Source organism: Sinohyriopsis cumingii, chromosome 14 (genome assembly GCF_028554795.1).
Source record: "Sinohyriopsis cumingii isolate HCF-2022 chromosome 14, ASM2855479v2, whole genome shotgun sequence".
Taxonomy (NCBI): Eukaryota; Metazoa; Mollusca; class Bivalvia; order Unionida; family Unionidae; genus Sinohyriopsis; species Sinohyriopsis cumingii.
Genome location: NC_142974.1, coordinates 104,734,541 through 104,806,629, shown reverse-complemented (window position 1 = coordinate 104,806,629; position 72,089 = coordinate 104,734,541). Strand labels below are relative to the sequence as shown.

The 72,089-nt window shown below is 34.4% G+C and overlaps 1 protein-coding gene across 1 annotated transcript; it reads left to right on the top strand.

Annotated features, from left to right (window-relative positions):
- Positions 1–14,743: 14,743 nt before the first annotated feature.
- Positions 14,744–69,848, top strand: LOC149784542 (solute carrier family 12 member 8-like). The gene is made up of 13 exons (XM_089932629.1): positions 14,744–15,033; positions 18,840–18,980; positions 22,680–22,871; positions 26,197–26,314; positions 34,589–34,702; positions 36,188–36,389; positions 37,290–37,377; positions 39,288–39,434; positions 41,159–41,663; positions 47,673–47,764; positions 53,859–53,976; positions 56,953–57,010; positions 59,745–69,848. The coding sequence occupies exons 1-13, from the start codon at positions 14,821–14,823 to the stop codon at positions 59,908–59,910; spliced, it is 2,154 nt and encodes a 717-aa protein (XP_089788755.1). The 5' UTR covers positions 14,744–14,820; the 3' UTR covers positions 59,911–69,848.
- Positions 69,849–72,089: the final 2,241 nt, after the last annotated feature.

Here is a 72,089-nt window from a genome sequence, read left to right as displayed (position 1 = left end):
TGCCTGGGTTTAAGTCTTGGGTTCAGCCAGTGTGGGTGTGTTAGAAAGCTTAACAGGGTTTTCCTGGGTTTTTTCTTCCACCAGTTATACTGACTGCCATGTACATGTACATCCTATCATACACTGAAAAATAGCGTTAAATCCAAAATAACAAACAACAACAAGTAACCAGACTAGTTGAAAATTCAGCCCTAAAACCTGTACTGATACTGATGGGCAGTTTGGGTCTGATGTCGCCTATTCATTAAATCTTGCAAGTGGTGCAGACAAATTTGTCTGAAACACATTTTACATCTTCTTGTGCCTCATGAGTTACAGTTGGTTGATGGATACTTTTCAGTGATAGAATACAGAGTATTTCCAGATCAAATCTTATGTTTGACAAATCTATGTGGAATAACACAACCCTGCCTCCTGCAGCAATTTTAAATTTTGGGGTTACATAACAGCAGTTCCATTAGATACAGAAACTAACCAGATGCAACTTGGCTTATTCGCTCATTTTGAAGATTGTAATGCTTATATATATATATTATATATATTATATACACACACACACACACACACACACACACACATTGTTTACAAGTCTACTTGACCAACACCTATAGAGAGAGAGTTCTCATCATTACCTATATTTTATCTTTATAGTGGCTTTTCTTGTTTTCCAATTTAGCTCATGACCACATGAGCTTTTGGCATGTTGTAGGCATAATGCCCATCCTAGAATCGTAAAACTAGGTGAGTATGCATCTAGACTTGACTTGCTCATCCCATAATTTTGTCAACCAGAGCTTACAAATGAGTGAAGTCACTTCTGATTGGTTGCTGGATATGATGGAACAGCTGTATTTAGCCATTACCTGTTTTATCCATTACTTTTGCCTTTTTTTTCCATTACTTTTGCCTGTTTTATCTTTTATCTTTGCCAGTTTTATCTACTGTACTTGTTAGTCCAGAACAAAGGAACATAACATGATACTAAAATGGTTTCAGGTCATCAAAATGTTATGTTCAGATAGAAGAGAAAAGGTTTAGAACCCTTCTAATATCAAACTTGGTTTGGGTTTCAGCAGCTTTTTATAATGATAAGTGTAGTGCTGAGTAAAGCAATTAATGACCTGCAGAACCTTTTTTAAACAAAACTGTTCAGCCCTATTTATACATACATATATAATTTTTTAAGGACTTCTTGACAGCTGAATTGTGCAGGTCATCTTGCATGAATTTGGTTTTTTAAGGTTATGCTGTGCAGAGTACATCAGCTTTTCAAAAGGAAAATTCTGCAGTCACAAAAGTAATAACAAAATACAAATGATCAATCCAAGGCCATTATACTGTCAAGGTTTAAAAATTTCCTGGGAATATGGTTAATAGATTTCAGTTGGTTATGTGCTGAGGATATGGGAATACATGGTCTTAGGGCTAAGCACTATGCATCTAAAATAAACTTAAATCAGATTTAATTCAGTGCACTGCTAATTAACAATTGCCCTGCTGAGATGTGGTAATTCCGATAATCATGTTTTGGCCATGTAAATTATGTCACAAATCCACACATTGATGCTGATAATAAGCCATGATTACGGAACACTGGCACTGTTGACAGTTTTTCTAACTACATTGCTCTGAGAAAGAGGATATTCTTTGGCAGTAAAAGAAGAAATCTTGATTATTTTTTTAAAAACCAGGATGATAGTGCATCTACAGCAAATCCAACAGACTTCAGAGAGAATGAGGTAGTTTATGGGGCCTGTCAAAGATGATTTAAAAAGCGATACAGTAGTCTGTTTTGTCTTTTCAAAATGCAAACCAGTCATTTGTGCTGAATAATGGCTTCAACAGCTTGAACTTGTGTCTTATTCAGGGGTACCAGGTCATTTGCATTGCCCTCAGGTCAATAAATTGTCTTGTTATCCTTGTGACCACACACACACACACACACACACATGTCAAGGATTGTTATTTTAACATTTTATCCACAGTATGGGTATGATTAGAAGTGTCTACTGTATTGTCACCTAAAAGAAACTTACTGTCTGTACTTGCTTTGAAGTCATGTCAGTCTGCAAACAACACAGACTATGATCTGTCATCACATAATGGGCCAGAAGAACAATGTCTATGTAAATTATTCTACTGATTACTTCTAAAAAACTGCACGGACCCAGATTGCTGGTGCGTTATGTGATCATGTCAGATTCAGATCTGACTTGTGCTTGTGGACTTGACTTGTGAGTACCTATGGTACAGCTGTTACCTGACTTGATGTGGTATTTGACTGGATAGATATTGCATTATGTAGATTTAACTTGGCACATATTTGAAGATCGGTCAATACAGACATAAGTTGTCAGGTTGAATAATATCCACCCTGAATCAATGAACAGTCAATGCAAATGTTAACACACATTAATTTGTATTCTAAAGAAACTGAAAACATCTACATGTGCGTATGATCCCACTAATAATAATAATAATACCAACAACAACATCAGCAATAGCAACTTACCGATAAATGAATATCCACAAACTTTAAGCGTTTTGACCCACCCACTTGATGCCACTCAGACTTGGTCCATCAGTCCACGGAGTGAAGAATTAAACCCACAAATGAGGCAGAGGAAGCATAGTCAAACCTTTAATCCTTGCTGATGCTAATATTTAATGTTGCATATCTTTAATACTGCATGTCTTTGCAAACATTTAATATTTAGCAAAGTTTCAGTATAATCTTACAAGCAGTATGAGCAGAGAAGCAATGTCAAGCTTCTTCAAAAAACTTGATTTAAAAAAGTAGTGTCCTTTTTTTCACAAAAAAAGCACAGAATTTGAAAGAAAATTGGCAAATAATCCATCATAATGCAGCATGGAAGAAGCAACAACAATTTTCTTCTTGAAATGTGCCTTCTTAATATACCTGCTTCCCTCCATTGCCTCCACTCCACACCCAGTTTTTTTACTTTTTAAGTATTATATCAATACATGGGGCAGAAGATAAAGCTAAAGCACATCAGCACCAACCATTTATTTACCATGCATCATCTCCATAAAATCCACCAAGCAGCTTTGGAGGAGAATCAATAAGATTTGTGACAGACAAACAGATGGACAGATACACTGCCAGTGACAATATAACTGATCTTCACAGAAGTGTGTGGATATTGAAAACATCATTATTTACTTTTCAACCCCCAGAGGACCTTAAATGCAGTGTTAATGAATCATATTTTCATGTACATGTACATTGTGAAAAGTTACATATATTATATTAAGCGGTAGGACAAATTTTGACATAACAAAGTTACATATAAAAATATGTTCAGTTTAATTTAACCTCCTTTTTTACATGATCATGTATACCATCTATACTTGCTTTTAAGTTGAGTCAAATTGCTAACAATAAACACCTTGATCTGCCTTAGCATAGTGTGCCTGCAGTTAAGGTCTGCCTTGTTTGGTCTACTGATTACTCCTAACAAACTGCACAGACTCAGATCTGATGGTGCATAATGCACCAGTATATCTAGGTATGTGCAGTTTGAAGTTGTAGTGATCTTATAGGCAAGTATATACAGTCAACATTTCTGGTTTTTTTATAATACATGTTCAGTCTGCATACAGATTGAAGTGGAATCCATTTTTGGCATATTGGAAGTATGGTTAAAAATAATTTAACTTTAAAATAGCACCGTGTTTTATCTTGACAAATTATTCATTAGGAGTAATTGGCCTGGAGTAATTATCCTGACAGTAATCCTGGAGTAATTATCCTGGAGTAATTTGCACAAGAAGTGCAAGATTGTAAATAAGTTCTGAAAATACGTCTGTGGCATTTAGCCACATTTACATCATCCACTCTAGTCTATTGACTCGACATCATCTGTCTTGTCTCTCACTGGTAAATACCAATTTTTATATTTTTTACATTTGATATACAGACAGAGAATTCTATATATCATTTGACATGTTCAGTCATCAGTCAAATGCAGCATTCATATAGTCATCAACAAAATGCAGCAGTCATAGATCGTAATCAGTCAAATGCAGCCATAGACAGTCATCATTCAAATGCATGCAGTCATAGTCATCAGCCAAATGCAGCAGTCATAGATAGTAATTCAGCCAAATGCAGTCATAGACAGTCATCAGTCAAATGCAGTAGTCATAGACAGTCATCCTTCAAATGCAGCAGATCATTTACCAATATAGACAGATATAGTATAACTGTTTTTTTTTCTTTCTTACTACTGCTATTTATAGCCTATCCTGTGCTGAAAAACAGCATTAAACCCATAAACTGTGTAAATGTCAGCTGGGTATATAGCCATGTCAATGGGAGCCCCAGGTGATGGAGTGGTCTAAAGCGCTCACCTTTACTGATCACTGCCATCTCACCTCAGTCCACATGGGTTTGAATCTTGTGCTTGGTCAATGCAGGTATGTGAGAGAACTTGCCAGTAGTTTACCATGGGTTTGTGGTTAGTACTGGGGTTTCCTTGGGTTCTTCCTGCACCAGTTAAACTGGCGGCCATGTATAGCCTACCATGCACTGAGCAATGGCACTATGTTCTAATTTTTGTGTCAGTTTGTTCTAATTCGTTGATTTTGAAGGAAATTTTTAAGCAGGATTGGGGAATAAATAGATGACATATTTTCCCCTGCTTTAAAGACATTGACCGTAATGCAAAGGCTTTTCCACCTGTAGATTTGCTTTCATATGTTTTAGTTTTCTCAATTTAGAGATAAAAATTTCAATTATTAAAGTTGCAACCCAGTATGTTCAACCAGAAGGAAATTATGTCATTGAGGAATTGCTTAAATGAGTTTACCCAGAAATTTGAATTGGTGTAGTTGGAGCAGGAAGGTCAGTATGTTGAGGAAATAGGTTATGATATAAATAACCTTTCTTACAAGTTGCTACAGTCAGAGACAAAAGTCACTTGGGATAGGGACACATGTATAATACATGAGGTTAGAAACATAAGAGAGTTGCCATAAATCACCCACTCCTTTTTTATATGCAGATGAGATTCCCAGTTGTTGGTTGAGTGGCATGATCAATGGCACAGTAGGGATGAATTTGCCCTCTGGCAAGGCCTCTTGTTGTCCTTATCTTGGTGACAGACTGAAGTTAGCTGTAACCACGTTTATGTTGGAAAGCAATTTATATATTTCTACCTTGCCCATTTTAAATTAACATTTAATATTTTGCTAACACCACTACAAATAGAAACATCAGCATTTCCCCCCCTCCAGTTCTGGTGTATCGTTTGTTATCTTATGATAAATGTTAACGCAGTTAACCATGATTTTCAAAGTATTCAAAAGAGTAATGAAATAAATTATGGACTTGAGATTAGTTACAATGCACTTATCAAAGTAGTTTAAGACTATCAACGTACAACACCTATAAAAACCAAGTAGTTTGAATGTATACATGTACAACACCTATAAAACCATGTAAATTTAGTATGTAAATGTACAACCCTATAAAACTATATAGTCTGAGTATTTAAATGTACAACACCAATAATACCATCTGGTTTAAAGATATGAATGTATGTAGGTTGAGTATGTAAATGTACACCACCTATAAAACCGTATTTTTGTCTGGTTATCTAAGAGAGGAGTTTTGCTTCATAGTTTTATTAATCGAAAACTTTCCCCAGTTGCAGTTATCATCTTGTACCTGACATTTACACCATTTCACATATAAGTCTAAAATTTCATGGAATTGAGATTGTCAGTAATCTGCATAAATCACATCCTCATCAGTAGAAAATAAATCAAAATAAAGTGCATTGGTTTTATAGGAAATCTGACATCATATGAGTGTAGCTACAGTATTATATCAGCTCAGTAGAAGGCATTGATTTCACCACCAATAATTTCCCTGTCAATTATCCTTTTCTCATAGTTACATTTTAATCACACTAGGATTCCAAGCGGTGACAGTGCCATTACAGACCATTAGACCTGTCATGTCTCCTCTCCTTTTTATAATTTGCATTGTTATAACGTGATTCTTGTTATTAGGCAGTGCCACTATGAATCTCTTGACCAAATAAGAATGTATTTTCAAAACTACAATCTATATTTTACAAATTTTTATTGTGCCTGCTATACCATGGTTCAGTATATTACGCTATTCTTTATATATCATGGTTCTGTACATATCATGTTTTTTCATTCTATCCTGGCTCCACATATATTGCAGTTTTCAGTATAATGCTGTTCTGTACATAACATGGTTGGTGGTTGTGAACCTCACCTACCACATTATTATGATGAAGAGCTATATTTACATTTAACAGCTGATTAATACCTACCTGGATTTTGGGGTGGGGTGGTGATGGGGTTTCAATTTCTGAGTCATCAAAGTGACATTATCATGTACTGACTTTACATGTGTACTTCCACCACACTGACTTCACAGCCATAATAAAATGCATCTTGAAATGTAGATGAAATTTTTTTCAAATTATTGATGCCCACCATTTCAAAGAAAAGCAGGAGACAGTATCCATGATTCAGTCCATTTGTCCTACAGATTTTGTTTCTGCTCTTTAACCTTAAAGCCATTAGTAACTAAGGAATGAAACCTGGCATACTTGATACATCAATGTTACATACCATGTTTTGGTTCATATCTTCAATGTCAGAATCATAGCTCAGTGTTTTCCATTGCCATTTCCATTCTGCTTAAAAGCCATTTGAAATTAATGGATGACACTTGGTACACTTGTACATCATCACTAGAAGATGTTGTGTATCACATTGTGGGTGCTATTCTCAAGGTCAAGATCATGGCTCAGCATTTATTGTTTTCCATTAAACCTTCCCTTCCTCTTTATAACTACAAAGCAACTTAAAATTATTGGGTGAGTGGGTGTTGACTTCAAGGTCAGGGTCACTGCTTAATGTTTTGTCTTTATCACATTTTCCTTCTGCTTCAGGTCTTTAAAGTCATGTGAGATTTATGGATACATTATATATCATCACTAGAAAGGGTCATGTACTATACTGGACTGTTATATTCAAGGTTGAGGCTTCAGATTGGGGTGCTATGTTCAAGGTCGCAGCTCAACATTTTATGTCTTTTGTCACTTTCCCTTCCTGTTTATAACTTGAAAACCAGTTTAGATTAATTAATGATCTTACTGTACTTGTATGTGATTGCTAGAGGATTTGTCATTGGAAGTCATTGGACTTGTCATTGGAGGTCATTGGATTTGTCATTGGAGGTCATATCTTCAAGGCCAAGGTCACAGCCTAATATTTTACATTTCCTTTTACACTTCCATTATCTGTAACTCTAGAACCATTTAAAATTAATGGATGAAACTTTGTATAACTATACACCTTCAGTAGAAGGTGTGTCATTTGTCCCAATAGGGTCCTTATCTTGAAGGTCAAGGTCACCTCCATATTTTTATTTTACATTATTTTTCTTTTGGCATTGTAAGTTTAGAGCCATCTTGGATTAAGTTTCATGATTTTGTCTTTCTTATAATGTATGTCAATTACCACTTTGAGATTCTTTTATGAAGGTCAAGGTTATTAATACTATAAGTTTTCCAGCTTACTTTTCCTTCCACTATATAATATGTATAGTCTTTAGATATTGAGGATGAGTGTGCTTATGTAATGGATGTGTGTGTGTGAACCACCTTGAGGTTCATATTTTTCCTGGTTAATGTTGCAGGTCAGTATTTTAGGTTTCAGTTACATTAATCTTTCTTCTTTCAAGTGCATGAGCTGTTGGAGATAAATGGATGTAAATTGGTATACACTGTACTTGTATATTTTCATAGAAGATGTGCAACACTGCATTGTTGGGGTCTTGTCCTTGAAGTCACATGTCAATATTTAAAGCTTTCCTTTGTTCTTTATATCATTACTGCTGATGGAGGTCATTAACTTAATTCACTTGTAACCTAGTAAATGTCAGTTCCTTTCATGAATTTTGTACACAGAAAGGCACAGTCAAGCAGAACTGTTAAATCTAGATATGAATTACTTAGTTGGTTACTAACCCAGCAGCATTTGAAGTTATCAGTCATTTAAAGTTCATCACTAACCTTAGGATAATGCTGGTACTGGAAATTCAACCTAGATGAGGCATAAGAGATAGTGACCTTAATTTAAATTGGGGATTAATCATTTCATTGGGGCCGGTGGGGGGGCTTGGAGCTTGAGAAAAATATTCTATTGGGGATTAATCATTTCATTGGGGCCGGGGGGGGGGGGGGGGAGGGCTTGGAGCTTGAGAAAAATATTCTTGTGCTGATTTATGGAAAAGAAACAACCATTTATATCCATTGTATTATTTGAAAAATAAATAAATTGTCTTGAGGTAATAGAGAAATTTATCCCAGAAGGACAGGAGTTTCCAAGTCCCTCCCCATAAAAATAATTGGTCTGCCCCTTAGCTAATGAAATACGTGGCAAAACTGAGAAATTTGACAAGAGAACTTTTCTGTTCTTTTTAAGATGAAGTTTTGAAACTGATCAATTTTACCTGTGCAGGTATGAGGCAAGACCGGGCTATCAGAATAATCAGTCATTTAATTTGACCAAAATCAGAGATTCTGTTCAGTGACCAGATAAATAAATACACATATATGCATATGATACAGGTATGGGTACATGTAATTGCTTATGAAATAGTGGAATATATAACTTTGTAAGTTGATATTGTTGCCAAGCTAAATGTCAAAAGCAATCCAAATCACAAAAATATATAGGTTGGTGTACATTCAGCTGAATGTGTTTGTCCTCAAATAAAGATATTGCATAGTAAATTTGCTACAAAGTACCTGTAACTAATTACCCATAGAACAATAGCTGAGTATTTAAAAATTCAGCACATTTGTTACTTTTTTTACCAGTGATTTCAGGTGAGGAGTATAGATCCTGATCTGGTAGAGATTATGTGATAGTATAATTGGCTCTCTTTTCTTGGGTGCACAATTGAAAACATTTGATCATGCTTCCCTCTGTACTTGTGTCTCACGTATTGATAAAAACAGAATTTTCTCTGCACATTTTCATATCATCATGGTAAATACAGGATTCACTCTGTTCATATATTTTACACCATCTGTGCGTGCATTTTACATCATAGCAAACACTGGATTCACTCTGTACGTGCATTTTACATAATGGTAAATACTGGATACACTCTACATTTTAAATCATGGTAAATACAGGATTCACTCTACATTTTACATAATGGTAAATACTGGAGGTAAATAATGAATTAACTCACTACATTATTTCACGGTAAATACAGGATTCAGACTGAACATTTTACATCACGGTAAATACAGGATTCACTCTGTACATGCATTCTAGATCATGGTAATTACTGGATTCACTCACTGTACATTTTATATCTTGGTAAATACAGGATTCACTCTACATTTTACATCATGGTAACTACAGGATTCACTCTTCATTTTACATCATGGTAAATACAGGATTCACTCTGTATTTTACATCATGGTTAATACTGGATTCACTCTACATTTTACATCATGGTAAATACAGGATTCACTCTGTATTTTGTATCATGACAAATACTGGATTCAATTACTGTACATTTTATTTACATCATGATAAATACTGGATTCACTCTACACTTTACATCATGGTAACTACAGGATTCACTCTACCTTTTACATCATGGTTAATACTGGATACACTCTACATTTTACATCATGGTTAATACTGGATTCACTCTACATTTTACATCATATTAAATACAGGATTCACTCTGTATTTTATATCATGACAAATACTGGATTCAATTATTGTACATTTTACATCATGTAAGTGCTGGATTTACTCTACCTTTTACATCATGGTATATATAGGATTCACTTTGTACATGCATTTTACATCATGATAAATACTGGATTCACTCTACATTTTACATCATGGTAAATACAGGATTCACTCTGTACATTTAACATCATGATAAATACTGGATTCGCGCTGTATATTTTACCTCATGGTAAATACAGGATTCACTCTGTATATTTTACATGGTTAATACTGGATTCGCTCTGTTTATTTTACATCATGGTAAAATAATGGATTCACTCTGTACATTTTGCATCATGGTAACTACAGGATTCACTCTGTTCATTGCACTTTATATCATGATAAATACATGTACAGAAATCACTATGATTGTGCATTTACATCATGGTGGTAACTACAGGATTCACTTTACATTTACATCATGGTGGTAACTACAGGATTCACTTTACATTTACATCATGGTGGTAACTACAGGAATCCCTCTTTACATATTTTGGACATCATGGTCAATCCAAGATTCTTACAAGACATCATGGTGAATATGGGATTCTCTCTCCACTGTGATGATATGTCTCACTGTCATGGTGAAAATGGGGTTTTCTCTCCGCTTTGATGGTGTGTCTCACTCTTATGATAAATACATGCAGGATTCCTTCACTAAACATGCCTCATATGAAAATTCCCTCTGTTTACATGTCTCATATCAGTATGGTAAATGCAGAATTCTTGTTGTACATGAGTCTCATATCTTGGAAAATTAAGAATTCACCCTGCACATGTGACTCATATCATTATGGTAAATACAGAATGGCCTCTGAATAATTATGTCTTTCAAATCATCAAGGTAATTACATGGTTCCTTCTGCACATATCACATATCATGACTCACACATTGCATAGTACATTTCCATTATCAATGACTCACACATTACATAGTATATTTCCATTATCAGTGACTCACACATTGCATAGTACATTTCCATTATCAATGACTCACACATTGCATAGTACATTATCATCATCCATGACTCACACATTGCATAGTACATTATCATCATCCATGACTCGCACAATGCATTGTACATTATCATCATCCATGACTCGCACATTGCATAGTACATTACCATCATCCATGACTCACACATTGCATTGTACATTATCATCATCCATGACTCACACATTGCATAGTACATTACCATTATCCATGACTCACACATTACATAGTATATTTCCATTATCAGTGACTCACACATTGCATAGTACATTTCCATTATCAATGACTCACACATTGCATAGTACATTATCATCATCCATGACTCACACATTGCATAGTACATTATCATCATCCATGACTCGCACAATGCATTGTACATTATCATCATCCATGACTCGCACATTGCATAGTACATTACCATCATCCATGACTCACACATTGCATTGTACATTATCATCATCCATGACTCACACATTGCATAGTACATTACCATTATCCATGACTCGCACATGGCTTAGTACATTATCATCATCCATGACTTGCACATTGCATAGTACATTACCATTATCCATGATACACACATTGCATAGTACATATCATCATCCATGACTCGCACATTGCATTGTACATTATCATCATCCATGACTTGCACATTGCATAGTACATTATCATCATCCATGACTCACACATTGCATTGTTCATTATCATCATCCATGACTCACACTTTGCATAGTACATGACCATCATCCATGACTCACACATTGCATAGTACATTATCATCATCCATGACTCGCACATTGCATTGTGCATTACCATCATCCATGACTCACACATTGCATTGTACATTATCATCATCCATGACTCGCACATTGCCTTGTACATTATCATCATCCATGACTCGCACATTGCATAGTACATGACCATCATCCATGACTCACACATTGCATTGTACATTATCATCATCCATGACTCACACATTGCATAGTACATTATCATCATCCATGACTCACACATGGCATTGTACATTATCATCATCCATGACTCGCACATTGCATTGTACATTACCATCATCCATGACTCACACATTGCATAGTACATTATCATCATCCATGACTCGCACATTGCATTGTACATTATCATCATCCATGACTCACACATTGCATTGTACATTACCATCATCCATGACTCACACATTGCATAGTACATTACCATCATCCATGACTCACACATTGCATAGTACATTATCATCATCCATAACTCGCACATGGCATTGTACATTATCATCATCCATGACTCGTACATTGCATTGTACATTACCATCATCCATGACTCACACATTGCATAGTACATTACCATCATCCATGACTCACACATTGCATTGTACATTATCATCATCCATGACTCACACATTGCATAGTACATTACCATCATTCATGACTCACACATTGCATAGTACATTATCATCATCCATGACTCACACATTGCATTGTACATTATCATCATCCATGACTCGCATATTGCATAGTACATTACCATCATCCATGACTCACACATTGTATAGTACATTATCATCATCCATAACCCACACACTGCATAGTAAATTACCATTATCCATGATGCACACATTGCATTGTACATTACCATCAACCATAACTCACACTATGCATAGTAAATTACCAGTATCCATGACTCACACATTGCATATTACATTACCATCATCCATGACTCACTTATTTGCATATGTTACCATTATCCATGATACACACATTGCATAGTACATGACCATCATCCATGACTCACACATTGCATATTACATTACCATCATCCATAACTCACACTGTGCATAGTAAATTACCAGTATCCATGACTCACACATTGCATATTACATTACCATCATCCATGACTCACTTATTTGCATAAGTTACCATTATCCATGATACACACATTGCATAGAACATGACCATCATCCATGACTCACACATTGCATAGTACATTACCATTATCATTGATGCACACATTGCATAGTACATGACCATTATCCTTGATACACACATTGCATAGTACATGACCATCATCCATGACTCATTGCATAGTACATTACCATTATCTTGATGCACACATTGCATAGTACATGACCATTATCCTGGATGCACACATTGCATAGTACATTACCATTATCCATGACTCACACATTGCATAGGACATTGCCATCATCCATGACTCACACTCTGCATATAACATTACCATCATGATATGGTACTTGTAATGCACACTGTCCCTTCCAATATGCAGTCACGTTTACTGACCATGCTGGACTTTGCCAAGAAACTGGTGCAGTAGGTGGTGAGTGGGTTTTCAAGGTTTGATGCATAATAATTGGTCATTATAAAGACTAAAGCCAGAGAGGCAAAAGCCAGTATGCTTCATCCTGTGGTGTTTTTTTTTTTTAGCTGTTGTTTTTTACAATTATCAGTGGCGTATGGCAATATCATAATTAAACATTATTGATTTCATTATTCAGAAAGCCTTGACAAGGTCAAGCTGTTGCAGGCAATAAGATGGTGTGCTTCTTTGATTTATTACTTTATTAGCTCTTACATATTGATTTTTTATTTGTTGTTGAGACAAGAGATTATTAATAGTAATTTTTCCTGTTTTACCAATGGATTAACATCCTTAATCTTGAGAGTAGGCTCTTCCATATCAGCATAAGACTCTCATCATTGTCACCATAGCAACAGGAGGAAATGTATCTGTCACAGCATATACACTACAAAAAGAATGCTATTGTGGTGATTTTGTGGATGTACAGTTCACAGAAAGTAAGGAAAGGAAACATTTAGTATACATGTTTATTGCACTTGTGTTATATGCGCTTCTTTTGTGTTAAAATCAATTATAAGGAATTTTGAAGCAAATTTTTGTAAATGAAACAAACAGTAATGAAATGAGAATCCAAAGTGGTTGAGAGAAAATAACATTTTGTATCTAATTACTCAAAATATCTAGTGGTTGCTATTGAAGACATTGTCTCTGGATTCTTGTTGTAAGCATATAAATACAAGCATATAATAGGTTTTATTGTATTCAAAAATGTGATCAAGAAATATCCATATGTAATAATTTATTTTTTGTGAGAAATTACAGTCACATACTGAAACATGGATCTCCCACATATTTCTCTGATTTATCTTCAGTATCTGAGATTGTGCAGGTGATACTTGTGGAGCCAAACGTATGGAGTGGAGTGTACGACATTACAACTGTAGTAGTCATTATGATTCCAGTTGTCCACATACATCATTCATCATGGCTCACGTAACAAGGAAATAAAAAGAGAGAAGCCTGATTGTTACCTGTTGAAACTTAGACATTTTAATACAACCTATACGTTGATGTAGGAACCAGATGTTAGCATACCATAGTCACCGCATTATAAGACCATCTTTTCTACGTTGCAAATGTAGCAATACAGAAAAGTTACATTGCCCTGTTATGGATTAGGTAATAGTAACATGATGTACTATTTGATGTCAGGCAGGATAGGTAATTGTGGTCAGGGAGTGGAATTCTAGAGTTGGGGCTTTTTAAGAGATACCACTGTTAGTAGTACTTGTTAGTGCACTTCTAAGTCTTGTACTAGTATGCATACAGTACTTTTTTGTACTGATATTTATGAAGTGTAACATTTTGGGGATTATTTTTTTCTTCAAACCACAGCTTGAAAAGACTGTCTGAATTATTATCCTTATGTAAAGTGACTGGAGCATGTTACATATTGGCAAATTTAATTAAGTTCACAAAACTGTTTTTTGTTCGTTTGTAATACCATAAAAAATAGATGCATTCTCTCGGTCATTACTGGTTGTTTTCAAGTTTCAAACAAATATAATATTAAAATTTCTCTTCTGTAGGACAGTCAGTATACAGTATAACTGGATAGTCATGATCGATGTCTTGATAGAAAAGGAATATTGAGTACAACATCAACATCGATGGCAGATTCTCTAGATACAGGGCACAGATCATTAATGGAGCCATTCGGAACTACTGCTAAAAAGAAGAAAACGGCTCCAGATTGGGAGCGCTTTGGGCTGAGTCGAGAACACCATGAAAAAGAAACAACAGCAGCGAGTCAAAATGCCGAATCTGGTACTGATGGTTATCAACAATCAGACAACAAGAATGAACTTTTTAGAGAAGATCAGGTACATATTAAAAATGATTGCAATAATGTCAAAAAAAAGTCCACAGTAATATATTCAAATAAAGATTGGTCATTAATTATAACTGCATTTTGTTATGGATCCAAAAACTCCATTAATCTTGAAGTTGAACAAGTTAACATGCTGAAAGTTTTTTTTTCTTGTTATCATCATTTTTAATAAACCTGTCTGGTGTGTGTGTTTCTGGATTTTTACGGTAGCTTTGACAATATGGATCATATCGCTATGATATCTGCAGTGGCAGTTTATAGTGATGTCTTGCACTGGGACATAATGCCATTAGAAATGTGGCATTATGTCCCACCCAGCCACATTAACCTGACACCAGGCTGACCAGTCCTAAAACTAATTTCTTAATGCTGAGCACAGCTGTTAGTACCATTTTTATAAGTCTTTGGTATGAATCAGCCAGGGTTAGCTGTAACTGCTTAGGCACCAGGGAGAAGTAACCTGTCTTGTAGATGATTATTTGAAGAAGTTTCCAATTGACCAAAATTATATACATGTACTTGCTGGAAAATGACACTAATAATTTTGATGAATAGAATGGTTCTGAAAATGATTTTTTTTTGCTGTGAGGGTTCCTACAGCAGCAAGTTGGTCAAACATAACTGGATAGTTGTTTGAGGATGATACCTTGACTTCACAACTAATTTAATAGCGGTAATATATCACATGGTATCATTGCATTGCTATGTCTTTTCCAGATGCTAGTCCCCCCATCCAAGGCCATTATTTCCTCCTTCAACTAGTAATTGGATTTCTAGAATAAAAAAAACAAAAAATACAACATGATATCCAGTCTGATAACTTAGTCTACTTCTGACAGATATCTTCCTTTTTTCCTAATATTTACAGAGGTGGATCATATTTTGATTGTCAGAAGCGGACTATGGTAATATCATGTGAGATTTTTTTTATATAAGACCTCAAGTTATTAATTGGACAAGACGATGCCCTCAGACTGGTGACTGCCACAAGGGAAAAGAGATAGCAGTGCAATAATAGTAGTCAAATATTACCCCCACCACCGCCATCAGCATATTCATTTATTGTTTAATTTGCATATAAATGATGATGCATTGATATCACTTCTGGTAGTGACAACAGCTGTGTCAACATCAGTGTATTCTCCATCCTTCCAAGAATAGGGTTCTATCTCAGGGTCAAATTTATATGGCGTTAATTTCTTGTTTTCATGTAGCCCTGTGTATTATTTCATTTATTTTGAATATTACTTCTTACATTGCTACAATTGTGAATAGTTATATAAAATTCTTCTAAAATGCTGCATTAATTTCATACTAGTATTCCTTTTTGAGGCTAAGTTATTGTGAGATGTTTTTATGTTCTTGTTGAACATTGAGTGTCTACAGTCATTTTTGCACCAAGCTTATCTTTAGGATTCTAAGTAGTACGTGCTTGTACATGACCAATCACTCCTGGTGATAGTAATACCATGCTAAGATAATGATCCCAAAGTTGACATCATTAATTCAGTTAAAGCCACTATTGTCGGTACATAGTAAGAACAATTTATTTCAGACTCATAGTCCTTACTGTATGCATTGACCCAGTAATTCAGCATGACAAAGTCTGTAATTATGCGATCCCTCTGATTTGCTCACTCATATCTCTATCAAAACACAAGATAATATAATTCATAGAGTGTGTAGTTACATGTGTGTGATTTAGATTTTTAATGTAGCTTTAACAATTTTCAGTCATATCATTACAGTGTCTGCAGTGTGGCAGTTTATAGTGATGTCTAGCACTGGGGCAACATGCCGCAGGCATGTAGCATCATATCCCAGCTATTTATTTATCATGAAACCAGGCCGACCAGTCCTAACAATAACTTCTTAATGCTGAGCACAAAGCAAGGCACAGTGTTAGTACAGTTGTTGTAAGCCTTTGATATGACTTGGTGGGGGTTCAAACCTGCAACCTCCTGCATCTAAGGCAGACATTCTAACCACTTAGGGTAAATCAGTGAGAACCTTGATGCAATGTGCAGGTGTTGTAATGAAGCCCCATGGTTACTTGCCCAATCATCAGTATATAGAGCACATGTTTACAGAAGAATTTGACAGTTATTTTTGTAGTTTATTTTACACATTTCATGACACAAGTAACAATTAATATCAACATGCACCCTTTCAGGTTTTAATTTCCTAAATAGTGTAAGGGTACATACAGCCCAGAGGAAATGCAGTAGCAGCGTTATGATTCTTTGTTGATGACAAGATGTGTAATTAATTGAATCAGTAACTGTATTGAACTATAATTATTTTGGAAGAATAGGACTGTATCAGTAATGTGTTTATTTTAGGTAGTGCCATTACACCATGGAAACATTTTTATTTTTTGTTGTGTGTGATTTGGTTATGTAACATAGCTTTAACAGTTTTTCAGTCATATCACTACAGTGTCTGCACTGTGCAGTTTATGTTGATGTCTAGCACTGAGGTATCATGCTGCAGACAAGTAGCATCATGTCCCACCCAATCACATTATCATGACACCAGGCTGACCAGTCTTAACAGTAGCCTCTTAATGCTGAATGCTGAATGCCAAGTAAGGCAGCTACTAGTACCATTTTTAAAGGTTAATTGTATGACTTGGTTGGGGTTTAAACCTGTGACCTACCACATCTGAGGTAGAAGCTCTAACCACTTAGGCAAAGGGGGTGGTCTTTTATTTTTGGTGTGTGTATGAGATTTGGATTTTTAACTTAGCATTAACAATTTTTCAGTCATTGCTACAAGCTGTTAGTACCATTTTTATAAGTCTTTGGTATGACTCGGCCAGGCTTCGAACCCATGACCTCTCACATCTGAAGCGGATGTTATAACCACATAGCCACCTGAGTGGTCTATTTTTGTTGTGAGATTGAAATGTTTTGCTGATTTGGGCAACAGTAAAGTGCATATGGTTGATGGTCAAGTTTAGTGAAATGCAAACAAGAGAAAATGAAATCTTCAGTAAAAACACTGTTGCCAGCATAAGCAGAAAAACCAAGCCATAAGCAAGTAAGGCATAAGTTTCTGCAAATCGAACCTCCATCCATTATTGTTGTTGTTGTAGGGTTTAACGCCATTTTTCAGCACACGATAGGCTACACATGGCAGCCAGTATTAAAGGTGGAGGAGGAGCCCAGGAAATCCCTGGAAAGAACCACCGACCCTCGAGAAGCTACTGGCAAGCTTTCTCACATACCCATATTGGCCAAATCCGAGACTCGAACCCACACAGACAGAGGTGAGATGGCAGTGATCCGTAATGGAGAGCGCTTTAGACCACTCTGCCACTCTGGGCCCCCATCCATTATTGAAGAATAGCATAATGACTCTTAGGATGGTTAGCTTTTAAATAACTTAAATATATGATAATCAAGTAATACCGTGCTAAGGCAATGATCCCAAAGTTGTCATCAACCTGGCCATTTGCCTCAAATGCCCAACAAGCTGCCTGTTTGCCTATAAATAAAGTGATGATCACCCATTTTCCAGTGATGGAGTTACTGTAGTTGACTATTCATAAGCATTGGTGTGTGTTAGGGTTTTCATTGACATAGTCAATAAAGAATGAATAACAATTATCTCAGTGATACAGCTTTGGACAAGTATCAAATATAGATTTACAGGAGATGATAATGTATAGATAAATGTAAATATATACTTAAAAAACATTCTGCATAAAGTAAGATCTTCCATCATTCAAGAGCATGGTAATAGATAGTTGAATTTAGATTAATCTGATTGCATCTTGAAACTTTTTTTCTTCAGAATCTGTCACAGAAGCCATGGTGGAAGGCCAACTTTTTCATCAGCGAGCCAGTTCTGTTCGGTACATGGGATGGCGTCTTCACTTCCTGTGTCATCAACCTGATCAGCGTCATTATCTTCCTCAGGATGGGATGGATAGTGGTCAGTATTACATCCATCAAAACAAACACACTGAGTTGGTATTCTTGAAGTTTTTTGTATGACAAAAAAAACCTAAAGTTCAAGCTCAGTCTCCATTCTTTAGACAGTCTGTAACTTTAATTGACTTATCACCACAGCAGAAATAACCACACGCTACCTGTTAACATACCACATCAAATCAACGTACTTTATGTTGGCACGTAAAAAATGTGAAGTAGCTTGAATAGTTTAGCACATACCTAAACTTTCATGACAAATGGTTGGAAAATGTTGAAGTTGTGATAATTTGAAATTGTATATAAAATGAAGTGGCAGTCTGGTAGTAGATGGACGTTAGGCCTGAAAGCCTAACAAGATGCCCATTCACCTGAATGCCTGAAAGTCTGAAAAGCTGTCCATTTGCCTGAATGCCCCCAAAAATGCCCTTTTGCTTGAATGCCTAACAAGCTGCTCATTTGGCTGAATGCCCATCAAGTGGCCATTTGCCTCAAATGCCCAACAAGCTGCCTGTTTGCCTATAAATCAAGTGATGATCACCTATTTTCCAGTGATAGAGTTACTGTTGTTGACTATTCATAAGCATTGGTGTGTGTTAGGGTTTTCATTGACATAGTCAATAAAGAATGAATAACAATTATCTCAATGATACAACTTTGGACAAGTATCAAATATAGTACCAGATTTTTTACAAATAGAATTACACCTGTCCCTCGATAACTCGCACACAACGGGGTCCACAAACATAGACCGCACTTTAAGTGAGGCGCGAGTTACCGAGGGACGTCCAAAAATTGAAAAAAATCGCTTTGACATCGAGGAAACTGTGGGGGGCGGGTGGCGTTAGGGAACTGGGCTATTTAATGACTGAATCCTCATTTTACAATCACATCGATAATAATTTTTAATAATGCGCTTTTTCTAATGAAGTTGTTCGTTATTCTGTTTAAATAACATTTTTTTTTTTCTCAAAATACCAACATATGAAAGATCGTTCCAACTGGTTTGAACAACCATCACGTGTATGCAAAAAATCTGTGAATTACATCACTGCTTTTTGTTTTTCTTGATGAGTATGGTTCCCGTAGTGGTATTTAATAGAATCTTGCCAAATCGGTAGTCCACAATTTGGGAACTAGACTACCTGTTGATACACCAACAAACAAGATTCCTTTTTTTCAAAAACACGTTACATTTATTTCGTGACAGGTCTACGTCGAAACTCAATTATTTATTGTTCAATTAGTACAATGTTAACGTCGTGATTTCATTGGAAGTAATAATGAAATTTCTTATCATCCGTGAGGATATCTTTAAATGCCAGTTCAAGAATTCTCTGAAACTCGCTTGCCCACAGTGGTCTGTATTTGTGAAATCAAGCTCTTTATTTTACAAAGTATTTTTTTCGCTTTGCTGCCTTGTTATCTTTAATCACAGTTATGAAAGAGTTGGTTAATTTAAGGTAGTTTCTGTTACATACACATTAACATTTATTACAGTGTTTGATTGATCAAATGAAGTGAGTTCACCCGACATACGACCGAGGCTGCTAGATTTTAAGTTAGTCCTATTTTTGTGCCTTTTAACTTTTCTTTTATTCCACCTCCATTTTTTTATTCAAAAGACATAATTAACATGATAATATTAAGGAGGCTAGCTTTTAATTCAGTGCAACAATACAACAAATACTTCCGCAAGTCAGTTATCAAAACACGGTCGGCACTTAATTAGGTTCTCACAGAAACACTCGCGGACATAGCTTTTACGGTAGATTGACGCATTTTACATTTAATTACAAGAGGACGCATTGCACTTATGACGATTACACTTTAAAGGAACTAAAAGATGGAACTAGAACACAAATTTCAGTTGATAAAAAATTATTTAATTTCTATTTATTTGTTAAAGTACTGCCTCCACTCAGCGTAAGTGACATTTTCATTGATCAAAATTTCCTTACATATCGTTAATTGCGGTGTACTAAGAATGTTGTTTGGAAAGAAAATGTAAAAAATTGTATGAGTTATTTTTAAATTTGATATTTCATAGTGTTGATTAAAATTTTCCAGGTCCTATCTACTGTTTTCAACGATAAAACGAGCGATACATCAAAGTTTCCGTTACCAATTTTGATCGCAATTTTCTTCAAGTTCAACAAATAGGGATACATTTTTGGGGTATTTTCGGGTTTAAAAAATGGGATCCACTCCTGACACCACGTTATAAGGGGGTTCGCGAGTTATCAGGGCGCGAGTTATCGAGGGAGTGGTGTATACTTAAACAGTCACAGGCTTGACCTTACTAGGCTATGGTATGAATTATAATCTTCAGATTTACCTTAAGATGACATGAAGTTTTGGTATAGCCCTGTGTCTGCTGATATTTTATGGTATGGCCCTGTGTTGTTATTTTATGGTATGGCCCTGTGTTGTTACTTTATGTAAGGCCTGTGTTGTTATTTTATGGTAATGCCAGGTGTTGTTATTTTATGGAATGGCCCTGCATCGTTATTTTATGGTAGGGTCCTTTCTTGTTATTTTATGGTATTGGCCCTGTGTTATTTTATGGTAAGGTTCTGTGTTATTTTATCGTAAGGCCTTATGTTATTTTATAGTGGTTAGCATGTTGGACTAAGGACTGAATGGGTGCAGGTTCAAATCCTACCATGGGACCAGCCTGGATCAGCTACCATCATAGTGTGTCCCTGGGCAAGATTTGCTGTGCCATAAAACGCCATAAAACTCACACCAAATTGCCTAATAATAAAGGACCAAACCTACACATATCAACATGTTATTTGGACTGGGGTGCCATGAAGTATTTATATTATGAAGTACGTCTTGCATTATTTAAATGACTGTATTGAGACAAATGTCAATACATCCATTTTAGTTATTCATTGATTATTTCTCCATGTTTGAAATATACTACGAGTGTTTATTTGTACAAATGTACATTATGCAAATGTACCTTGCACAAATGTACCTTATACAAATGTACCTCATACAAATGTACCTTATACCAATACACCTTGTATGAATGTACGTTATACAAATTTGCATTGTATGAGTGTACCTCATCACCATAGTCAGCTACACCCAATCTGATTAAAATCAGATCTCCACTGTTATACATGAAGATCTAACAACAACTGCCTAGGGGTCATATTCTGGTGATGTATGTTATTGCCATAATTGCTAATTTTATCAACCAATCAGATGAAGTCTTATGTCTTTGCATTTGGAGTCTGAGCAGCATGGATAAAAAGCATGAATGTGTACTGAACAAATTGATTCACTTTCAAATGTTTGAAAGCTGCATTTCCACTGGCTAATTAAAAGGTTATTAGAACATGACCCATTAGAGGTCGCAATCGGATCTTCAGGTAAGAGAGTGGAGGTCTAATTTTAATTAGATTGAGTTAGACCCTTCTTCTACAAAATTTTACTCCCTAACTTGGTGTAAAAACTGGGAGACACATTTCTCGAATTGTCTAGTTTTGTTGGGGTTTATTGGGGTGGGGGGTTGTCCCTAAATTTATTCTTCGTTCTTCTTTTGCTAAAGGATTTTTTTTCTCAGGAAAATGCAGGCAATGGTTTAACCATTCTTGTCTTGCTAAAGGTAACATTTTGATTTTCAGGGAAATGCAGGTATTGGTTTAATCTTTCTTGTCTTGCTAAAGGGAAGATTTCCATTTTTCAGGGAAATGCAGGTATTGGTTTAACCATTCTGACAATTGTCATGTCAGTGTTTGTGGTCCTGGTGGTGGCACTTAGTGGTATTGGAGTCTGCGAGAGATGTCGCATGGAGGGTGGAGGTGCCTATTTCCTCATTTCACATGTTCTGGGGGCCAGAATTGGGGGCAGTGTAGGAATTGTTTATTGCTTTGCTCAGGTAAGTCTGTTGCTCAGCCAGCAGTGGCAGATGGTTAGACTAATAGAATCTATGTTGAGGCTGACAACAACTCAAGGAAATCTTAGTGATGGGGTTACAATTTTTGTTGTAGCCAAGGTGTTGCCAAACAAATAAAAAATAATGTAATTATAATAATAATAATAATAATAAAGACTTTATTTAGAGAAGGTAACTCAGTTAGTTACAGAACTAATCTATCTTGAGGCCTTCTATCTGTTATGTACAATATATACAGTATATACAACATGATGTGAAGAATCTGGATTGACACTAGGTAATTAATTGATTTTAAAAGTCAAAGTATCATGCCTGGAGCATGTGCACAGGCATCTGTGAACACATAAACATATATAAAATATAAAATATCAACCTGCATTGAACAATTCAACTTGTAACTGCACGACTGTGATTTCCCTGCTATGTTGCCAATCCAGCACCAATTATTTTTCTCACCTATTTGTTTATTATTGTATTTTATGAATGATTTACACAGTAGTAAGAAATTACTTCAATTCCAGCATGAATGCTAATTTGTACTTGTTGAAGTTCATTGGATGTAATTTAAATCTCAAGCTGTGGATTGTCAGTTATATATCTCATGCACATATGCTTCTTACAAGCAGTCGAAGACAATGACCTGAAATAACTAAACTGAGACAAGAAAAGTAAGAATCACAGTAATGTGAGATATTTGTCATATGGGTGAGATATAGTTTTCAGCAGCAAGGGCAGTGACAGTATTTAGCAGTTGCAAGAGTTTGTGTTTAAGTTGTGTACAATTTTATAACATACATTTATAATGTGAAATGCAGGTGCTCTGTTGTTTAAAATGTTATAACATGCATATATAATGTGATTTGAAGGTGCTATACAGAATTGTTTGATGGGATGGTTGGGTGCTTTACTGCAGGTAACACTCAAAAGCCATTTAATGTTGAGGCAACCTGAGTAAAGTCCCTTGGAGACTGGATTAATGTGATTGTAGAATTTGAACCCACACTCATCTAACTATATGTCTGGAACACTGGCCTATGAATGTTCATAGCTCATGTTACCAGTGTTGGATAAAAGCAAGAAACACTTGCATTTGTAATAAAATGGTTGGAAGAATTGCATTTGTAATTAAATAGTGTGATAACTTATTTTTTTGATGATTTTAGAATGTTAATGGTGGTTTTACTATCACAGTTAGGACTTACCAACAAGATAACAGAACCAGTCATAGTGATAGTAATTTTGCAATAGTCAAACATCATTACAACAGTGCATTCAGGTCTTCAGATGTAAGATAATTATCCAGTATATACCACATTGCACAATATTTTCCTGAGGAATGGTTAAAAATGTTTTATTCTGTGGCGCTGCAAAAAACAGAGTGGTTCAGCATTACAATGGAGTTTAAATTTGCTGCTGCAAATTTTGATATTTAACAAGTGAAATCACATGAGTAGATGTTTAAAACTAAATTTTTCCATTCACTCTGATGTTTAAGTTATTTTATATTGTTTTCGAATGTTTGAAATTTTCAACTAGTTCACTTCTTTTGAAGCTTGGAAATGCCTCCATTGTGTTTATATCTACAAAGTGTATTTATTTATTAATAGTAATTTTAAATGCTAATTTTGTAAATTTATACTGTAAAATGTTCATTGGGGATACAGTTTTGTTAAATGTAACCATTATTGATATACTCCATAATCTACAGTCATATCACTTCATTGTAAGCATTTGTAGATCAATAGTAAACACTTGTACATGAGTTACAAGTAGGCACTTGTACATGAGTTGATAGTAAGCACTTGTACATCAGTTAATATTAGGCACTTTCACATCAGTTAATAATAAGCACTTTCACATCAGTTAATAGCAAGCACTTTCACATCAGTTAATAGTAGGCACTTTCACATCAGTTAATACTAGGCACTTTCACATCAGTTAATAATAAGCACTTTCACATTAGTTAATAATAAGCACTTTCACATCAGTTAATAGCAAGCACTTTCACATCAGTTAATACTAGGCACTTTCACATCAGTTAATACTAGGCACTTTCACATCAGTTAATAATAAGCACTTATACATCAGTTAATAGTAAGCACTTTTATTATTGCAGTTAATACTAGGCACTTTCACATCAGTTAATACTAGGTACGTGTACATCATTGATTCAGTTAATACTAGGCGCTTGTACATCAGTGAATACTAGGTGCTTGTACATCAGTTAATACTAGGCACTTGTACATCAGTTAATACTAGGCATTTGCACATTAGTTAATACTAGGCACTTGTACATCATTTAATACTAGGCACTTGTACATCAGTTAATACTAGGCATTTGTACATCAGTTAATACTAGGCATTTGTACATCAGTTAATACTAGGCACTTGTACATCAGTGAATACTAGTGCTTGTACATCAGTTAATACTAGGCATTTGCACATCAGTTAATACTATTCACTTGTACATCATTTAATACTAGGCACTTGTACATCATTTAATACAAGGCACTTGTACATCATTTAATACTAGGCACTTGTACATCATTTAATACTAGGCACTTATACGTCAGTTAATACTAGGCACTTGGACATCAGTTAATAATAAGCACTTGTCAGCGGTGAAAAGAAAGTCAACTCTGTATGAGCTCCTCATGTATCTTTTATGCTGAGAGTAAATATCTTGTATACAGAAAGTGAATATATTGTATGGTAGGAGTGAGTATCTAGTATGCTGAGAGTAAATATCTTGCATACTGAGAGTAGATATCTTGGGTACTGTGAGTGAATATATTGTATGTTGAGAGTAAATATCTTGTGTACTGTGAGTGAGTATATTGTATGCTGAGAGTAAATATCTTGTGTACTGTGAGTGAATATATTGTATCATGAGAGTGAATATCTTCGAATTAATCAAAAGTTTTATTTACAGTTGAATTTGCTTGTTTCTCTCTTTTTTGATGCCATAACATTTATGTAATGAAACACATCCGTTATCACATTAGATTGTTTTTATACTTGTATTGAATGATAAATAGGAAGACACTTTAAAATGGAAGACACTTTACAATGGAAGACTCCATATTTCTGTAGTAAAATCTTACAGGACAAAGTAATATAAAAATTATATTGCTATGAAAAGTGGATCCCAAAAATGGAAGACACCCATTTACAGGGAAGGTAAGTATGACTGGAATTAAAAGCTATCAGGCTGGTCAACTTTGGACACAAAGAACAAGTTTGATATACCGTTCATCACCGTCTGATACTAATAATGGCAAATCGATGTGATAAATTTATATTGTAGGCTGTGAGTTGCTCCCTGTCGGTTATGGGGTTTGGTGAATCAGTGATGGTTTTGATACATCATGAGAACCCCTGGATTGCAAAAGGAGTGGCTGTGGCTCTAGTGCTTCTTCTGTTAGGTTTGTATACGGTGCTTTTTGCAAAAAAGTCTTTCATTTTGATGTCTGATAACATCGATAATTTATTCTGTTTCTAAAAACAAAAGGGAAGAAACTTGGCCCAGCAGTGAAAATAGAAGTTATAATAATGTAAATGACGTAAAATTTTATGTAATAAATTGTTAGGCAAATTGTTTTATCTGTATAAAGTGACTTATTGAATGAAAAACATACATTACTTGCCTAGTGTTTTGTATTTGACATATATATATATTGGCCAGAAAATGCAGATATACATGTGTTAGAGCTGTTGTGTGTGAGTGCTTTCAAAGAGAATTAACTACAATGTCAGTAATTTCCAATTACTGAACTCTGCTATGCATAATTACTGTATATTAAATATAATTGAAAGTTTATGAATGAATTATGATTTGACAGAATTTAAGGCAGCAAATGCATGTGGTTTAGTATTACTAGTAGTAATACATGCATGAATGTCAGTCATAAGCAGTGACAGTAATAGGCTCCATAGGGGCATGTGCTGTATGATTGTCAGTCATAAGCACTGACAGTAATAGGCTCCATAGGGGCATGTGTTGTATGATTGTCAGTCAGAAGCAATGACAGTAATAGGCTCCATAGAGGCATGTGCTGTATGATTGTCAGTCATGAGGAATGACAGTGATAGGCTCCATAGGGGCATGTGCTGTATGATTGTCAATCATAAGCAGTGACAGTAATAGGCTCCATTGGGGCATGTGCTGTATGATTGTCAGTCAGAAGCAATGACAGTAATAGGCTCCATAGAGGCATGTGCTGTATGATTGTCAGTCATAAGCACTGACAGTAATAGGCTCCATAGGGGCATGTGTTGTATGATTGTCAGTCAGAAGCAATGACAGTAATAGGATTCATAGGGGCATGTGCTGTATGATTGCCAGTCATAAGCAATGACAGTAATAGGATCCATAGGGGTATGTGCTGTATGATTGTCAGTCATAAGCACTGACAGTAATAGGCTCCATAGGGGCATGTGTTGTATGATTGTCAGTCATGAGGAATGACAGTAATAGGCTCCATAGGGGCATGTGCTGTATGATTGTCAGTCGTAAGCAATGACAGTAATAGGATCCGTAGGGGCATGAGTTGTACTGAGGAAGGCTACATGCTACAACCAAATAACAGTATATAACCATTATGAAGTCTGATTAATTAATATGTTGAGATTCTAATTATATAATTAATTAATTCTTATTAGTTGTTGCTCTTTTTCTTTTATTTTGTTTCAGTCTATTTTGTTATTTGAAGTTCACTATTCAAGTGATAACTGGTTATTGAGATCGTGAGCAATCATTTTTGTTTTTGTTGGTTATAATGTCATTTTGAACACAATATTAGTTATGTCATATGACGAAAATGTGAGCTAATTGCCTTTCCTAAGGACACACCGAGAAAGGGATGGCTTAAGGTAGATATCAAACCTGAGACCCTTGGATTAAAAGTCTGATACTCTGTCAACTGAGCTTCCATAGCTCCCAAACAGAACAGTAAATACCCTTATTCCATCATACATAATACTGACAACAGGAGTAATTTTTTTATTGCATTTTAAGATTTCTTTAAATTTATTAATCTGTATAAACTGTATGTTATGACTCATAAAATAATAACAGAAATAGGCAAAACCAACATGTTTTTTTAAAACTTAACAAACAATTTAATTACCAATGTTATAAATGAAAATGTGAGAGGAACTTACAATATTATGAAGTGTCCCCAAAATCTAGTTAAGTTCTATGAATGTCCCAAAAAAAGAAATCTTCCGTATAAATTTCAAGAGTCTGGAAAAGTACTTTTCATCCAAGATTTGTGATATTGTCAAGATGGCAGTGTCCAGAACTATTTGAATAATTCACAATAGTTTCAGAATAATATTATAGTCCAATGAGCACTTTCTTTTGTCCACTGAACAGTCTAAGAAATGTTTTTCCTCGAATAATATCTAACTACATGTACTACATAACACATGTCTGTAGACTACAACAGGAACACAAGAAATGAGGATGATTCCAAAATAGGAATGAATCTGATTGGTCATTTCTTGACTCATATATGCCATCAATTACGACTATATTTCACAATATAACCCATGTGACATACCATACTATTCATTTTATCTCAAAACTGACTATTTTCATGTGACTAAGACCAACCAATGGGAAATTAATGGATTATTCTAGGATTGTCTAAACCCCATCAAACAATAAGAAATTAATCCAAAGGCACAATTAAGTCATATTATTATAATTATTATTAGCAATTGTCAGCATGATAGTTAAGCATCTGTTTACAGATCCTGTGTAATTTAACAGACCCTAGTCACATAGGCAAAATGTAAGTAAAGATAATCAGTACAATTTACAGTCATTAACAAAAAAATAAAAAAATTAGATACAATCACATACAGTATGTTTTAAGCACATGTTACCTTGAATAACGTTAGTCACTATTTACCTTTGAAAATATTAAACATAATGTTTTGATCACAAAAGCACTGTACACCGTTCCCTCGATAACTTGCGCCCGGATAACTCGCGATCCCACTTATAACGCGGTGTTCATCTTGGCTCCCGATTTTTTCCAGAGAAAATATATTTAAAATATCTTTAAAATATGCTGAACATGATAAGAATTGGTAAATTAAACCTTGATACATTTCTTGTTTTATCATCGAAAATGGTGATTAATGCCCATAAAAATAGATTCCATATTTTGAAATTTGCAAGTTCTAAATAAGAATTAATTTCAGAGATCTCGAAAATGCTTAATTACGCGTATTTGGACGCCAATTTTTTGGCTTATTTTATAGGTCCCTCGATAACTTGCACCTCACTTATAGTGCGGTCGATGTTTCTGGACCCTGATGTACGTGGGTTATCGAGGGAGTGGTGTATTATGTACTGTTAGATACCTTTTCATTCGGGATAGATAGATTAATCTAAAAGCAGTTACTGGTGTCTGACCCAAACATTAAATTTTTCATAAATAATTTTTTAAGTTCTCACCACTTTTTTATTGTTGATCACAAGTACTTTTCACCATTGACACTGCTCTGGTGGCCTAAGTGGTTAGAACATCCACCTCAGATGCAGGAGAATCTGGGTTCAAACCCCAGCCAAGTCATACCAAAGACTTATAAAAAAGTTACTAACAGCTGACTCACTAGGCGCTCAGCATTAAGAGGTTAGTGTTAGAATTGGTCGGCCTGGTGTCAGGATAATGTGACTGGGTGGGACAGCATGCTAAATGTCTGCGTCATGATACCTCTGTGCTATACATCACTATAAACTGCCACACTACAAACATCATAGTGATATGACACAGATTGTTAAAGCTGCATTAAAAATTCAAATCACACACACTTCTCACCAGTGTTGTCACTATATATGTTTCATATATATATATATATATACATATATATATATATATATATATATATATATATATATATATATATATATATATATATATATACACAAACACACACACACGCACACACATCAGTCCCACATTTTCGAAACCCATTTAGTTTAGTTCTGTTAGAACTGACATTTGTGATGTGTGAAGAAAATCTAATGTACATGAATTGGATAAAAGGTGGATGTTTTGTCTAAGTGTACATCTCCACTGTCATCCCAATAATTTGATCAAGCATTCACCTCAGCCAAATACCAATCATGAAAGCATGATTTAAATTCCATCTTGTAGAACTTATTGGCATAAATTAAGGTATTGCAACTTGCCTGTGTATTTGCTGGGACATAAATCCAGGTATTGCAACTTACATGTGTATGTGCTGGGACATAAATCCAGGTATTGCAACTTACATGTGTATGTGCTGGGACATAAATCCAGGTATTGCAACTTACATGTGTATGTGCTGGGACATAAATCCAGGTATTGCAACTTACATGTGTATGTGCTGGGACATAAATCCAGGGATCGCAACTTGCATGTGTATGTCCTGGGACATAACTCCAGGTATTGCAACTTACTGTTTATGTGATGGGACATAAATCCAGGTATTGCATTTTACTTGCATATGTGATTAACACAAGCAGTTGTATGATTACTTTTTCCTTTTATTGAGACAGCAGCCTCTTCCAGCAAGGTGCTTTGAAAACATCAGAGTGCTACTGTTTTCTGATCTGAAAGGGGTTTACATGGGGCATCTTGATATAGAACACAATTAATTTTACTATATATTCTCTACATTTGTTTCTCAATACTGACCTTTCCACTGTGTGATAATCAATACAAATCATATGTTAATTTAAAATACCTTCAAAGGTGACTTCAGAGTGAAGTTCTTGGCAAAGGTTCACCAGTCCTGCATTTTTTTTAGAGGCTGGACTGTAACAGTGCAGCATGTAAACAGAACACAGATTTCACTTCCGGATCATCACCAAGGTCTTTATTATTCACTGTGCACTATCGCCGAAATACACATGAACAACTACACCCTGAGCTCATATTCTCAAGAAAAAACAATTACCTTAAAATCCCTACCAAAAATGCATAAATCTAACTCTTCTATCATCACAAATATGAGAGGAAAAAAATGTTCTAAAAATAGACTAGAACTACATTCGTGGGTACTGAACTGGAACTGTTAATTGTGACCTGATTCCATCCGAATATGGTCAGCACACTGAGTAATAGAATGTTTAAGTTAATGTCACATTCCAGTCACTTGAGAGCTGTACTAATTCTGTACAAGCATCTGTGCATCTATCTGACATAGACAAGCGGGAGTGGAAGTAGCAAACCCGATTTGAGAAAGCTAGCTCTTATCATCTCATCCCTAATTGTCAGTAGCGTGATGTGTTGATAGCTGTCTTTAAGAACACCGAAAAAATCTTACTGAAATTTTAATTACGCCTGTGGTAATTAGGCTTGTTTCTTTCATGATACATGGAAAAGGATGTTGGCATATTGTCTGATTAAGACCTCCACACTTATGCCACAGGTGTTATTAATGAATAAATAATAATCAACTTAATTACTAAATTACTTAATTAAATTTGAAACTGAATATTTTTTATAATAACTTTTTGGAGGTATTGCTGTTCAATATTTTCTAATGTATTTTTATTTTTTCAGATGACTAATCTGCAAAGTTAATTACCCATGAATATGCATATTTTCAAAAACCTAACCACATATATTTTATGCCTATGAATTTAAACTGATTCACAGTACATTCTTTTCAAGGAATTTCTTACTGAAAATAAAAGTGTAAGGTTTGAATGTTTCCATACGAGCATTTTTGAGGCTATGTATACAACTGATGTATAAAACATCTGGTTTCTTGCAAATAAGTAAAACTGTCCTTTTACCACATTAACCCATAGCAACGACTTTATGGGGCAGGAGGTAGTAGCCTACTACTGAGCTCTGTAGCGACATGGCCATGTATGATACACTAAAGTGGGTGGTATTATAGAAAGGTAGACAGATGTAGCTCTACAATTATACCAAATAATCTGGAATATCTAGTTGCACTACAAAATACAGATAGAAAAACCTCATTTTTTGGACCCACCTTTTTTACCCAAAATTCGCTCATGGTCGGAATCCGATTTTGTGTCTGGATTTTAGAATTTTTGGTCTCAGATATAAGGCAGACCAGTATGAACTGCAAATAGAGAAATGAGCCTTTGCAAAACGTAGGATAAGATGTGCATTTAGAATAAAGAGTGGTCCCCATCCCAAAATAATGGCTCCGTTTAGCAAAAAAAAAAAAGAAAAGAAGGAACTCCAACTTTTACCTTTCTGCTCATGCGCAAGTCAAATAACCAATGAAAAACGATGTTTCTAACAAGCAGTATGTTATTGAAAGATCACACATTAACCCCTGGAACTTTTTGTCATTTTTGCCTGAAAATCGAGTAGGAAACACATTTTGAAAGCTATTTCTGAATAGACTCGAAAACACCAAATCCCAGTGATCTTTCAATAACATACTGCCTAGTTGTGTTAGAAACATCACTTTATTCTTTTCCATGTTGTTTTGATTGCTGGGATCACTCTTTCCCCATAAAAATGAATGGACTACTCCCAAACTTGGTTTAAAAATGGATGACCGCCTTAAGACAGTTTCACACTTGTTGCAAAGTAAAGTGTAAGAGAATTTAATTCTGATTTGCAGGTTTTATTTAAAACAATTGTTCATCAAATCTGAATATGATTTTCCTCTCAGAAACTCTGATCATACAGTTTTGTTTACAGTAAACAAAATTGTTAATGTTGGACATATGTGGCATATATAACCAGTTCCAGAGGCCTCATATGTATGTGTGTAATGTACGGATGGATGACACACTTTTTGTTGTGTGCCAATATTTCCCAGTAAAGAGTTTCCACCAAAGTGTTCAAAGTCTTTTCTTAATGCCTGACTGGCAAACATATGTACCCAGGTGTTCAAAGTCTTTTCCTAATGCCTGACTGGCAAACATATGTACCCAGGTGTTCAGAGACTTTTCCTAATATCACTGACAAGAAAGAAAAACATCTGTATTCAAACAACTCATGAAATACCGTTACTTGTGCATGATGTCAAATCAGCCAGAATTAGCCAGCTCATGTTAAAATGTATGTTTCTGGTGGAATTATTGCTGTTGTCTTGATTGGAATAGGCATCAGTGATTAATATTTGCAATTAGTTCTCTTTTTTTATTCGTTTTTTCTGAAATTGTTGCAAGTATTTTCAAGAAATTTGGTGAAAGTATTCATTTTGAGGAATAGTACCCATCAGCTAATATTCTTTTGAAGTAGCTGCCTCAGAATTGAAAGAACAAGCTAAGCCATGCAAAAATATAAAAAATATATTATAGTGTTGTAAAAATTGATGCTTCAGCTGTGCAAGTAATTTAGCCAGCATCCAGTTGATAATGAGAAGGCAGACTCATGGGGATAAAAACACAAATAAGATCACATTGACCTCATTTTAAATTAGGATTTGGGATCATGCAAAGGCAGAGGAAGTGAATATTATTAATAACATCATCAGAAATCTTATTTTGTTGCTATTTGCTTGTATATAATTGCCTAACAGCATACAGCATAGATTCTGATCGTTACTTTGTTCTGCTCACAGTTCCAAGTTAACTACATAGTCCCTAATCTGCCTGCATATTATGGTGTAGCAGATAGACTGGGTTTGAATTGTTTTCATTTGTTGTGCATTATGATATTTATGTAACAACAAACAGCCTAGACCCAGATCTTGACTGAACTAAAGGGGGCAGGGGCCAGTTTGTATGTACAAATTTAATGCAATCAGCGCCGACCTAGTATAAAAAATTATAATAAATCAAATACACAAGTGAGTTCAAAAAGGTCCATATTTTTAGATACCTATATTAAAATAAAGCATAAGAATATTATCCACTTGACCAAAGAAGTCAATGGCAGTTCATAGCAGAAGACATTTCATTTTTGACACCATGTGATGCTCACAGCGGAAACACAAGCCCTTTTTCTAGATAACATTTCTGCAAAACAGTGTGTACTAAACAGACTGATGCAATTGAAAATAGTTGTCATCCAAGCCGTTTTTGAGATATTCTATTTGCCCCAAACCCATGTGTTTACTGCTATGGGAGGCTGGCTCTTCTTCCTAGCCGACTATTGGTATTTCACTATCAACATACTGCAGAGTAACTATGAAAGGTGTACATGCCTGACATCAATTTCAACAGTACAAGCCTGGAACACCTAGTTCACAAATATATCCATATCTGTAATTAGTAAACAATAATAGCTGAAAAAGTCACACCATAGCATTAAGTTAAGAATTTTGTCAGGGATCAATTTATGAAACTGGACCCTGCCACCTAAAGCCTAGGTATTATGGGATGGCAGGTAGACTGGGTCTAAACTGTTTTCAACTTCAGTTTCAGTTTGTTGTGTATCATAATAATTGCAGAACCACAAACAGCCTAGAGCCAGATCTTGACGGAATCATGTAGACCCTAATGTGCTTTCACATTATGGGATGGCAGATGGACTGGATCTAAACTGTTTACATAATACAGTAATAGATATGGTTACTTAAGAGTAAAGAACTTGGAGCCAGATCTTGACTTTGCTCTATAGATGAATTTCAGGTGAACCTCATGGACCATAATATGCTTGCTCATTATGGGACGGTAGAAAGACTGGGTCTATTCTGTTTGCCATTTGTTGTGCATTATTACACACCTCAGCTACATAATGGTAACTCTTTTACAGGTATAAATGTGATGGGGGTGAAATGGGTCATTCGGTTGCAGCTGCTGTTATTAATGGTGCTTTTCCTGTCCATCATGGATTTTCTTGTGGGTTCCTTTGTTCATACAGTTCCAGGTAGACTCTTATATTGTAGTGATCTGATCATTTTACATTTATTTCAGAAATTAGCATGGGAGTTTTTTTTCTGATGGCAGGAAAAAAATAGTCTCCAAAATAAAGAATGGATTGACAAGTTAGTAATGAATTTTATGGAAAATGCTCTGAAATATGCTGCTCTACGGCTTTTAAAATTTAAGAAAATTAGTTTAATCTTTTCTATGTTGGATAGAAATCGAAAGTAGAAAGTTGAAATTGTGGAATATTTTTAAAAATGTCATGCAAAATGAACACAGTTGTAAGATTGTATTTTTTACATATAATGAACTCAAATGATGTTTTTTTATATTTCAAAACTGCTTGAAAGTGTTGATTGATTTAGAAAAAAATTCTTATTCTAAGAGGTTATACCTGTATCATATATGATGTCATGACATTACTTTATATGCCTTGAATTGAAGATTACATCATTAGGCAGACATATTATTTTATTACAATATTGTCTATCCATTTGTCTGTCCATATATCCTCTGTCCCATCGCATTTCCACACAATAACTTGTGGATTACCTGCAACTGGGGTTAAGAAAACAAACATGTAAATTTTGGGGTCAGAGGCTAGTGTCATTGTAACAGAAAGGATAATTGTTTTCCACTTAATAGCATTAGTTGTAATTTAGAGCTTTGGACCAAACTTTCAGCATGGCTTGCACTTGGACTAAGGCAGAAACCTATGGATTTTTATATGAAAAGGTCTAAAGACTACCTCATTGTGGCAGAAGGAAGAAATATATTTTTTTTGGCATAACAATGAAATCTAGGTCATGTACCTGTTTTCTGTGTGAGATCCATATTACATCAGTGCTGAATACTGGAATGGAACATGCATAAATATAGCAAATAGGAACCAGAAATCTTCCAAAATATAGAGAAAACTTTCATAGATATCCAGTATTGGTTGTATTTTTCGCTGATTATAATAAGTGGATTGCACATACGCAATGACTTTTTACCAGTATGAGCCAATAATCATGTGGGATAGAATGCCTTGACCTATATAAATAACCAAAATATAAACCACCTGTTATCCCACTACTGCTTTTGCTAGTAAAAAGATTATTTGAAAGCTGTAGTAAGTAAATTGCAAATAGAATGTATTTCAGTAGAGAGAAGATAGAATGTCTTCTATGAGTCAGGCATCTAGATCTTGGTATGAGATGGTGAGACCAAATGAGATGGCAAGACCAAATGAGGAGTTAAAATACTAGTTTAAAATAAATTTTAAAAATCTAACTTTGGGAAAATTTATTCTTGTAACATTATGTGTTATCCTTGTTCGCATATCTGTTCATCTGTCCACTTCTTGATCAAGTTTTGTAAATTAGGTCAGGCACTGCGATGGTGTAGTTGTATTTCACATTTCTAGATTTTATGCGTCTGAAATTGAAAACAAGTATTTTGTAAAGAAGGAAATTCTAAACCTTGTGTTTATCACATACATCAGATGCTGGCGTTACCGGATACAAAGTGATCAACATCTGGAACAACTCTGGCCCTGCCTACCTGCCAGGTGAATCCTTCTTCTCCATCTTTGGTCTCTTCTTTTCCACTGTGACAGGGATCCTCGCAGGAATCAATATGAGCGGAGATCTGAAGAACCCCTTTGTTAATATACCTACTGGTACTCTGTCTGCTTTGGGATTTTCGTAAGTATTTAGAATACATTTGGCAGATAGTGAAATAATAGCTACAGTCATTTATAGGATAGTGATGAATAGTGGTAGTATGACTACACTCTGATCGAATGATACTGACAAATAGTGGAAGTGTGACTACAGTCTATTCTAAGGATACTAACAAATACTGGAATTATGACTACAATATATTCTAATGATACTGACAAATAGTGGAAGTATGACTAGTCTGTTCTAATGATCCTGACAAATAGTGGAAGCATAACTGCATTCAGTTCGTAAGATTTTTATTTTTTTTAAAGTTAGGCTGTAATTCTTATGACAGTGAGAACAGTTCATTAATTATTTCTTTTTTGGACAGTTAATTATTTGACTAGTTGACCAAGTGTCTCTTGTCTTCACTTTAGCATATACTGAGCTGTAATTTTTGTTGTATAAGAAAACATCAATGGGCTTCTGAACTCATTTTAAAAAGCACGTGGTGTTTTGTTACAGTCACAAACTTTATAGGGAGAACTAATTAACGATAATATTTAAAGGTATTGTCTGTGAAGTTCTTTGTCCATTTTTTAATAAGCACTAGTAGATATTGTAATGAAAATAAGAGAGTTTATGCATCAATCATTGTATTTTCTTACCAACAATTAATTATTCATTTTTGTAAAAGTAAAATGGTAATACGGTATTATAGATCTTTTTTGCAAATATAAATCTTCTTAGTAGCAATTTTATGTCTGATAATTTAATGGATTTTATGTCTGAGAATTTAATGGATTTTTCAAAAAATACAAAGTGATATGTACAAGAAAAAAAATTAATACATTGAAACAATTATGATTTTGATAACTGGATTATAGACGAAATATTAAACGGTACGAAAAAATACATGAAATGCGGTACCTTTATTTTCAGCACCTTTCTGTATGTATCATTTGCCCTTGTGTTAGGAGCCACATGTGTCCGCCAATCCTTACAGACTGATTACATGATTGCTGAAAAGGTATATTCATTAACTTCTTTATATTAACTGGTTTAAAGCATGAACTTGATTTATTAAACATTGTATACGCAAGTTCTTGCAACATATTGAATGCAATTTCAGTAACTGAGGTTTTTTTCTAAAGCATTTTAATGTACCTAGGCACTGTGATTCTGCTTACTTTTGTATAAGTATATATTTATTTGTAAATTTATGAATTATGTGACCCAATTAACCATTCCACCATGTAAATATATAAATTATATCACCCATTTAGCAGCTCCACCACTGTAAATACATGAATTATATCAGCCATTTAGCAGTTCCACCATGTAAATATATAAATTATATCACCCATTTAGCAGTTCCACCATTGTAAATACATGAATTATATCAGCCATATAGCAGTTCCACCATGTAAATATATAATTTATATCACCCATTTAGCAGTTCCACCACTGTAAATACATGAATTATATTAGCCATTTAGCAGTTCCACCATGTAAATATATAAATTATATCGCCCATTTAGCAGTTCCGCCACTGTAAATACATGAATTATATCAGCCAGATAGCAGTTCCACCATGTAAATATATAAATTATATCACCCAGTTAGCAGTTCCACCACTGTAAATACATGAATTATATCAGCCAGATGGCAGTTCCACAATGTAAATATATAAATTATATCACCCAGTTAGCAGTTCCACTACTGTAAATACATGAATTATGTCAGCCATATAGCAGTTCCACTATGTAAATATATAAATTATATCACCCAGTTAGCAGTTCCACCACTGTAAATACATGAATTATATCAGCCAGATTACAGTTCCACCATGTAAATACATGAATTATATCAGCCAGATAGCAGTTCCACTATATAAAAAACCATGTATAACACCAGTTATCATGTTCCACCATGTAAGTACATGAATTTTATTACACAGCAGTTCCAGCATGAAAATACATGAATTATTTTACACAGTTAGCATTTCCACTATATAAATACATGAAGAATAATATCAGCAGTTCCACCATGTAAATCAGTCTAACTGAGCTCCTTCTTATCTTATTAGCAGTGACTATTTAGACACTGTCTGCTAAGATAAGTAATTTCATGAAGACATCAGTCATTGGTCAGCCTGTAAGAACTGGTCCTGAAATCCAGTTTTAGATATAAATTTATCAGTTACTTTGAACTTAAAATGTAGATGGTGCACCGTAGTCACCCCTTTTCAAATTGATCAGGCATTGTATTGGTGATGCCTACCATGCATCAATTAGATTTATGCACTTCAATTTTAGTACCATTTACAATGAAGAAAATAACATTCATTTTGCACCATTGTGCTTGCTTTGACACCATTGCTGGTACCATATGCTTGGACTCGTACACTGCTCTTGTATGTATTATACGTATTGTTTCAAAATTATGCATAAATAATCATTATGTAACGAATTAGAGATATAATTTGCCCAACAGCTTCCTTAATTTGCAAGTAACCTATGGAAAAAACTTTCAATTTTACACAATTTCCATTTATGCCATAACCTCAGGAATGTGTCTGTGGCATAAACGGAACATCACCTGTATGTTGCCCATATATGAATGGAAGATTCAGTATACTGACTTCAAAATTTATGTGAAATCTACATCTTCATCATACCAGGGAAAACGTTGAATGAAAACTTTGCAAACAAATTTAATAACATTAAACAACAATTGAACAGTGCCATCCTTTATATAGAACATATATTTGTGTTGATGTGCCGTTAAAGACAAAACAAAACCTATTTTGCCATGTTGAATACCCTCTGATGCTGGCCTTATTATGGGTACCTAATTATAATGTATTACAACTTGTCCTTGAGATTTTATGCTGTTTAGAATTTGCATTCTGGGGCCATCATTGCTGTACAATTTCAGGTGTCAATCATTGGAGTATTGTGGCTGGCAGGGCTTTATATTTCCTCTGTGTCATCTTGTATGGGCAGTCTGTACGGTCCACCCCGCATCCTTCAGACCATTGCTAATGAGAACGTTGTCCCAGTCATTCGAATTCTTGGCCGTGGTGTAAGTCGTACAATGCTATTGTTATTTATTGCCCCTTTTTCAGAATTTTCACTAGTATTTCTACATAGTTTGTTTCACATTAAAGTAGGTCTGTTCCATTTAAACATACATGGTACCCAGGAAGGCAGTTTTTAAACAAAATATATGCCATAGTACTTTGGTTTCACAGAGTTCATATTAAAATAATAAGAAAATTCTAATTGCATCCATGGATGAGTACCCCACATTAGAAGTGCTTTCCCTGGTTCCCAGATATGTTTACTGGAACAGCCCTCAATGTACAGAAAGATAAAATTGAAAGATATAATGGGATTTTCTCTGTGCATATATTTTTTTGATGTGGTAGTTAGTAGAATTGTATCTGTAACAGAGCCCAATAGATGCTATGAGAAAGAAATTGAAAGATGTGTCCCTTACTGCACATCGAATGTTAAAAAACACACTTCATTATACATTTATGCTAATGATATAGCCATTTTAATACCAGAATCCTGAAATTATCATTTTGTATATGTTCCACTTATATTAGCAAATTAGTAATAATTACGCTTATGCATATCAAGGGGTTGCAATGTCAAATTCAATTCGAAGATTTTATTACATATGTGTTGGTAAGCTGGCTAGCCCTCAGTTTGGTAGTACCAGTAATTTGGTTGTGTTGGTAAGCTGACTAGCTCTCAGTATGGTAGTACCAGTAATTTGGTTGTGTTGGGGGTAAGCTGGCTAGCCCTCAGTTTGGTAGTACCAGTAATTTGGTTGTGTTTGATTACCTGGCTAGCCCTCAGTTTGTTTGTACCAGTAAATTGGTTGTGTTGTTAAGCTGGCTAGCCCTAATTTGGTTGTGACACAAAGCAAGTGGTCATTTTGGTACAGATCAGATGTTTGAGATGTGTTTGAAAATGAAATACTCGTTTATATGTCAGGTCCAACTGCAAATGGCATTGACTCTGACCTGCTTTCACATAATCTGCCAGCATAATGACATTGACTCTGACCTGCTTTCACATAATCTGCCAGCATAATGGCATTGACTCTGACCTGCTTTCACATAATCTGCCAGGATAATGGCATTGACTCTGACCTGCTTTCACATAATCTGCCAGCATAATGGCATTGACTCTGACCTGCTTTCAGATAATCTTCCAGCATAATGGCATTGACTCTGACCTGCTTTCACATAATCTGCCAGCATAATGGCATCAAATATGTAGTTTTGCTGTTGGATATAACATGTAAATAAGTATATAGTTATTGTAGGTAGTCAGAATCAGGTTCCTGTTAAGAGCCAATTAGTGTTAGATATTTGTATGATGCTTCAGGTAGTAGAGCTTCTGGTCATTTTGTATATTTTATTTTAATTGAATGTATGTGTACATACGTTGGTATTCAACCACGTGAATCTAGCATGACTGGATATGAAACAGAAGGTCTTACCATGCCGATATGTTCCATTTTTTTGAATACATAGTTGCACATAACCAAGTGTTCTGCTCTAATGTGTGTGGCTGCATCTGTGTATGTCACTTTTATGGTTCCAATTTGTAATTGATTCTGTTTGGAAATATAGTTTTAGTATATTTCTGTTATAGTAATTGAATGTCTTTGAATTGGTATTACCCCCATGAATTTAGCCCTTTATGTTCCTATATAACAAACTTTTAAGTAGTTCTTCAATTTTTTATCTGGAGCTTTGAGGGTCCTTTTTACTTTTTCTTCCATTTCAGAGAGGTCCGAATAAAGTGCCGGTGTATGCCCTCATGTTAATAACTTTGGTATCGTTAATATTTGTTTTTGTCGGTGATGTGAATACTTTAGCCTCCATCACAACAACCGCATTTATGATGTGTTACTGTGCTGTGAACTATTCTTATTTTGCTCTTGCCATGAGTTATGACAAACGTCAGGAACTTGAACTTCGATTCAGACCAAAAGAACAGGAACGCAGACAAAGCAAGGAGATGTCCAATGGAGTGGCAGGGTATGGATCAACCACAACCACAATTTACCCGTACCGCAATAAAGATTCCTTTGAGAAAGTTGCTGTTGATTTGGACAAATTATTCCCAGAGAGACTGACCCATAGAGGGCAGCACCATCTTATTCAACAAACAGGTCAAAGTGCATCATCACCTCTTTCACCAGAGGCTGACTTTGATGCTACGAAACATTCCAGGTCAACCGACAGTGTTTCAGAACAAAGTGATTCATCATATTTACTTCTTGGGCAAGGTAACATTTAATACCATAATGGTATATTTGTCTTTTCAGTTTTATTGTTGCTTATAAATACCAGCTTCTCTAACCCAGTGCCTTTCTCCTATCCACAATCAAGTCTATTTATGTTTACCTCAGCTGGCTGTAAAGGCCAAGTGTGTTTATGGTATTGTTAAGCATCCATTGTCCATCAACACTTGCTATTTTCAATTTCTTCTATAAAAAAACACACTAAACCAATTTAGCAGGGATCATCCTGACATGAAATCCTTTCAGATTTGTACAAATGAGGTTAATTCACCATCAAATATGGCTGCATTTACTAAACATAGAAAACCTTTCAAACCTCTCAACAGACTTTTAAAAACATTAACAAAAAGCATCCAGGCCTGAAGACCTTTCAGTTCGTATCATCCATTTTGATCAGATTTCGAATATTTTTGCCATTATTAAAAATAGAAAAACCTTTTAACAATTTCTCAAGACCTGCACAGCAGGACTGGACTGCCTTTGATTAAAAGCTTCTCTGCTTGTAGAAATTCTTTCAGGTGTGCACAAATGATGCTAAATTGTATTAAAATATGACTTGCAAGTTACTAGAAATAGAAAAACCTTTTAAAGACCTCACAAAAACTGATTGACAGAATTTGACCAAATTTGACAGAAAGAAATGTCATGACTATACGATCTTAAACTACATAACAGAAAGAAGCAGAACCAACCAATTCAGTGAAATTCAACAAATAATTTATTTTCCTAGAATACAAAGTAGAAATTGAAAATGAACCTTCATGTTCTAAATTAAATCCCAAATAATCTTGAAAGTTTAGTGTGTTCTGAATGAATTCCAGTAGGGTTCTGAATGAATTACAATCTTGGCTGTAATGATGTACCAATAGCCTTGAATAAGTTGGAATATGGGCTGTTATTGTCAAGATCTCAGACAAGTTAGCTTAAATCATTGGATACCATTGAGGTGATCTTGCGTCAATTTAGCAGAGCTAGATGCCACTGGGTATTTCATATCTGATTGTATTCAAGTTAGGAATCGGATGCTTATATCAGTAGGATCTCAGACATAGTCTATTTTGAGCAAGATTTACACGTCTTGCTTCTAATTAGCTTATTATCTCTCAGGAAGTTATGTTTCTAATCTCCGTGCATATTAATGTAGTGTTAACTGAGCTGATCACAACACTTGAGATTGTATTTCTGATTCAGTCATGATTGTCAGGCTTGATAAATTGACTTAAATTGTCCCGATTTATAAATGAGGTGATCTTTCTTCTAATTGGCTTGGCTTGTTATCCCTCACTGATCCTGCCTCTAATTGGCTTGGCTTGTTATCCCTCACTGATCCTGCCTCTAATTGGCTTGGCTTGTTATCCCTCACTGATCCTGCCTCAAATTGGCTTGGTTTGTTATCCCTCACTGATCCTGCCTTTAATTGGCTTGGCTTGTTATCCCTCACTGATCCCGCCTCTAATTGGCTTGTTATCCCTCACTGATCCTGTCTCTAATTTGATTGGCTTGTTATCCCTCCTCACTGATCCTGCCTCTAATTGGCTTGGCTTGTTATCCCTCACTGATCCTGCCTCTGATTGCCTTGGCTTATTATCACTTACTGATCCTGCCTCTGATTGCCTTGGCTTGTTATCCCTCGCTAATCCTGTCTCTAACTGGCTGAGCAATATCAACACATATTAATGAACTGGTCCTGCATCAGATTGGTTGAGTTTGTCAATGCTTTATCAACTCTATTTCTAATCTGATTGGCTGAGTTTGTCAATGCTTTATCAACTCTATTTCTAATCTGATTGGTTGAGTTTGTCAATGCTTTATCAACTCTATTTCTAATCTGATTGGTTGAGTTTGTCAATGCTTTATCAACTCTATTTCTAATCTGATTGGTTGAGTTTGTCAATGCTTTATCAACTCCATTTCTAATCTGATTTTTTTGTCAGACTTGGTACATAGGCTTATATGAGCAAGATATCATTTGAGTTTTATTCGAAACAAGGATGATGCTTATTAATGAGCTGATCTTTTTCGGATTGAGTTTCTTAAAGGCTATTTCTGATCAGTCATATCCTGACTGGGATTTAGGCTGATATCATCAAGATGTTGGATGAATTTTGACGTGAGCAAGGCCTATAATTGGCTGATGCTTTTTACCACTATAAAGACTATTTTTATAGAATTTGTAAATAGGCATCTATAATCAGAATCTCAGTTAAACAAATATTAGTGAGATCCATTCGGTTAGTGTTTTATAATTAAAAAATCTTGAACTTATGGACACACTTTAAGGAAACCAGGATTGTTTGGTTTTAAACTTAATGCCTGTGTGTTTGCTGGTAATTAAAGCATTGGCACTCATTTCTGTTGGTAAAAATGAGAAACATTTGATAACATCCCCTTTCATCCTTCTAATGCTTGTGAATTGAACAGAGGCAAAGTTCACTTCAGTCAGTGAATGGATACTTATTTATCTTCGAAAATGCTTGCAGATAAATTTAATGATATCAGGAACTTGCTGATTGGCCATTTTTCTACAAATACAATCCTGTATCAGTCTGAAGCGCATAAGAGGTTATTGACCTTTTTGTCAAAAGCTATTACAAAATCAATAATGGCAGTGTATAATTTAATACTGCTGCTCACAACCTTCGAAATCGTTAAATAAAGTAAAAATTCAATTGTTGACTTATTGGCTTGAAAACCAAACTGATTATCAGTCATTTTGCTGTATGTTTTTGTTGATTTAAACAGTTTTTCAATCAGTAAAATAAGAATATACTTTACCAAGTTTATTATTGTGCATTATTCCCCTGTAGTTCTTTATATCATTTTTGTCACATCTTTTGTGTATTAGAACAGTAAGACCACATTTCACCTTGCATCTGGATTAATTCCTTTTGTAGAAAGAACAATTAACAGTTTTAAAGAAAATGATAATATTTTATCAAATAAACATTGATCTGTTTGCAAACAGACTTGAATCCAAGCCCCCACTTTTGTTTTTGGACAAAGATTTAGCAAATTATTTTTTACCTCATCTAATACATTGTTAGATTTTAGTACAGAATCTATACTTTTTATATCATTATAATAACTGGCTATCGGACTTTCAGGACTGGAATCACAGGAGGCATAAATATTAGTTAAATGCTTGCAGAAATCAACCTCTGTTTAGTTTTAATCATTCGCTTTACTCCTAATAATGTATTTATTTCCTTACTGTTTGGAGACAACTTATTGCTGTTGTTGTTGTTATAGGGTTTAACGCCATTTTTCAGCACAAGATAGGCTATACATGGCGGCCAGTATTAATGGTGGAGGAAGAACCGGGAAAACCCCTGAAAGAACCACCGACCCACAAGAAGCTACCGGCAAGCTTTCTCACATATCCACATTTGCCGAGCCCGAGACTTGAACCCACGCAGACAGAGGTGAGATGGCAGTGATCCGTGACGAACAGCGCTTTAGACCACTCGGCCACTCGGGGCCCCCAACTTATTGCAGATCCCACTAAATATAATCCTTTGTTTTTTAAACTTTATTAATGTCCTCATTTTGATTCTATTATGTTTTTATTCTTTCAGAAAATTCATCCTAATTTCGTTAGTCTTGTGTCTCGAATATTTGTCTCTAATTTGATCATGATCTGAATAGGCTTTAGAAATGCTCTTCATTGAACCATTCATCCCCCCACCAAATCATATCAGACTATCACATGTTTAATATTACGCTGTATATGCTTTGCCAAAATATTTAAAGGCTGTACCATACACAAGAGTCTGTGACACTATTCATGACTTCACCCACGGTTTGGATCATCACATTAAATGGCAAGTTCATTGAAAATTGAGTCATTTTTTTAAGAGAATTCCTAAAATCATGTATTTTTAGGTCATTCCAGATGATCTGTTTGACATCATCCTTGTTCTTGTTTATTTTTAGTAGTTCTGTCACATTGTTCACGCCATAATTAAAACATTATGTACATTGGAGTAAGAGTATTTATTGACTCCATAATTAAAACATTATTTATATACATTGGAGTAAGAGTATTTATTGACTCCATAATTAAAACATTATTTATATACATTGGAGTAAGAGTATTTATTGACTCCATAATTAAAACATTATGTACATTGGAGTAAGAGTATTTATTGACTCCATATTTAAAACATTATGTACATTGGAGTAAGAGTATTTATTGACTCCATAATTAAAACATTATGTACGTTGGAGTAAGAGTATTTATTGACTCCATATTTAAAACATTATGTACGTTGGAGTAAGAGTATTTATTGACTCCATATTTAAAACATTATGTACGTTGGAGTAAGAGTATTTATTGACTCCATATTTAAAACATTATGTACGTTGGAGTACAAATATTTATTGCCCTAGCTGTCATAACTAAATAACTTTTTTAGAACAAGTGAACTTAAGAAACGATGGAAAATAAAATAGTAATGACAACTAATAGGTACTCTATATTTCCAAATCTTAGCATATTATTCATAATCATGTTTGTTTACAAAACATTCCACACAGGAGCCCGCCATTGCTTATGAGTGACTGTCATTCATGTATAATCCTCACTCTCGACTTCAATTATGTGCATTTGTCTGCCTCAAATAATGTTGAAATGATTTATCGAGAAATCTTCTTGTTTGATTTTTATTTTCCACACTTGGAGTACTTATGGAATAATATGCTGTCCAGTGTCCATCCTTCTGTTAACACAAGATTGATATTGCTGTTTCTCCAAAACTATTTGAAGAACTGGCTTGAAACTTTAGACACACACATTTAATCCATGGTCCAGTTTGGCATAAATGAAAATGGTCTATCACAGACATCCAATATGGCCACCAACAAATGGCCATCTTGAAAATCTTGGCATTGATACTCCTCAGGAATGGTGGTCATATCAAGATGGTGTTTCCACCTTATGACTTCTCATGATGTCTACTTGGTCATAAATGAAAATGTTGCTGCGCTGATGTCCAACAGTGACATCATAGCAGACATCTTGAAAATCTTGTTACCACTACTGCTTCTGAATGGAAAGTTGATCAGCATGGGGTTTTCACTGGAAGACTTCTTATAATGTCTGCTTGGATTTTAAATAAAATTTGTGCTGCTAGAGTTACAAGCTTTAAAATATTTGATTTATACTATTACTACATGAAAAATCACATCATCATTGGGTCTTGACCTGAAGTTCATATGGAAAATCTTTTTGCTGCCAAATTCTGATAATAATTATGTCCTAAATGGCAGTGGTATCTGATCTCCTATATGGCTGTCACAGTGAACACATTGAAAATCATAGAATTAATTTTTCTGCATGGGATGGACTTATAAACAAGTGGGTTTTCACCAAAAGTCATTTAATTGTGTCCAGTCTATCCTAAATTAAAATGATAATATTCTTATGTCCAATATGGCTGCCACAGCTACCAATTGTATAGTCTCCGAAATGTCAAGGATAGTCTCAGTACATGCCAGTTAAAAAGAAGAATTGGTCTTGATTTCTGGAGACTCTTTTTGGTCAGAAGAGTATCAGTCTGTTCATGTGGACTGTTGTTAAATGTAAAATTATTTTTTATTAGGGTTAAAGAAGTGTACATGCATATTAATTACACATTTATTATTAATGAATTATGACAGGCCAATTACTTACATCATATACTTTGGACCCACCTTCCACCCCACCTACCCTGTTAATCACAAAACTCCCATTTGGATCTGAAAAAAACACCAGTGCCTTTACAGATGTAACAGGTATGGTATATGGTTGAAACCCAAAAATTTATTGATACATTTAAAGGTTTTTATTAACTATTTTTTTTATTAAATATTTATTATTTATTTATTAATAATATTTATTTTTATTTTAAAATATCTCATGAAGTATTAACTATCACAGTGATGATTACAGACATTTTAAATTGATTGGTCATATGGAAAGTAAATATGTTTGTCCTCTTCTCATTTTTTTTTCAGGTGAAAGCAAAGGCTCTCCAAATACAGAAATTACCAAGCAGCCACGTTCTTGGTACTCATTTTTATGCAATAGATGGCTGTCCTTGCTCGGAGTAAGCAAATTTATCATCGATTTATCCCAGCTTTACGAATAAATTTTTTCTTCAAATAGTGTAATAAACTTTTCTTTCCCTTAAAAGTAAAACAGATAAGGTTTACAGCAAAATCGGGATGTATAGCATGTATGAACTGTATATCATGACAAATAGGAATATTGTCAATGATCTATTTTTGTTGGTATCAATTTTCATGGTTTTGCCAAAGTATAAAACATCAGTACTTGAAATTCATTGTTCTGGAAAGGTGTGATATTGTTTCCTTGAAAGGAGCATCAATTTATTGGGTCATTTAATTCTGATATTTCATTCATGGTTTTGGAATGGTGTCATTGTTCATTGGGTCATTTAATTCATGGTTTGTAGCCACATAATCCATGAAAAAAGGTATCCAGCGAAAATAGGTACTGGACATAAATATTACTTGCAATAAAGGTAAGAGAGAAAAATAAGAGCAGAATAATCTTATGTTGGAGTTTTACCTTACAAATTTAACACACCATATATAATCACTTAAAAGTTATGTCAGACTGCAAGAGCAACATGGACTCTTATCTATTGTTGTATACTTTTCAAGCAGATTACGTACCTGCTCTATTCTCAAACAGTGTTGGGTATTTTTGAAAACTCAAAATGGTATTTTCAGGTCCCAACGGGGATCAGTATACATGACCCAGAAATTACTGGAAATTAAAATTTGATATTGTGTGTGTCTAATGCTTGGGTTAAGAACAAAGCCCATCAGTTTTGGGGTCATAAGGTCAAAGATTAAGGTCATAGCAACTGAAATGAAGGAAAGTGGTCAGATATTTACATAGAGGACTTTTAACCCTTTAAGCCCCGATCCCGTCTGTAGGCGTGATCCGGTTTCTGCATTCAATGGCCGATCCCGCCTGTAGTCGTGATTTTTTTACTGCATTCAGTGGCCGATCCCGTCTCCAAGCGTGATGAATGTGTGTTAGATTCAACGTCTCTGATTGGTTAGAAATAGGTTTATTCCAAGAACTAACAACTATTAAACCAATCAGAAATGATTTTACTTTCATTTGCGGAAATTTGAATTGTTCAGAAGCTAAGGGCTCCTGTTTTGAAAGCGGTTTAACTACACGTGTTGTGGTCATGAAAAATCATAAATGATGGCGGACGTAAGAGTGATTTTTGATGAGAGTAAAAATGAGGAGTTTCTCGGGTTTGATTTTGAAAATACTGAGCAAGCTGATGAAAGATATGTTCGGCAGTTGGATATTTTGTGAGATTTCGATTCGGACATAGAAGTTTCTGAGATTGAACCGTCCGAAGATGAGGATGCTGACAGCGATGATGATCTAGTTCTTGCGGATAAATGTTGCACATAATTTTGTAAATTCTGTATAAATAAGTCGTGAAAGACTTGGACAAATAGGGAAAAATAATACACCACTGTGTAGACAAATTCATTTGCAATAAATGGTGAAACTTTCTTGGATTTTAATTGGATATAAGCAGAGAAATTAAGGTAAGAGTGAATGCATGTGTACGATGTTTACAAAATTTTTCAAACAGGTAAAAACTCTGGGGCACACGCAGCTAGACACAGCTTAGCGCTGCTGGGGCATAGCAGCAGTGATACTGATAACGGGTCTGGGGCTGAATGAGTTAAGCACTGGTGATTGTATAATGTGAAGCTTATTATACTCCTGTTTATTGTTCGAAAGATGCTCAGTTAATAAAAGAAAAAGCCTTTTAGAAATCATTTAATAAATCTCTCATGCAGATCTGTAATATTCTTGCATTTTCCTTCAATCATGTATTGCTCTAGACAGCACCATTTTAAATATCTTTGTAATGGTCAAGTACTTTTGAACATGTCAGCATTTTGCATCATGTTATGTAAATGTAAACAAGTAATATATTCTACAAAAAGGATAATTGTTTCTTTTTTGTGGAGAATGATCTCTTGAAATGAACTGGCACTTCATCGATATTTGACAATGAATTTCACCTTTAAAAATTGAAGGTACTTGACAATGCTTCTTTTAAGATGAATAAAAATGTAAATATTTAAGTTCTGTTTCTGAAAACCAATCTGATGAAAGTTTCTTTAGTAATTCAGTATAAAATTTTTAATGCCTTGAATTTAATTAGGGGAATTAATTTCATGCACAGTGTTTGCTTTAACCATTTTGATTGGTTAATATCAGTGTGTCTGGCTGTCAAGCATACAAAAGTTCCCTCCCTTGCTGTTGTGCTACATTGCTAACTGCCAGTGGTGGCACAATTATTTTATAATTCTTACCACTGCAACATCAGTGGTTTATCTTTACTCTCTAAAAGAATTGCCCTGGATTTTTTTCAATACATTTGTTTTAAGATTATGTTGCATAATTGGATGCATACCAGATGTCAGTTCCTGGATTAACTCCCTTGAATCAATATTGACTGAATTATCAAGATAGAAAAATGAAGACAAACTCGACTGGCCCTCTGTCTTGATCAAAGCAACGGAAAATAAAATGTTATAAAGACAATTACAATATTTAGAACTGAAAAAGGACACATTACACAAAAAAATGCAACTGGAAATGAAATTTTTGATGGGGAATAAGGTCATGGGCAATAAAACAAAAGTCCAATCTGCCATTGCATTGAGTCATGGCATCATGCTAGATTAAAATGGTTTTCAGGAAACACTAATACCAGATTTGTGTTCTCAAAGTCTAAAAGACTTACACTGAACACTAATATTAGATTTGTTTTCTCAAAGTTTAAAATGGCTTACACTGAACACTAATACCAAATTTGTGTTCTCAAAGTCTAAAATGGCTTACACTAAACACTAATACCAAATTTGTGTCCTCAAAGTCTAAAATAGTTTAAACACTAATACCAGATTTGTGTTCTAAAAGTCTAAAATAGCTTACACTGAACACTAATATCAGATTTGTATTTTCAAATGCTAAACTGCCTAACAGGAAACACTGAAATTTGTGTTCTCAGAGGCTAAAATTTTGTACAGGAAATACTAATATCAGATCTGTGTTCTCAACATAGCTCAGCGCCTGTTGCTGTCTGATGTATACAACATAGTTCCAGGACTGTTGGTGTATAATGTATAAAATATAAATGTTCAGTCCATTTTTCCATATCACACATTAAGGCTATGCCTATTGACCTGTCTTCACTGACGCCAGCATGCTCATTAGCTGCATTAAATCATTCTTTTATAAATTACAATTTGTTTTCTATTTTGATTACACAATACATGTATAGCTAAAAATATATGAACAGTTTGAAAGAAGAGTAATTATAATAAAGATAAAACCACATGTTTTGTTCCAAGCCGAGAAATGAACTTTGTTTGATATGGCTTAGTAATAAACTATCAGCCAAACAGCCTCATTGTATTCATGAATCATATTAAACTTACAGCCATCCCTTTGCCATATCAGACTTATTCTTTCTGAAGACTAGGTGACAAACACATTGTTTTATAAATACAGTTCATGTTATAACATTGATGTATAAACAGGGTCATGATCATGGCTAATTGTGTGTATACAGTGCATATTGTAACATTAATGTGTAAATAGGGTAATGATCATGGTTAATTGTGTGTATAGAGTGCATATTGTAACATTAATGTGCAAATAGGGTTATGATCAGGGTTAATTGTGTGTATACAGCGCATATTGTAACATTATTGGATAAATAGGGTTATGATCATGGTTAATTTTATAGTTATGATCATGGCTAATTGTATAGTTATGATCATGGTTAATTTTATAGTTATGATCATGGCTAATTGTATAGTTATGATCATGGTTAATTTTATAGTTATGATCATGATTAATTTTATAGTTAGGAACATGGTTAATTTTATGGTTATGATCATCGTTAATTTTTATACTTATGGTGGCACTCTACAGTTTCATATTTTGCATAGGGTTAGAATTTTAAAGAAAAAGAATTTACCCAGCTTTCCTCACTGGTTATACTGGCTATTTAAAAAAGACCTTGTATATCTTAGGTATAGTTCAAAGGACCTTTAGTTCCCTTTACTTTTGTGTATGATTGATGGGTGTAATATGGGTTATAGAGTATACAGCTTGGCCTTACTCCAGATGTGCACTGTTCAAAAAAGTGTTAGCTCCACTTGATCATTTTCACTTCCTGAAATTCAGAGGTAAATTATATTAAAAAGAGCTGATAACTTTTTTTACATTTTATATAATTGGTAATTCATCCATTGCACTTTCAGAAGCAGGTATTGTCTAGTCTGGCAAAATTCATTTTCCCTATTTATATAGCTGCTACAGATAGTGTAACACTCAGTGTTTCCCTTTACCCTCATTTGTGCTTCAAAGACCCCCAAATTTGTAATTTGACTCCCATTTTTGGTACCAAAGTTTGTTTTTTACTCAGTCTGACCCCCATTTTTGACACCAAGGTAGTTTTTGACTCTCGTTCTTGCACCCCTAGGGGATACACTGGTGTACTTTAGACTAATTCGGGCTGATTTTTTAGCACATGGGGAGTAGTCATTTTAGTTACAGTGTGTTTAGATCATGTACAATTTCCAAAAGTACAGTATCCAAAGAAATGTCAGCCACATTGCATTAAAGTAGCATAGAGGTATGCCAACATTCTCTCCACTGTGCATGTTTTAAATGCAAACAACTGCACCTTATATACAAGATTGTCTCAAAAGTACATAATAACTGGTGGGTGCCCCCTTAAAGAGATCATAGGTATTATTATTGTATGATTTAATTTTGATTATATGGTTGAAACATTTAAATCGCAAGCATCAAAACAGTCCTTTTGAATAATTCTCCTGTATTTCCCCCCACAGAACAGTATTTATTAGTGTCAGAGTCTCTAACAAGTCCAGCCCCACCCCACCTTATGATACAGAGTGAGCTATTTTAAAAATGCACATTACATTATGTCAACATAGCAACCAATGTTATGCTGAAAGACGGGAACATGAAACTAGCCAAAATTATTCCTGATATGTCAACAATAAATTTTACAGTTTAAAAAGGGATGGAACAGAAGAGGTTCATAAAGATCAAAGGTCAAAGTGCAAAATATTTGCCTATTGTTTAATATGGAAGAAGTGAATTTGCATTGTCATCATTTATTTTTTAATTTCATTGCATATAAATGAAAAGAAACATTTTCCCTATATATTTCTTTTACTTAATGCAGCAGTTTTAAATTTAAGTTGACTCTCTTCCTATATTCTAAGACTTCTAATTTCCCCATAATTAAGGTCACTACTCACACAAACATGCCTCATGGCAAATTATGTAAGCAAGAGCAAAATGAGCATAATTAGCTTATTTTCATGCTTAACATCAATATGAATGTACCATTTTATTCAGAAGATCACACATAATTATATGAAGAAAAAAAAAATGCAAACATTTTTATATTTGCTTTAAGGTTGCGCTCTTTAGTTTCGTATTTTGCATAGGGTTAGGATTTTAAAGAAAAAGAATTTCCTCGGCTTTCCTCACTGGTTATACTGGCTATTTAAAAAAGACCTTGTATATCTTAGGTATAATTCTAAGACTAAGTGTATTATGACTAATTCAGGCTGATTTTTTTAGTACAAGGGAGCAGTCATTTTAGTTAGCAGTGTGCTTAGATCATGTACAATTTCCAAAGGTACAATATCCAAAGAAATGTCAGCCACATTACATTAAAGTAGCATAGAGGTATGCCGACATTCTCTCCACTGTGCATGTTTTAAATGCAAACAACTTCATCTTACATACATCACTCTCTCAAAAGTACATAATAACTGGTGAGTCCCCCCAATGATCATGGTTAATTTTATACTTATGATCATGGTTAATTTTATGCTTATGATTACAGTTAATTTTATGCTTATGATCATGGTTAATATTATGCTTATGATCATGGTTAATTTTATACTTATGATCATGGTTAATTTTATGCTTATGATAACAGTTAATTTTATGCTTATGATCATGGTTAATTTTATGCTTATGATCATGGTTAATATTATGCTTATGATCATGGTTAATTGTATGGTTATGGTCAAGGTTACTTTTTTGCTTATGATCATGGTTAATTTTATCAGGCTGTACTGTGCATTGTCATCATGTTTGGAACTCAGTGGGCCTATGCACTGGGGGAGATGTTAGCTGCCTTGGTAATATACATATACATTGGACGGGCAAATCCAGGGTACTTTCCAGGTAAATAAATCTTCTTCTTTGATGTTCTGTGAAACTAAAAACTATTTAAACAATTATATAAGGATTTAAAAAAATATTTATATCTCCATTCCCGGTTGGTTATTCATAAAAATGTTTGCTGTGTATTTATTATTTATGACAAGATATTTATACCACAAGGTCATGACAGTGGAGGCATAGGCTTGGTAAGGCTTATTTTCTGTTTCTGTGTACCTTGAACCTTTGCAATGTATGTTATATGGAATACTTTTGCAGGTTACCTGACTTATCTTGGACTATACAAGATGTTACAAGTCTTCATTTAAATGGAATTGAGTACATGGAAATTTTAATTACAGAATTGCAACAATAACCCCCCACTGAGGAATGTGGGTTAAGGGGTGGAAGGAGGTTGAAAATATGAAAAATCTTTAATTGGATAATGTTCGTTAAGACTAATGATAGTTATCATATTAAGACAAAAGAAAAATGTATTCTAATGCATTAGTGATGTTGTTTTTACTACCCACCTCTACCAAGTGCCCATATGTCCACTCCACCTGAAATCACATGATTAATCATTCTCCAAGTTCACACACTGTTCATGCCTGATACCATGAGATATGGAAATCAGGAAACATGTTCTGGTCCTCCCTGATTCTATAGAATAAAGAAACCAGAAAACATGTACTAGTCATCCCTGATACTATGGGATAGGAACATTTGGAAATATACACTGGTCATCCCTGTTGCCATGGGTTAGGGAAATTGAAATCATGCACTGGTCATCCTTGATATCATAGGATAGAGAAATCAGGAAAAACATACTGTCAACCCTGATATTTTGGGGAAAGGAAATCAGGAACATGGTCTGGTCATCCCTGATGTCATGGGATAGGGAAATCAGAATATGTTTACTAGTCATCTCTGATGCCATTGGATGGGTAAATAAGGAAATGTGCAGTGGTCATTCCTGATACAATTAGTACATTTTTAGAATGGCTGTAAATAAAGAGATCCAGACTTATAGTAATAATGTCTTCAAAATAACAGAAAAAGGAACAGTACATGTACATATAGGTTCCTGCATTTGAATGGGCAAACATAGCAAGTTTTTTTTAATGACATTGCACTACATTAGAGTGAAGCATCAGTCAGATAAAATGAGTTTCTATTTTCTTATTTATTGTATACTCATTTTCAAATCAAGAAGTGATCAAATAAACCTGTTTCATTGCCCTATGAAATGAATGGGTAAAAAAGATGAACTTATTTTTCACAACAGATCTCTCTTTAGAGGCTGTCATGTGTTGGTAGTAATGCATTTTATGAGACAACAGATCTCTCTTTAGAGGCCATCATGTGTCAGCAGTAATGCACTCTATGACACAACAGATGAGCCATATCCTTCAGGAGCAGTAATGCACTCTATGACACAACAGATGAGCCATATCCTTCAGGAGCAGTATGAAAACCGAGACACATGAAAGTCTTCTTGTTGTTAAACAAGAAGGTATTGTTTGCTCAGAGAGACAGTTTGATAAAGTTATGCTTAAAAGATGCAAAGAAGCAACAACCATGTCTGTCCAGGAGTAGTGATGTTCTTCACTTTTAAGCTTTGTTCATTCTGTTTTTTTATATAGTTATTTATTATCTAAAAATAAACCATTTTGGAATTAAATTAGTATATGTTTATTTGAAAACTATTTATTTTTTGTAAATGTGTTCAACATGTTTCTCCCTTGATGAAATCCTACCTGCAATAATTGAAATCTCCCTGAAAAGTGTTCAAAATCTCCTTTGAGGACTCTCATTGGGGTTAGTATGTCTGCTCTAGATAATGGATGATTTTATATTTACTTTAACCATTACATTGAGTCCTTTAGATAATGGATGACTTCTTTTTTTCCTTAAATCATTACATTGAGTACTTTAGATAATGGATGATTTTGTATTTACTTTAATCATTACATTGAGTACTCTAGATAATGGATGATTTTATATTTACTTTAATCATTACATTGAGTACTCTAGATAATGGATGATTTTATATTTACTTTAACCATTACAATGAGTACTCTCGATAATGGATGATTTTATATTTACTTTAATCATTACATTGAGTACTCTAGATAATGGATGATTTTGTATTTACTTTAATCATTACATTGAGTACTTTAGATAATGGATGATTTTGTATTTACTTTAATCATTACATTGAGTACTCTAGATAATGGATGATTTCTGTATTTACTTTAATCGTTACATTGAGTACTCTAGATAAGGGATGATTTCTGTATTTAATTATTCCATTGAGTCCTTTAGATAATGGATGACTTCTTTTTTTCCTTAAATCATTACATTGAGTACTTTAGATAATGGATGATTTTGTATTTACTTTAATCATTACATTGAGTACTCTAGATAATGGATGATTTTATATTTACTTTAATCATTACATTGAGTACTCTAGATAATGGATGATTTTATATTTACTTTAACCATTACAATGAGTACTCTCGATAATGGATGATTTTATATTTACTTTAATCATTACATTGAGTACTGTAGATAATGGATGATTTTATATTTACTTTAATCATTACATTGAGTACTCTAGATAATGGATGATTTTGTATTTACTTTAATCATTACATTGAGTACTTTAGATAATGGGTGATTTTGTATTTACTTTAATCATTACATTGAGTACTCTAGATAATGGATGAATTCTCTATTTACTTTAGGTATTACATTGAGTAATCTAGATAATGGATGATTTCTGTATTTACTTTAAGTATTACATTGAGTACTCTAGATAATGGATGACTTCTGTATTTACTTCAATCATTACATTGAGTACTCTAGATAATGGATGATTTCTGTATTTACTTTAAGTATTACATTGAGTACTTTAGATAATGGATGATTTCTGTATCTATTTCTTGATAAGAATATTGTGCTGAACTGTAATAATGGTTTTCTTTATTATAACAGGTATAGCTGAGTTTAATCTCTATGAGTGGATCAAGTTTGGTATACAAAGATGTTGCAGGTGTGTATTTGATTTGTCATTTTTAAATTTCTTGAAGGAAGATTTTTCTATTTCCTGGAAAAATTAACAAAATTTTTAATCATTATTCAATATGGACTATGATGCGAATGAAAAATTTACAATTATTGACTTTTGTTAAGGTGTTTATTCATTTTATGAACCAGTAAACCTCTTATTGACTGGCATGATGTATATATTATGCTTGAATGTATGTATGTATGTATGTCTGGACATTTTACAGATTAGAAAGCATTCTGGCTTGAAGATCTGTCATATTTTTGCACATAATGCTGATCAGCCTTTACTAATAGGATAAAGACCTTTAAATGACTTCTATTAAGAAGCCACAGAATATAATTCAACAGAAAGCACCTGTCTTGAAAATGTGTCAGATTTGATAAAATGATGCTGATCTGTGACCAAATACAGCTGCCATTGCTAAAACTGAAGAAAACAATGCATGAAATGACTTTTTTTGAAAAAACCTCCATAACAGAACCTGGTTATATTTAATGAAAACCATCTTGATGTAGATGTCTATAAATTTTGTACAAATGGTGCAAATCAGACAAAGCTTTGGGATGACATTTTGCTTCAAAAATAGCCAAACAGAATTTGATCATATATGACAAAAAGTATTTTTCATAAAAGTTTTATTTCATTTACAAATGATGTCATCCTGCCATCCAGTATGATTGACAATAATAAATACAGGAAAAGAAAAACTTGAAATGACTTTTGATTAAGAATGTTGGGGTTTTTTTTCTTCAGAATTAGACCAAACTTGACAGAAAGAGCTCTGGTATTAAGTGCTTTTTAGGGTTTTTATGCCATCAGATTGGTAACTATTACTGAAAAAAGAAACCTTTAACTGACTTTGCAAAACTGCTGAAAATTATTTAACTAAATTTGACAGTCTCACATTTAGCATGTTTAGGCATGAAGGTCTTTACATACGTACAAACGATGCTGATTCACCATCAAATATGGGCACTGTTGCTAAAAATAGAAAAAAATACTTATATCTGATTTTGAAAAATCACAGACAGTACTAGGCCAAATTTGACAGGAAGCATTCAGGCATGAAAGTCTTCTGAATTTATGCTGATTATGTCAATCGGCAGTCAAATATGGCTTGTGTTACAAAAATATAGAAAACTTCTTAAAAAAACATTTCACAAACAACTAGACAGAATTTAACTGAATTTGACACTGTTCTGGTGTAAAGTCAGTTTACAAATTATACTGATCTGCTGACAGATAACAGCATTGTTACTATAAACAGAAAACCTGACAGATCCGGCCATTGTTAGTAAAAAAAATGAAAACCTTTATACAACTTTCCTCAAAAACTGGTGATCATAAATTTTACCCATATGACAAATATCATCCTGGCAACAGATCCTTTAATTTTTTATGAATGATGTTGATCTGCCATTAAATTTGACTGCATTACTAAACACAGAAAATAAATTTTTTAAAATTGTTTTTAAATCAGAGGCTCTAATTGGCCAAGTGTTCTAAGGTGCTCACCTTTACAGATAGCTCACACCCTATTTCTGTCCTTATGGGTTTAAGTCTTTGCTCTGCCAATGTGGGCAGGTGAGAAAGTTGCTATTAGCTTCCTGCGAGTCGGCAGTTCTTCCCAGTCTTCTCAGGTTCTTCCTCCACCAGATATACTGGCACCATGTGCCAAAAATGACATTAGACCCACAAAACAACAAACCACATCTTTTAAAATCTGCCAAACAGAATTTTTCCAAGCATATCTTAAAATATTATGCCTTTCAATTTTGCACAAAATGACATTGGCTCACCAGAAAGTATGGCCATTGTTACTAAAAACAGAAAAACATGTAAATGACTTCTTCTCAAAAACCAGTTAATTTGACCAAAGTTCTCATCATCCTGGTACAAGACCCTTAAGTTTTGCACAAATGATGATAATCTGTCTTCCATTATTGATCTCGGTCTTTTAGAAGAAACTATAAAACCATTAAATGTCAGAAGCATTTTACTGAGGTCATTCTGCCAACTGCCCATGCATTTTAGGTCTTAATAATACCCAATGACCCACAGGAAACTACTGGCAAGCTTTCTCACATACCTACATGCAGTGAACCCAAGACTCCAACCCACTCTGACAGAGGTAAAATGGCAGTGATTGCAAAGGCAAGTGCTTTAGACCACTCAGCCACCCAGGGCCCCCTTAAATTTTTGTAGGTAAAAGGTCAAGGTCTGCACATTAACATCATTTGTACATTATTTACCTTATCCAGAATTTTTGGATGGCTTGCATTTGGGATAATGAAGAAGTCCAAAGGTCAAGGTCACTGACAAGGAAACGGTTTCCAGATAATAACATGATGACTACATCACAGACATGAATTAGGTCAACCTTTATGGATAGCTTGCACATTGAGCAAGAAGCATATTTACATTGAGATCAATGGTCAATATCACTGAGTGAGAGAAGCAAAATGGTTTCTGCACTAAAATATCGGTCAATCAATATAGAGGATTATTGAACATGGAACAAGTGTATAATGTTTTATTCACAGTACTGTGGTTATTTATTGTGAAATAAACTAAGTTAACTCCAGTCAAAGATGATTTTGAAATCTTTTTAATTTTGCTTTATTTCAATGAATGTTTTAAGTTTAAAAAATTTACTTGTTCCTTGGTGGTTTGTTAAAAGAGAAGTGCATTGTGAATACAATTTATTTTTTTCCAGGGGACATAACTCCAGTGAACAAATTGTGGTAGCTGCCAGTACTCCAGCAGTCAGCACTTTGGCTTCTCAACTCACCGAGGATAATGTAGACTTTGCCAATAGAGAGCGTTATCATCAGTCAGAAGTGGTTCAGGGAGAAAATTTTGATGATTACAACAGTGAATAATGAAGAATACTTAGTGGTTAGGAATCATTGGAATGGTTAATACGTTAAGGATGCGATTATAGCAGTCAGTGAAAAAAAAGTTATATACCAGAGGAGCTTATTGGATGTCCTTCATCCGTCGATTAATGGATGACAATATCTGTTCATTATGGCATGTTTTTATCATTACTCCATAACTACTTGGAGGAAACATATTGTACACAGTCATCCCTTGGTCTAGGTTATCCTAAAATGAAAATGGTATTGCTCAGAGATGCCATATAGAAATTCCTGTTATCGTTACCCCTCCTGAATGGATAGTCATATGAACATGAGCTTTTCACTAAAAGACTTCTTATGCTATCTAACTGGTCTTAGATGAATATGGTTTCAATTTGACTTCCAATATGGTTTCCATGGTGGTCGTCTTGAAAGTCTTATTATCGCTACCCCTTCTGAGTGGATGGACATATCAAAATGGGGTTTTCACTAAAAGATTTATTTTGATGTTTGGCTGGTCGTATGTTAAAATGATGCCAATCTGACATCCAGTAGGTCCAACTTGGCAGCCATCTTAACAATCTTGTTATCACAAAATTACTTAACAGAAAGCCATATTAATATGAAGTTTTCACCAGGAGACTTCTTTGGATGTCCAGTTGGTCTTAAAAGAAATGGTACTGATTTGACATCAGGTATGGCCACCACAGAATATCTTGTTATAGCTACTCCAGAATGGATGGTCATTTCTTGAAAACATTGTTATCTCAACTCCTCCCCAAATGGATAATTATATCAACATGGGGTTTTCAGCAATGGGCTTTTCATGATTCCTAGTGGTCCAAATGAAAATGGTGCCAATTGTACATGAGTTATGGCTGTTATGATGACTGTTTTAAAAATCTTGTTGTCAACACTCATGAATGGATGATCGTTATGACATGGGTTTGCCATCAAAGTGCAAAGCTGACATCCAATTTGTTTACCACTGCAGCTAATTTGAAAATCTTGTTATTGTTGAAGAATGACAGAGATGGTTTTCAACACTTGACAGTTAAAAGAAAGAAATGGTTGTATCTTGAGTTCCTGGAAATTAATTTTGACTAGTAGAGCGTTAGTCTTTTTGTTTTTGTTTTTGTTATTGTTGTTGTTATTGTTGTTATTATTAGTAGAGAGATGCATTTATTTATCATGAATGAAATTGTATTTTTACTTTAAAATTATGAATCCAGTTATTGTAGTTCTTTAAGAATAGAAGTTAAACTCCACAAATAATATCATTATTTGTAATTTATTTCTTGCATAAGCTTTTACAGTGCCAAATATGATTATATTAAATGAGAATCTGAGCATTGTATCCAAGGGGTTATAGATATCTTTTACACCTTTGGAAATATTTCTTTTAAGCTAATTTTTTAGAAGTACACTTGTGAAATTGTCCATCACCATGTATACACACTCTGAACTCTTTATAAAGCTGTTGTCAGGAGTCATGAAACTGCTCTGAAAGGTTTTTTGAGAATTTGAGACCAAATTATTTAAAGCTGATAACGTCATACCACAGATGTTGGTTTCTCTTCCTACCCACCCACCCAACCATATATTGGTTGTTAACCATAAATGAACCATAAAGACTGATTATGATGATGTGTGGTACTGCCTTAAACATGAAATGAGGAAGTTAGATCTATATTAGAAAAAATTAAAAACTACTGTAAAACAAAGTACAGATTCCAATCTGTCATTTTGAAAGTCATGCTGGTGGTGTAAGTACAGAAAAACACCTCCATCTTAAAGGTCTCAATTCTGATCAAACTTATTCCTATTTACCTCCCGATGTGTGTATTGTTTGGTGGGGTTGCTAGCTTTGATTGTGTAATACAGATGTAAATTGCTTGATGGTGGTTCAGTACAGTATCATATTGAGTGAACTTGTTCATTCATTTAACTCACCAGCAAAAAGAAGTGAAGCAAAGCATGTGTGGCCATTCTAATGGACACTGGTCAGTTAAGGAATTGGAAGGTTGGAAGAGCTATTAATATGCATTATGCAAATAGTGTACTTTTAAAGGGTCAGAGATTAACGGATAATAGAAAGCCTGTTTTCCAAATGGGAAATGCAGAATGAAATTACTGTTTTCTGAAAATAACAACTTTTATTAACTGTTTCTTTTCCATTAACTTGCAAAACTTTATGGAAGTAATGTATATACATTCAGCATGATGTAAAAAATCACATTTCAGAGACCTGCTACATAAAGAATTTCAAGTGTACGGTACAATAAATTATACTATATCACTGCTGTCCGAACCTTAATTCATATCCAAAAAATTTTGAGTTCACATGACAAAAAGAAACTTGTTCAATATTTATATTATGTAAAAAATAGAGACTTGATGAACCTGCAATTACCTAAACCATTTCCATCTCTACTGATGAGTTTGGATAACAGAAACCCTGCTGTTTTATGTGCAGTCTTGAACATGATCTTACTAGTCATATCGAACAAAAATGATTTCACACATTACGTAGTGTATTGAAATCATGTATCAATGACTATCTGTTAACTTGCTCATATTGAGTATTTTTGCACCTTTTTTAATTAAGACTGCTTAATTTATAGATTCAGTCACATGATATTCACATGACCATGTTCTATTACCATCATAAATTTATGTCATCAGTATTGCTCTGCTGTACTGTATAATAACTCTAGAAACAGCACTGTCACTGTTGTTGACTACACAGCACTGCATAATAACTCCAGACACGGCACTGTCACTGTTGCTTACTACACAGCACTGTGTAATGACTCTACAAACAGCACTGTCACTGTTGTTGACTACACAGCACTGTGTAATGACTCTACAAACAGCACTGTCATGTGTTGACTACATAGCACTGTCAGATATGGCGGCCATTACTAAAAACAGTAGAAGCTTCAACAGTGTCTTGGAAACTTATCATAGTTGAAAGCTTTAGTCAGTAAAGGGTTTCGGATTTGTATAGATGATGCTAATTCACAATCAAATATAGCTACCATCATTATGAATGGAAAATCATTTAAATGACTTCATCTCAAAGGCCACTTGACAGAATTTAACAAAATTTTACCTAAACCAATATGTCATGTCAGAGTTTAACATTTTGTTCAATGTTGCAAGTCTGCCATTAAATATGGCTGCTGTTGTTAAAAATAGAAGAAAAAATACTGTTTAACACTAGACTTCAGTTTTAAATTTGACAGAAAAAAGTGACTGAATGCATTTCAGATTTATGCAAATTATGTTGTTCTGTCATCAAATTTTGTTGTCATTACTAAAGAAAGAACAAAAACCTTTACCACAGCTTAATTTAAAATATAAATGCCAAACAGAATTTAAGGGCTGTTCTGTTAAAACACACATGGGACCCAGGGAAGGAACTTTTAAAGTGAGGTACCCACTCATAGATGCAATCTAGAATTTTCTTATCATTTTAATATGAACTCTCTGAAATCAAAGTACCGGGTACCCTGATTTATATTTTTTTTAAACTGTTGTCCGTGGGTACATTGTATGTTTAAATGAATGGCCCTAACCAACTTTGGCACAAAAACATATATTTTAATTCACAGTAATGTCATACTCTTCACACCATGAATGTGAAAGGATCATACAGTGCTGTTCTTGCACCTCAGCATCTGTTAGATTTTGCATTTAGGTCACTGTGACTGGGCATTTTTATTATATGAAAAAAAAATTACAGCATATTTATTCTGACATAGTTTGGTAGTAATTTTATTTTGCCAACATTTCAGTCAAAACTGACTTTGCTTTATAAAAATATAGACTTGATTTCAAATGATTGAGTTCAAATTTCATTGCATTTATTTTTGTCATTAAAAAATATTTTGGATGCTTGGTCAATATTTTAATAATTTTCTCCAACACATTTACTTTTTGGGGAAGTAGTTTCCCAGTAATTTTGAACAAAATATTTTTAGTTAGTATTTTCTGTGATAGTTTCAGATAACTTCAGATACTTTCTAAATGTTATATTGTTATATTGTTTTGTTTGCATGTTTGATTGGATTTTTTTATATATACCTAAACAGACATTAAATGTTTTAGCAACCATGGAACTTTTGGTGACAGGCTTTTGTGATCTGTATATTTTTTCATTCATGTTGCTTTTGTAAAAATCTGACATTTATCAAATACTTTTGAGGTTTTGATTTGCTGTGAAAATCTATGTAAATCATTCGAGTTATATTCATATTTTTACTAAGGTTTATTTTTTCATTTACAAATAGCCTTGTTTTAAAAAAAATTGTTTAAACTTAGTTGTATTGTTGCCATGTTTTCTGGCATCCATCCCCTATCAAATTTGAGAACCCTATTTGGTCATGTGACCTAAGGTCATTTCCTTTACAGATCACTCACAGATCTCACTTCTGTTCGAGTTTTAAGTCCTTGCTCAGCCAGTGTGGTATGTGAGAAAGCTGACCAATAGCTTCTCGTGGGTCATTAATTAATCCCGTGGTCTTCCTCTATCAGATATACTCACCACCTTGTATAGCTAATGATGTGCTGGAAAATGGCATTAAATCCCACAAAATTAAAAAAACAAAAACATAACAGGTAATGGTAAAAGCTGCTTCTTTAACTGCATTACCTGATGTTTATATGCTAGGATAAATATTAGTGCTGAAACACATTTTTCCTTCAGTCTATAAAAAATTCCTGTTCAGAATTGTATCTTACAAAATCATTTTCTGGAATTTGCAAATATAATTCATGATACGTAATTTGTGCAAAATTATTCTTCATAATTATATGTTAAATCTGAAATGTTATCTCTGGAAGTAATGCACACATTTTTATTTTGTTGTTGTAAATTGTTTAAACTTTGTCCTGTATTAAATAGTTTAGTACATTCTATTTCTGTAGAATCATAGTAGTCTGTATTTTTCTTGGGGCAGACTTGTTTATTAGTTCTTTTTGCAACTTTAATGTTATGATTGTAACACAATAATTACCTTTGCAACTGAAGAACCCGGTCTAAAGGCATGAAGTGTAAGAACTGATCAGGTTTACCTCACTGTTGAATATTTCAGTATCTCAGAACTTTTCAAGTCATAAATGTCAATTTTAAATAACGTTTTGGCCATTTCCATGTTTTGATTGCATAATATAATTTCAGATTAATCTCAGTGTGCCAAGGCTAGAAACATATCACAAGCTTCTTGTCTTTTTATGTTGTAATTTATTTATGTGTATTTAGCTCAGCTGGCTGTGTAGACAAGTGAGCAAATGTTATAGCCACGCATCCAATGCATGCTTTTTGTTCATCATCCATCAACATTTTCTATCTTAACCTTTCTTACAAACCACTGTACCAATTTAAACCATATGTGACAGAGACCATGCTGGAGTAAAGGGATTTCAGTTTGATACAAATGATGCCAGCGTGCCATCAGACAAGGACACTGTTACCCAAAAACATTTAAACAGCTGGAAAAACAGCCAAACAGATTTGGAGCAAATTTGATAGAAAGCGAACTTCCATGTAGGGTTTTAAATTTTTATACAGATGATGCTGACTCAGCATAAAAAATTTATCAAGGAACACTGAACTACATTTGGCAGAAAGCAGACTGGAAAAAAGGGCTTTCGAGTTTATTAAAGACTGCTCAATAGAATTCGAAAGTTTTTTACAGAATGCATCCTGGCATCAGGAGCTTTCTGGTTTGTACAAAATTTGCCAACCTACAATAAAATGTCACCATTACTAACAATAGAAAAACCTCTAAATGTCTTTTCAAAACCTGGACATAATTTGACCACATTTAATTAAACTTAATTAATGTACTCTGGCATGATGGGCTTTCAAGTTTGTACCTGTAATGCCTGTCAACCACAAATATACTATAGCCACTGTTACTTAAAGAGAAAACTTGGAGAGAAAACAATTTTGCAAATACACTTGACAGCATGTAACCAAATTTGACAGAAAGCATCCAGGCATGGAGGGCTTTCCAATTTGTACAAGTTATGCAGTTTGCTGTTAAATATGAATGACATTACTTAACAAAAAATTTTGAACAAATTCTTTTAAAAAACCACTATTAGCTAAACTTGACTAAATTCAACATACAGCATCTTTTGAATTTTGCAAGAGACTTGTCATCAAATGTGAGTAAAAGAATGAAAATATTGAAATATTGAAACAATTCTTTCTATAACATACATAATCAAAACCATTGCAAGAAAAAATCTCTTTAGAAAGTATCATTCCAACCCAGATATTTATTGCCAACTTCTCTTGCATTATGGCTGTTTGGCTGATGTCAGCCAGGTTGATGTCAACCAGGTTATGGCTGTTGGCTGAAATCAACCAGGTTATGGCTGTTTGGCTGATGTCAACCAGGTTATGGCCATTTGGCTGATGTCAACCAGGTGAGAGATTTCAGGACTACATGGGCTTTGTGTTGTTTACTAAATTGTGATAGTATGGAGTACATGTGTTGCCATTTTCATAGAATTGATTATCACCTTTGAATGAATTTACCTTTTTCTCTTTTTATTAATCAAATATAACATTGCTGCTAACATTTACATTTTGTTTCAAGTAAGAAGTAAAAAACTAGTTTTTCACACAGACTTGGAACAAAACACAAATGAGATTCTGTATTTACCCCGTTACATTTTCCAAATATTTTTAGCTGTACAATGTGAAATCAATTCAAACTGGGATATGTCTATAAAATGTGGTGCATCAACATGTGTCTATCAGTGGAAACACCTAAATGTTTCCATTCTGGGTATGCAACATGGAAATACAGATCAAACATATAGAATTATAGAATGCCAGATCACATGTTTAAATGGGCTTGAAATAGTTACAGTGGAACCCTGCTATAACGCGATAATTGGGGTCCAGTAAATTGGATCACGTTAATATCAGGGTCGTTAATGCAGGGTTTTACAGTATTTTACTTTTTTCAGAGAACAACTCATTGGCACATGTATTCATGCTTAATGTATATGATGAATAGGGTATCAACACTGTTTACTATCGTGCCATCATGGCATGCAGTTCATCCATGCATTTCCGTGTACACTTATCCATTGCAAATTTCCAATAATTAACACTTGTACGCTTTTACGAATTACACCTATTTGTTTGAACGTCTACAGCAAGAATAATTAACAATCAACACATGCTTTCAGTGTGCATATAACTTTTACTTCAGATTTTGTGAATATTGAAAGAAACGTGAAAACTACTATACTAATCATTGCACAAAATGCAGAGAAGGACTTCCATTTGTGAACTTGCTTTTCCATAACGGTAAAATATTTTTTTTTTAAAATAGGAAATTAATAACAAGTTCATAAACAAACACCATACACATGTAAAACCAGAAAACTATGTCCAGTAGGCCTGCAATGGCCACAAGTCACTTTTATTTTAAAAAATTTAGCTGAACGCATGTACAATTTCATACCCTTTCAATTTCCAGCTAATAAAGGACATTATTTACTGGTCAACTGATTGCGTCTAATAACACCGCCAAGCCCAGCAAAGATGTTGGCAGCTTTCGTTTTTTGATGTTTATTAAATTGTGAGAATCTGTTATCAACCACTGCATTGTCTGCTGCTTGGTTGTTATGCAGTTAAAGAAGAAACATGTTGGCTATTGTTTGAGCAACAATTGTATACAGAATTAATTGAAGACAATCACAAAGACGACTTACTGGTTTTACTCATGGATCAGTAATAAGTAACATTTCCAATAATGTTTATTTTGGCACTTCAAGAACCCAGTGAAATTGTTAAATTTCAGAAGCGATGCCACGATCGTATTATATTAAAATTCATATGCGAACTCTTCTCCAAAATGATAATAAATATTTTACACACTATTTCTCATACTTTAAAAAAAAATATAAATTTCCTGGTATGAGAAAAATACATGTACATGTATTTAAAATTTCAGGAACCACACCATGTTCGTATTATATTTGGATTCATACACAAACCCATCCCCCAAAATGATAATACATTTTTTATACACTATTTCACGTACTTGAAACAAAAAATAATTTTTTCATATGCGAATAAATATATGAAATTTCAGGAGCCAAGCCACAACCGGGTTATATCCGAATTCGTGTTAGGGCAGGGCACATTATGGCGGGGTCGCACTGTAGTTTTACAGACCGTATGATAAATGCTATAGTGTAAGGGAAACTAGTTTCAGTGATATCTCAACTGAACTGTCATAATAAATATAATACAAGTTGTTAGAAATTTCTATATATTCTATTTTCAGTTAGATATTGTCAGATTTGCTTAATTCTAACACGTATAAAAAAATGAAAATAAAAACATGCTTTTCATATTTCCTTTCGTTTGATCTCAACAGCACAATGACAGAAGTCGGCTGCAAATTTTGTGTTGCAGGTACCACAGTGCTCTTACATGCTTTGTTTTATGGTGCAAAGGTCATTGAATGAGCATTATTAGTTAAATGGTATTTTAGTGACTGGTATAGATATGGAGTCTGTAGGAAATCTGCCACATGAGGTGCTTGTGCCAAACCCAGGTAGGATTTTTACTGGCTAGTTATCATTCCGTACCAAGTCACTTGTAAACCATGTCATGAATTTACCCCACCTTAATATTCATTATTTTTGTGGAAGCATGGCCTGGAAAAGTTTCAAAACTTTGTGACAAGAAGACATCATTGATGCTGACATTACATTTACCAATAATTTTCCTACTGGCCAGGTATGGTCTCATTTTGTTGTTTCATGTTACTGTGGGTCCCATGTGGCTGAATGGTCTAAGACATTTGCCATTACAGATTACTCACAGCTTGCCTCTGTCAACATGGGTTTGAGTCTCAGCCAGGCCAACATGGCCACTTGGCTGGTATCTTCCTGTGGGTCAGTGGTTATTTTGTGTAACCTGTCGTTTTCTGAACCCCACAAACAATCTGTTGCCAGGGAAACTGTAGAAAGCTAGTCAAAGGTAGGATAATTGGAAATACTTTGCCTTCATTCATGTAGCCTATAATGACCTCACCAACATTTTGCCAATACTCTTATTCTAAGTATAGAATATAAACTCGTATTACTGTAGTCGGTCATTTCCAAAGCTTGTATTCTATTTCCCTGTTAGATGGAGTGTTTTTATGTAGTTTAATGCCATATTTCAACACAATAGGCTATGCATGTATAATTGATGGAAGAAGAACCTGGAAGAACCACTGACACACAGGAAGCTACTGGCAACCTTTCTTTCATATCCACATTGGTCAAGACTCGAACTTGTGCGGATAGAGATGAGATGTGTGTGTGATCTGTAGCAGTAAGCACCTTAGACCACTCGGTCACAAGTCATATAAAGACTTGTATAACATTACAAAGCATCTTTTATTCCAACTGTTGTAATTTTTTCAGGGGTGTCTAGAACCAAATGAGTATAAAAAGTAGCAATAATTTGTATCATATATTGGTGCATATGAAATTCAAAATATATCTTTAAAAAAATTAGGCTCTAAACAGGTCTTAGACTACCAGTTTTTTTCCACTTGGGGTTGTACATGATGTTTGCCATTTGTGTTTGCAGCCAGCATTATTTAATGGTATCTTGTTTCAGAAATTGACAAATATAGCATTTGCACACTAAATCAGTTTTCAGTTTTTGAAAAAAGTGCCAACATGGAGTCATTATTGTGCTGGATGTGACAGATCATCACAAACTAATCAGCTTCCTGTCCTTTGTACAAATACAGGAATGAAATTTTAAACAGTAAGCAATAAGTTTGAATTGAAATGTTTATGTTGTGGTTCTGATGTAGGATCTGTAATTTGTTGTGGTTATATTGTGTATATTTATTCTTATATTTATTGTGGACATGGTGATAATGTGTACTTTAAAATGTGCAATAAATATTTTTGGTTAATTCTTTGTCATCTTGACTAATACAGCAGAGAGAGAGAGAGAGAAATAAACATTCACAGCTACTTCTGTAAAAGGATACTATCTGTTATTGACTACATTCATTGGGATAATTGTCACATCCACAGCAAGTGCGCTGTACTACAAAGGACTGTATGAACTTTACATGTGCAAAAACATGAAGACACTGTACAACAAAAGAACTAGGAATTTTGCGTATACAAAAACACATCAAGACAATTACACTGTACTACAAAGGACTGTATGAATTTTGCAAAAACACATGTAGAGATTAATGATATACAACAAAGAACTGCATATTTCACAGCTCAGTCTGGCTTGGAAACCATGCTCGCAGTATCTTATTGATGCTGAAGTGGTCGAGATGACACATGATGTTGCATACTATGAAGTGCTCAAGCATTCTGCAGCTGATGCATTCACAGGACACAGATCAATAATTGTAGGCCTTGTATCTTAACCGTTTTTGAAGATAGCCATCACATTTGCTCTTTTCCATACATAGGGACTGATTGACTTGTTGAGGGTAGGGTACACACATTTCTACTAGATCTGTCAGGATCCTTGCTGGACTTGGGCGTGTTAAGCTTTCATAATAAACTGTTTACATCCTACATGGTAAAGAGAATGCCAGGTATAGGAGTTTGGGAAGGTCACATTTATCCTCACATGTGAAAACAGACTGGTATTACCAACAGTATGTTGGCCTCATCACATGCATCTGAATACAGTATCAATATTTTTGTATAGGGACCACATCACAATTGTCTTTATATATGGACTTGATATAATTCCAAAAATCCTTTCTGATTGTTAGGTGGTTGGGCTTTATCAGTGTGCACATCACTGCAAGATGTAACTACTGGGCGGGCATGCCCATATTTTGAGGAAAAAATTGTTGATGAAACATACTTTGCTCCAAAAGTTGGGTTCCTATTCAAATACATCACATGATCCTAGCTAGTGCACTAGATAAATAGGTAAAAGGTTGAAGAAGTTACATCCCCTTATCCTGGAGTCAGCCCAGGCTTGAACCTCCTACCATGTGAAGCAGCTTTTACATCCCATGTGAGATATGGACTAGAATTAGCTCAAAAGGTGGATAGAGTTGCATCCCTTTCCCTACAACTTGCTCCAGACCCAGTTTACTAATCTATGTGAATCAGGCTCAAGTCAAGTCACATGCAAGATAAATGATAGGGTTAAGACAAGTCAATGAACAGACATGTTTTTTGCAAAAAACAAATTTTGCTCCTAGAAGTCTGATAGATGCAAGTAACCTGCATCATTACAGCTGCTGAAGGACCTGTTGTACTGCTGTTTATGGGTTGAAACAAACCCTTTGGGATGGAAGATATTGAAGGAAAAAGCTGGACAGTGTCTTTGATCTCCAACCCAAAACTTGAATAATTTTGTTTAGGAAACAGTTATGTTAAATGCTGTTACATGTATACCAGTGATGACCGCCCAAACATCATGAACTCAAAATACAAAAAATATGAATGTTATCTTGGGATAACTAAATGGTTCTTTGATTACAGAAATACATGAAAATATATGAAAGGCATGAAGAGGCATATGCTTCTTTTTGCACGCCTGTCGTGTAACAAAATGCCATTTTACACTACCAAACACATCCCTCCAAAAATGTATCCATGACACATGAAATGGGGGGGGGGGGGGCTGGCCTTGTTGTAGATGACTAAAATATACTATAGTCCCCTTTGTAAAATTACCTTATTTGGGAAAGTGTTTGGAGTTTATTAATGCCAACAACATGTTATCAACAAGCTATGAACAGGTTTTATTGAATTTTTTGGTTAGTGGCCAAGTGGTTAGAGCATATGCCTTGAGAAGGAGGTCATGGGTTTGAACCCCAGCTGAGCAAAACCAAAAACTTAAAAAATGGTACTAGCAGCAGCCTCGCTTGGCACTCAGCATTAAGAGGTTAGTGTTAGGACTGGTCAGCCTGGTGTCAGGATAATGTGACTGGTTGGGACATCATGCTACATGTATGCGGCATTATGCCTCAGGGATAGACATCATTATAAACTGCCACACTGCTGACATCACAATGATGTGACTGAATTTTTTAAAATCTACATTAAAAATCCAAATCACACAAACAAACACACACACCAGTAATTTGAAGCTCCATTTTGTCAAAAATAAACTGTTTGATGTGATGTGATTTGGATTTTTAATGTAGCTTTAACAATTTTTC

What these genes read in the sequence shown, in the direction of transcription:
- LOC149784542 (XM_089932629.1), top strand. Translation starts at nt 14,821, where the DNA reads ATGGCAGATTCTCTAGATACAGGGCACAGATCATTAATGGAGCCATTC. An exon ending in CTGTCTGCTTTGGGATTTTC is followed by an intron (nt 36,390 to 37,289) that starts GTAAGTATTTAG and finishes CTTTATTTTCAG; the next exon opens with CACCTTTCTGTATGTATCAT. An exon ending in GATGGCTGTCCTTGCTCGGA is followed by an intron (nt 47,765 to 53,858) that starts GTAAGCAAATTT and finishes TAATTTTATCAG; the next exon opens with GCTGTACTGTGCATTGTCAT.